This window comes from Plecotus auritus (assembly GCF_963455305.1).
Source record: "Plecotus auritus genome assembly, chromosome: 2".
Taxonomy (NCBI): domain Eukaryota; kingdom Metazoa; phylum Chordata; class Mammalia; order Chiroptera; family Vespertilionidae; genus Plecotus; species Plecotus auritus.
This window is the reverse complement of record NC_137771.1, coordinates 174,626,122-174,698,210: the sequence shown is the minus strand read 5'-3', so window position 1 is coordinate 174,698,210 and position 72,089 is coordinate 174,626,122. Positions and strand designations below refer to the sequence as shown.

At 42.7% G+C, this 72,089-nt stretch overlaps 1 protein-coding gene and 2 pseudogenes across 3 annotated transcripts; 2 read left to right on the top strand and 1 right to left on the bottom strand.

Annotated features, from left to right (window-relative positions):
* Positions 1-6,806: 6,806 nt before the first annotated feature.
* Positions 6,807-22,213, bottom strand: APOD (apolipoprotein D). Its single transcript, XM_080656255.1, has 5 exons — positions 21,826-22,213; positions 18,869-19,017; positions 13,946-14,067; positions 10,383-10,471; positions 6,807-7,310 (listed from the first exon to the last, which is right to left on the bottom strand). Exons 2-5 carry the CDS (start codon positions 18,989-18,991, stop codon positions 7,075-7,077), a joined length of 570 nt encoding a protein of 189 aa, XP_080512381.1. The 5' UTR covers positions 18,992-19,017; positions 21,826-22,213; the 3' UTR covers positions 6,807-7,074.
* Positions 22,214-41,488: 19,275 nt separating this feature from the next.
* On the top strand, positions 41,489-42,021 carry LOC308241276 (ferritin light chain-like; annotated as a pseudogene). The gene has a single exon. The product of its transcript is annotated as a ferritin light chain-like (transcript).
* A 22,875-nt stretch (positions 42,022-64,896) lies between these two features.
* On the top strand, positions 64,897-69,549 carry LOC308241275 (glyceraldehyde-3-phosphate dehydrogenase-like; annotated as a pseudogene). The gene is made up of 3 exons: positions 64,897-64,923; positions 68,434-68,590; positions 68,665-69,549. The product of its transcript is annotated as a glyceraldehyde-3-phosphate dehydrogenase-like (transcript).
* Positions 69,550-72,089: the final 2,540 nt, after the last annotated feature.

Genomic DNA, 72,089 nt, shown 5'->3' with positions numbered 1-72,089 from the left:
CTTTAGGCAGAATGCCACATAAGTCAGCCTCAGCTTTGTAGATTTCCTTAGCATTCTCCAGTAGGGTTGGTCCTGGATATTCCAACCACTCCCTCATTTGGAGGGTGTAGGGACTCCTCTGACTTTGTGGTGAATGTCCTGGCCTCCTAAGACCTGCTTGAACCAGGCTGCAGAGAAGGAACAAACATGTGCTTAGTCACAGCTGAACTGACAAAGGAGTGGCCACCTGCTTCCTCTGGTTCATTCCAGCCAGGGAGCTTCTGAGCCCATTGGTTACCTCCTGGGAACCAAACTGACTCACAGAGTACTGGCAGCTCTTTTGACCTGGGAGGGGTTGAGATACAAGGCTTGGATTAAAAGCAGGTAGAGCTGGTGGCTGCCTATATAATAAGTCTGGAATTATTTTTTCCTGACTTGTCCTCAATGCTTGCAATTCTACTGCTTTAAGTTAGCATACAATCCATTCAATTTTTGAAAGGTTTTTTTTTTAGTCTTCAGGTTTCATTAATTTTTGGAGGAGGTGCCACTCTTTAAACATTATAATTTAACATCATAAACGGGACTCACATAAATTTCTAAAAATGGCAAGAGTCAGGTTTTAGGTGTCATACTCTGACTCTCATCTTATCCAGGTTGCTCCACATCTAAAATGACAAATTCATACAGCCTGCCCTTAGAGCATGACTCCTAGTTTTCTAATTTTCCCACGGCAGTATTTCCATTACATTGCTCTGCAGCCTCCTGAAGACCTCTCTTCCCATGAGAAGTTCACGGTCTGTGTGTGATGTAAGACACATGAACATGTAACTGTAACTCAAGATAGAGGGTTATGAGTCTATGTCCACTGTCTCACACCATTCAGCTGAAAAATGCCCTCCCTCTTAAAGATACCAGGGCCTCGTCCTTGAAACCTGTAAATAGTAAATTTAGAAAAAGAGTCTTTGCAGATGTAATTAAGTTAAGGGTCTTGAGAAGGGAGATTATCATGAATAATCCATATGGGCCCTAAATGCCATCACAAGTGCCCATATAAGGGAGAGGCAGAGGGGGATTTCACACACATGCGTGACTACACACACGCACACACACACACACACACACACACACACATTTTGTAATGATAGAGCAGAAAGATATTTGAAGTTTGGAGTGATGTGGCCATAAAACAAGGAATACTGCCAGCCATCAGAAGCTAGAAGAGGTAAGGAACAGATCTCCCCTACAGCTTCCAGAGGGAACACCATGCCGCCGACACCTTCACTCTAACCCAGTGATAGTGATTTTGGACCTTTCTCCTCCAGAACTGTGAGAGCAAATGTCTGTTGTTTTAAGCCACCAAGTTTGTGGTAAATTTGTTACAGTAGCCACAGGAAACTAATATACTTACTAAATCAATGGAAGCCACCTGTGTTCCCTACCCACTTGCAACATCCTCTCTCTACCCCCTGGTGGTAACCAGCACCTTGACTCTGGTGTTTATTATTTTCTGAACTTCATTATACTTCTGTTAAATATATATTATTCTGAAATATGTCATTTACATATTGTATCCTCCTGCATATTGCCTTTTTCTTTCTGTATATTTTTATTTATCTATAAATATATGTATTTTATAAATTATATATGTTGCTACATATAGCTCTAGTTCATTTTCACTGTTGCATAGTATTCCAAAGGTGTGTGTGTGTGTGTGTGTGTGTGTGTGTGTGTATACCACAATTTTAAAATCAAATTTTCAGTAGATAGACATTTAGGTTGTTTTTAATTTCTTGGTCTTTCAAACAGAGTTGTAATAAACATTTTTTTGCACATATCTCCTTGTGCTCATGTGCAAGAATGTTTCTAGGATATTTACCAAAAATAGAATTACTAGATCAAAGGTGTGTCATCTTCATCTCTGCTAGAGTTTGTCAAATTGCTCTGCCAAAGTACTAACGTACATTTGGTGGGTTGGATTTTGACAGCTGGAGATTTCAAGGAATGATGTGTACCCAAGTTGTAGAGATGGGAGACACAGGGAGTGGTAAGTAGTCAGTTCTCTTTGACAAAGCAAGGGTTCTCAGTTGAGGCATGAAAGCAAATCAGGATTTTTTGGGGGGAATTTTTGCAATCTTTGCCTTTCTTTTGCCCTCTCTCTCCACATACGAGGATGTCTTCCCAAGGAACTGATACGTTCTCCCAGGAAATTGTGGCATGTTTTGGTTGAGAACCAATAGACTGGTGTCTGAGAAGAAACAGAGAGAGAAGAGGCCGGAAAGCTTGGCTGGGAGGACCACTGAGAGGGTTGGAATGTCAGGCAGGAGAGCACATGTCAGTCGGGGGACACCGAAAATGTCCGAGCAGAAGCTGAGCACCTACCTTTTTGCAGGTATCCGGAGCATTGTTAGGGCTTCAATCTCTTAGGTTAAGAGATTTGGAATAAAGGTTTACATATTTGACCAGGTGTGTCGAGCTTTGGCCTCTGACAGCACTTGCCTCAAGTTTCCTTCTAACCTTGCTCACTGAGGAGTCACTTTATAATTCAGTGAGCTATTGCTCCCCTGGGCCTCTGGATCATTGAGATTGCTGAAAAGTTGGCTAAGGTTGGCATTTCTATATTTTAATTAAATTACCAACCTAGGAAAATTCAGGAGAGTTAAATATAATACATCTAGTGCACTAATAGAATATAACATGTTATATTGGTAAAATGTGTGTATTCTGTGGAAAAACATATACATCCAACTAATGTATAGTATGGAAAAAAGACATAAATATTGATTAAAAAACAGAGTACAGTGTGTGTGTATGCGTGCGTGTGTACCTTGATAAGGATTAGAAAAAGGCACAAAACATGAAGAGTTGTTTTTTTAAGTTTATGGCTTATTTTTCCCATAAAGGTACAGGTACTCCCTCCTTCTTAGCAAAAATTGTACTTTATTAATCACATACAACACTATAGAACTATAAATGTTAGAGAAACCTCATCTATTTTGGCTCTTTCAACTACGACACCCAGGCGAGGGGACATCCTGTGAGGGGCAGGGGCCTGCTGGCGTTGGCGGCTACCTAGTCCCGGGCTGGAAAAGTGCTAAACCCTGTCTGCCACGGTTCCTCTCCAACAGGTCAGATTACCTTGTTTTGCTGGAAAACATTAGATAACTAGTGTTATTGAGTCTATTTCAATTTCATATTTGGTAGTTAGTCAAAATAATGATTTTGATATTAAAGTTGACCATATTTAACACATTTTTAAAAATATTTTAATAGTTTTTCATAATTATCAAGGTGAGTGGTCTTTTTTGGAAATCTTTTATAAAGTAATATAATGTTTAGACAAGTATGAAAATAAATACTTTCTAAATTACTTGATATCTCCCTTCACGTCTTCTAGAAGTGCACAGAGAAACTTGCTGGTAGTAAAGATTGCTTTAATAACATGTCCTATATTCATAAACCAAGCCATCCTCTCAGATGTGTTAGGAGAGTGGTGGGATGGGAGAATAGTCCAGAAAGGTCTCAAAGTCTGAGATAATTGTTGGAAGAAAATGTCTATTTGGGGTGGCTTGACACTAGACTTGCCAGAGAAAGGTTGAACTAGAAGGAAGTTTTAGGGTCTAAAGTGTTGGAACTACACTATAAACACCAATAGCCAAAAATAAACAAACAAACAAATAAAAAATTTAAAAATCACCTTGCAATTCTACCACTAACACACTCATTGCTTTCTTTTTTTTGTTTCTGTTAACTGTTAGTCCTTGATTTTATGCCATCATTTCATGTAACTTTAAATACAACATAGTTAAAATCCTGCATTCTTTTTTAAACTCAACATTATATTTGAACAGTTTTGTCTTAGAGCTATTTTGGTTGCAAGGAACATTAACTTAGTCAAGTTAAATTACCTGAGAAAAAAGGTGTGTGTGTGTGTGTGTGTGTGTGTGTATGTGTGTGTGTGTGTGTGTGTGTGTACATGCCTAATCTTAGAGAAATTCAAGGACAGGAGCCTAAGTGGTGAAGCTCCACAGGAATTGGAGCAGGGACCCAGAAAGCCATCAGTTACTGAAGCTGCTCTTTCAGGGGCCTTTAATGGGGTCCCTGCTTATCTTTGCATTTCTGTTCCGTACTCTCATAACTGCAGATGTGCATTGTCAATAATGGCCACCCCAGACGGCAGGACTACAGTTCCACAGTTTTCAGTCATCTCTCTCTAGATCGCTTAAAGTCAAATCCTGATTTGATTTGCCTAATTTATCTTTTCCATTCAGGTAGGCCACAATCAGAGGTTTCTGTTTATCCCATGGATTGGCTGTCACTAGCTCAGGTTGACATACCTTGGTCCACTCGGGCGTGGCTGGGAAGGTGGAGCACATGCTCTAGATTCTAGCTCTGCAGACAGCAAGGGATATGCAAGAACAACCATCCCTCCCCCTAGCAGTGAGTGTGGGTGGGTAGGCACGCCTCCGATATGGTTGTGTAGTCTTTAATGAATGCCCAACATTACATCAAATGACTGTTCCATAATTAATGATCCCACTAGAGGCCCGATGCACAAAATTTGTGCAAGGGGCTCAGCCCTCACAGCCCCAGCCGTTCTGCTGTTTGGTCTAATTAGCATATTAGCTCTTTATTATATAGGATTCCTCTGCTCTTTTAGTTTGACTCCTTTCAATTAGGGGGCTACAAGTGAAACTATGCTGAACATTTGTGCATACATAGTCCCCTTTGTCCAGATTATATAAAATAATTTTTAAATTACATAGAGATGGCATCCTCTGAGCACCTTCAAGATATAAAGCATAACTTTGCTTTTTTGTTGTTTGTTTGTAAAGTGTATTTGCTAGAGATTTATACATAGATAGCTATGGGAAAAATAATAGGATGTGATACCTTGGATTTGCTCCAAAACACTCTAAAAAATTGGGGGAGGGTAGGTGATAGCTGAAGCAACGTTGATGAAACGTTGATGACTGTTGGAGCTGAAGATGGGCACAGGGGATTTATTATATACTACTAGAGGCCCAGTGAATGAATTCGTGCATAGGTGGGGTCCCTCAGCCTGGCTGGTGATACAGGCCTATCGGGGGGCCGGCAGGCTGAGAGGAGGGACCACAGGAGGTTGGCCCGCTGAGCGGGGTGGGGCCACGGGAGGTTGGCTGTGGGAGCTCACTGACCACCAGGGGTCAGCTCCTGCATTGAGCGTCTGCCCCCTGGTGGTCAGTGCACATCATAGTGACTGGTTGATTGGTCGTTCAGGTCGTTCCAGTCGTTCAGTCGTAAAGGTCACTTAGGCTTTTATATATATAGATTGTCTTTATTTTGCTGTTTACTTCCCACTTGCCTTCTCTTCCTCTCCTTTTGGATTTTTTGTTGTTTTCCCCATGTTTCTTCTAGACACTTGCTTCCCCCATGCCGCCCTGTGGATTCCCAATATTTTCCCCCTCGGATTCAGTCATCCCTAATACCTGTTTAACAGTTTCCTTTTCCTTAAAAAAACAAAACAAAAAACCTTCAAGTCCATCCTCTATCCACCCATTCAATAATTCATTTAAATAAAAAAGTTGAGCCTATGGATAGGGCAAGACACTGGAACAGGTACAAAATGAAGTCACGCTCATTGTTTTAGATGTTACCAGACAGCTATTAAGAGGAGTGCAATCACAACTTACTTTGGATCATGAGATAAGAGATAGTTAAGCAGCTTAACACTCTTGGGAAGAACTATATTTTAGAAGAGGAGCCACGTGCCCTCCGGTGGAGTGGGCAGTATGATAAAGCACAGGGCACAGCAGCAGGCACAACTGGGAAGAGAGGGTCTTCTCCTTCAATTCCTACCTCCTCTGTACCGTCTTTTTGCCCAGTGGTTCAGCCTTTAAGAATTTCAAACTAAAAGTTACAATTTGAGATCATATTTAGTTAGCAAAATGAAAATTGTACATATTAAGATCCTTGGAATTTTGGTAACCTTCAATATAAAGCATTAAAGTGTCTCAAGTGCTCAAGGAAATTAATATTTTATATTCAGGCTGAAAAGGCAAAAATCAAATCATGTGGTTTCATTTTCTATTCATTTCCCTACACAGGAGTAGATTATAAATGTTATGTGAGTTAAATGAAATTGCAGAGTAATAATTCTAGGGTCTTTCTGCTTTCGAAAGTCACAATATAAAAAAACTTCAAGGAGGTTCCTGACTCCCTGAAGCTGGAACCCCCGGAGGCATGCCCGTACAACCTTGTGGGTGCGTTTGTCTTGCAGGGTTGGAGACTCTTGGAGCTCCCATGGCTCCTCCACATGCCTCTCATGGCACTTTGCATTCTTCAGCTTGGATTATAATTTCATTTTAACTTGCCAGTCTCCCTCGCTGGCCTGTGAACCTCTGTGGGAGGACAGGGATTCTGTGCTTTCAATGCCTGGAATGCAGTTGGGCCTCAGTAAATATCAGCTGAATGAAAGACACACACCCAAAATAATTTTCTTAAAAAACTCCCCACGAGTTCTCCCTGATAGATTCTCTTCTTTCTTGCACAGACCAAGATGGTCCCATTCTTCAGCCTGACTCTGAAGTCCTCCTGATAAGAAAGTAAATGCTTCAAGGAAACTGCCTGTCAAAGACTCAAAAATCCTAAGTGATTTTCCCAAAGGAACGCCTGATGCAGAAGGGGGCACCTGGATCCGGGTCATCCATAATATGTCTTTGCCATTAGCTTTCCTTTTCCAGAGACAGGATTGTTACCTTTAAACTTAAGCTGTTCAGTACTTAGTTTTTTTTTTCAACATAACTGATTAAGAATTTCCAAACATAAATTTATAATTAAAATCCACAATAATTGTTCAAATCAGAATTTACTGTGAGCACAGCAGGTCAGCAAAACAGTTTATTGTTAGGCATGCAAGGTAACAGGTAGTGTACGGCTAAGCTTTTGGGCCAACTTTCCTTGAGTTCCTCTCCACTGGCTCCTGCTGCTGTCAAATTTCCTTCTGTATTTGCAATGGTTCGCCATGGTGGGTTGGATTATTGTTATGAGAGGTGGGATGGGGTGGGGAAAAAGCAAAGCAAAAGAAGGAACATGGGGTGAATGCAGCCTCCTGCTTCATTACAGGAACTTGGGGCAGTTCCCCTGATCTGTGATGGTCATTTTCTCGATGTCAATGTTATTAGAGGTCAGGATATCTTTTAGATGGGTCACTGTTTCTGGAGGGAGATAAGGGTTTCTTCCCAAGATCCAAACATGATCTACATGAAACAGCCAGACGATTGTGGTACAGGAGTACACGAGGGCGTAGTTCTCGTAGTCGGTGGCCAGGACCCAGTACGGAGCTGAAGGCATCACTGAGAACCAGAGGAGGGCAGTATTAGGAGGGATCAGAGCAAGAGAAACCTTCATCTTCAGGACCTGGAAGCCAGATTCTGGGGTCTTGGCTCTTCTAGATCAGTGGTCCTTAATTCTGGCTTCATGTGGGAGTTATATGGAACTTTGACCAATACTAGACCCATCCCCACCCCTCCCTGGATTCTGATATGGAGGTGGTTGATACTTTTTCTAATATGCAGCCAGAATTCAGAGCTAGCATTCCTGATCCTCCCTGGAAGGACCTGGTAGCAGGTTGGTCTCTAGAAGCCCATAGTAACTGGGGGGTTTGGCTGGACCCCCTAGATTAGCACTAGTGCAGTGGTCAGCAAACTCATTAGTCAACAGAGCCAAATATCAACAGTACAACGATTGAAATTTCTTTTGAGAGCCAAATTTTTTAAACTTAAACTTCTTCTAACGCCACTTCTTCAAAATAGACTCGCCCAGGCCATGGTATTTTGTGGAAGGGCCACACTCAAGGGGCTAAAGAGCCGCATGTGGCTCGCGAGCCGCAGTTTGCCAACCACGGCACTAATGCATATAGAAGCACTACTGAGCTAAGCAGAGTCAAGAATGTAAGGTCAGGAGCCTCAGGCTTTCTGAGTCTGTACCACCCAGTTTCCTCTAGAACTTGACCAAGGGAGGAGGCAGTGGCTAACATTGGTTTGTTTGTTTCTCTTCCCCCTTGTCCTTTGAAAATCCTTCCATTCTTAAGAATATAGTAAATCAGGTGGTAACAAGTTATAAGCTCTTCTTTACAAAGGGTCTATGAAGATTCATTGATTGATAACTACATAGCACTGAAAGCCCAAAATTAAAGGGGTCGTTAAGGGGGGAAATAGGGTATTTGCCCTCTCCATCTGAATCCAGAAATTTCCTCTGTGAATTTGACCTCCATGGCCAAGCTTCAAACCAAGGAAAACTCATAGCATAGCTTGTTAAAGTTAAGTGTAAGATGGACCCACATGGGAGACAGGTGTTTGCTGACCCCATAAGAACAAAAGATTTGGACACATATGCAGTCCTGGGTGATTTGCTGCGTTTTAAGCATCCTACCCCCTCTAATCAAAAATAATCTCACTGTTTGCCAAGTCAAACCAGAGCTAAGCTGCAGTATGAGTATGGTTAGAGCTTGGCTGGGGGTCAAGGACCCAGCTGATTATCAGGACCACACAAGAGGACTAGTTCAGATGACCACCCACCAACATCCCTCCTACCTCTGACTTTCTACCTGCTTATAAATATAAAAACAGAGGAACACGTGGAGGATGTCTGGACAGAAGCCTGGACAAGGCTGCAGGAGCTAAACTGAGTATTGTTTCTGACTTACATTTCTAACACTGTTGTTGCCACCTGCCTGGCTCACTCATGAGAGCATATATTTACCATATATCTGCTGCTGTTGAGTGTCAACTGCTCTGTGGGTTCCCAGCTGGACTGAGAGCTCTTCAGCCCTGAGTGATACGTCAGCAGCAGCAGCATGCCCCACTGCACACACCCAGGCATGCATAGCCTGACTTCCTCCCACAGGGTCTAGTGCTCACGCATAAATTTACCCAGATATTTTCCTTTTAGTAAAGAAAACTTCCATGTCTCTTTATTAGAAAACTTTGATGGTCAAAGTTTTAGGATAGGACCTTCAAAAGTTATCTAACATGGCCTTGGAGACCCTCCCTAGTCTTGTCTTCTACTTCATGGACCCTTTAGGCCTTTTCTCATGCCATTCTCTCCGCTTGGAACATTCTTTCCCATAATCTCCCATAAACTCTGCAAAACCCAGTGTAAACATCTGATCCCTTCAACAATAAATCTCTTCCTCTTCTGCTTCCCTAGCCAACAACTCTTGCCTCTTTTAGTTCCTGTTTGGCTTCCTTAAGAAGGTTGTGCCCATAATATTTGACCTTCCCTCCCAGCCCCATCCCTCAGTTGAGAGTTTGGAGACCTAGGTTTTAGTCCCAACTCTGCCTCTAATTAGTCCAATGACTGTGCCTATATCACCTAGCTTTTTTTTCCTTTTTAAATCTTTATTGTTGAAAGTATTACATGTGTCCCCTCCCCCCGCATTGACCCCTTTTAGCCTGCCTCCTGTCATCTAGCTTTTCTTTATTTCACCTTCTTATTTGTAGAAACCACAAGAGAAACTGGCCTGTACAAAGCCCTTTACAACATAAAGAGCATGTGTGATCTAGTTTATATACACAACACTAGGTGTAGATGTGAAGTTAGTTGCCCACAGTCATATGTGTGGGAGGAACTGTTTTCTCCTCCTCCCAGCATTCCTATCTTGGTCTATAGAATAAGAACTTCTTCTCTGCCCCACTCTAGGCCCTTCATCAATGGGGAAATGGGGGAGGAGGGATGTGATTCCTCTTGCAGCTGGTCACTTCTGTGTCTGCCCCACAGGCGGGGAGAGGTGCTCCCAAGCACTTTTGGCCTTAGAAAGTCTCACAGTTCTGAGCTGAATTAACCTAATTAATTCAGCAATAAAACTCATATGTGGTACTTTCTCTGTTGCCTATGTTCAATCCCCAGTTAGTGCAGAACTTGGAGGGCAAATACCTGCGATTAAATGTTTCTCAGGGACCCCAACAATGTGGCTGGAAAGTAGCAGACAGAATCAGGACTCAGACTTACCTTTACTCTTATCAATTTCTTGTCTCTAAGCTTTTGTACATGTTAGTTGTTCTGCTAATAACTACTAATTTTTCAGGCTTCAGTTTCCTCTAGGAAACAAGACTGGATTGGGTCTCCTACTGCTCAAGCACTGTGTGGGCCTCTATTGAAACACTCACTACAGCTTTATAGTAAACTGCCTGGATATTTGTCACTATCCACACTGGGATGTAGGCTCCTCGGGGACAAGGGCCAGCTCTGTCTTCCTCATCATTGCATCTCCAGCAACTTGCCCAGTATCTGGCATGGAGTAGGTGCTCAATAAATAATTATGCATTGAATCATTATTGACACTCAGATGGGACACAATCAGGGCTCTAGCCCCCAGTTTGCTTATCTCCTGTCCCTGAAACCTCCTGAGAGAAGTGGATACTTACACCAGAAAAACTTTACTCCCAGTTTGGCGGGCTCGGTAAAGTTGCTCTGGGAGGCTTCACCTTCAATTTGATTCACAGTTCCATCAGATCTGCAATGAGTTAAAAAAAAAACACCCAAAAACCTGAACTCTTGAAAGCCAAAAATCGATGAAAGGCATTATTTGTTACACATAAGAAGCATAGTGGCCAACATTGCAATTTCTGGTTCAAGAGGATCTCAAAGGTAGGTTAGACTCCAGTTCTATCCTTTCCTCTTCAGTTTGCAACTGTCTCTGAGACCAAGCGGAGGAAGACACCCTTGGGGAAATGAAAAGCAGCAATGGCAATGCTCCAGGATTAAACACTATGTTAGGCCCTTGCACTTCAACACTGGTTTTTGGACTGTATGTAGTGGCCTGCAAGGCTCCAGAAAGAGGAAGTAAAAAAAAGGAAAAACAAACAAAACAACCCAGTACACTGAGAATTCACTTTTTTAAAATAGAAGAGGCCAAAACATGGAGTCTGGAGATCTGCAAGACCCGCTTTGGCCTTAGTGATCACCTTTCCCATAAAAGGGTTCATACACATGAACTCTGAGACCCCTTTCAGTTCAGCAAGCTTCTGACTGAGTGTGGGAGATCTCAATGTATGCCAGGTAAAGCAGGCAATGAGCAAACACCTTATTTCAGTGATTCTCGGGTGCATCCAGGTTTTAGAGACATTAAATATGAAGAAATGTGCATCTTACAATTAATGCCACCCTACACTTATAATTGGCAGTGTCATTTCTTTCTTAGTGGTTTATAAAATGGTACATATATAAAAGTGGTGGTCTTACAGTGTGAAATACTTTCACTCTTTTGAAGGGAGGTGGCCTCATTTTTGGATAATTCCAGTGACCTCATGGACCCCGGGGAGAGCAGAAAGGCCTGGGGAATGGAGGCAGCACAGAGGGAGGGTGCTCAGACATCAGGGTGCTCTTCCTAGGAAGCCGGGAGAGGAGCTGCCTGTTAATCAGTCCTCCAGGGGGCAAACTAAAATTAGAGCAATAGTATGGTCAGAAAGCCAGCAGGCTTTGGTTAGTGATGATGAATATCCTAGAAACCAGCCAACAAGCACCAGGTAAGGGAGGGTAGGAATGTACTGTGGTGATCCTGGATGCATTGTCTGCTTATCTTTAAATAGGACCGAAGACAGAGCCCTGCTCTCTCACCTGGAACTCAGCCATTGGGAAGATGGCCCATTTCTATCTGCATATAGTTGCTTAGCAACAAACTAGTCTCTTCCCATCAGGCTTTCCCCCTTTTCACTGTCATTTGCATTGTGCTCCAGAACATTTTTTAAAACACCACTCTCTGATCATAAACTCATAACTTGTTCATGGGAAAACGCATGAATTTTTCAAAAGTCGCAGCAGATTAACAATAATAGGAAATATTTATTAAAAGATTATTATACGCCTAACACTGCTCTAAATGCTTTACTTGTGTTGCCTCACTCTTAGTCACAAAGCCCTCTGGGGGGAGGTGCTATGACTATTACCATTTTACCCAGGTGGAGAGGGAGGCTGAGAGGATTATTACAACTAATCTAAGATCTTGTCATTAGCAAGTGGCTGAACCAGGATTTGAAACTGGGCAGCCTTCTTCAAAAGCCTGAGCCCTTCAGCTCCCAACCCTGTGCCAGCTGCTTTGTCCCTCAAATTCTCTGACAGTGTCTAGTGTTTAGCTCAGACTCTCTGCTCCACTCACTGCAGTACTCCTGGAAGGAGAAAGGAGACCATTTTCCTGAACTAGCAAACCTTTCTTCATGTCCCCTTGTACCTTAACCAGGTATGACCTGAGAGGCAAGGAGACCTAACACTCAGGATCCTGGCTGACTCCTAACTCCGAAGGAGAGGTGGGGAGATCACATAGGTGCTGGAATTTGTGTCATTGTCTGACTCTTGGTCATAGAAAGGGAAAAAATACTTGAAATAAAGTCATTGCAACGTTAGGGCCTACAGAATTCCTGTGAGGTCTGGGTGTCTTCAACTCCGTTCCTGTAACCCTTCCTGGGCTCTGAATGAGCTGAATTTTTCTCTAGAGACCCTCAAGGTCCTTACTTTGTTTCTTTGGTTTATACAAGTCAGGGAATCAACCCATTGTTGGAAGCTGAGTGGATAACAGGATGGACTCAGAAGGTCCCTTTGAGCCTGCGTAACTCCCAGGCTGGGCTGTAGTTGTTTTCTTGAAGTTGAACACAATTCTCAGAGCCCATAGGGAACTGGAAGGACAACCCTATATTCTCAGTCTTTTTTTTGTCTGTCTCCAGTTCTCTTCCCATGTCACTGCTCCCTGGGTTGGAATCTCAGCTTCATCACTTATAAACTGTGTGACCCTTCAGCAAATTACTTTACTTCACTGTACCTCAGTTTCCTTACCTATAAAAATGGGGTTAGTAATAGCACTACCTCAGGTTTGTTATGGGATTAAATCAATATACTGGGTAGGGCAAAAGTAGGTTTACAGCTGTGACTATGTGAAACAGTTTATTCTTGAATTATTTATTAATTATTGTATTATTTTCTATATGAACAACTGTAAACCTACTTTTGCCCCACCCTGTACATACACACTCACATAGGTATATACACATGTGTATATACACTAGAGGCCCAATGCACGAAATTCGTGCGAGAGTAGGCAATTATCGCCATGGCGGCTGCCTGGATCCCTCCCTCACAGCCACAGCGGCTGCCTTGATCCTGCAGCTGCAGCCCCGGCTTTGTCCTGGAAGGACGTCCGGTCTAATTAGCATATTATGCTTTTATTATTATAGATATACATGCAGAATAATGCTTTGCATATAGGAAATGCTTAATAACTGCTAGTTACTGTTATTATTGTTACTGTTATGTTTGTTGATGGAGGGTGGGTAGGAGTTTTCCTGAGGCTTTTTAAAGCTTATGGTTGCTTTTCAAAATGTGAATTTTGGGGTCAAACATTAATCTGGGAAAAGCCTTCAGTAACAGAAAGGTACACTTCTATAGGATATCCTGTTCATATAACCTAGTATGTGGTTCCGTATGTATTTGATCCTTGCTTAATAAGAAAAGGCATTTTCTAATAGCTGAAGCTGTTGGGAGATGGGATAAGCTGTCATGGCTGGTGATGGGCTCCCAGTTCCTGGAAGCTGCAAGCAAAGCTGGATGCCTCTGGCAGTAGCTGTATGGGAAGGGCTTTTCTCTTGGTTTGGAGATCAGACAAGATGGTCCCTGATGTCCTTTGCTACCAGACTATCTATTTTGCAGTGAGAACAGGAACCCTGCAGTTTGGGTTACCATTGAGTGCCCAGTGCCTCTCGCAGGATCCTGTGCGCAATAGGTGGTCAGCATGTGGGCAGGGAAATGAGTGACTTTTAGTCCCCACCATCCTGCCTGCCAAAAGCTTTCCTCTCAGGGCCTGTTGTGAGCAGGCAGTCTAGACCCAGCAATGACTGAACCCTCCCTGAACTAGACTGCAAGGGCACCCAGTCACTCCAGGACAGCTCTCTGCAGGGCTGGCTCCAGGATGTGCAATGCCTTTGAAACCACAGCCACTCACCTCAGCTCCTGGTTTATCACTTTGATGTTTCCGTTTTCCATTAGTGAGTAGTTGGCTTGGATGCAGCTTCCCTTCTCAAAGCTCACTGGGATCTTCTCAATTTCATACCATCTTCCAAGATACTGCAAAGACAACAACAAGTAGAGCAAAACCCTGTGACTCTCTGGGGACCTGCAAACTCTCCTCTATTGTTGTCTTTCAGAGCAGAGCCCTTTCCTGGGGAAACCAGGCAAAATGGGCTGCATTGTTCCCAGTAGCAACTGAGCAAGATAAAGATTCAAAGGAGAATAAGTGATTCGGATGTGTAGGCATTGATTGAATGCCACATTCTATTCCTAAAGTGCTCTTTATTTAGATACCTCTCAGTGTCCCCTTCAGACAAAATCTATGTGAAATTCGAATCTCTGTCAAAGTAAGGAATTAGATGATGTAAGGTGCCATCTCAAACGTTTTATGATTCTTCATGGCATCTTTGAATTGTGTACAAACTTAGATATGTTCACTGTGGGATTCCAGAGGTGACTGAATTCTCCTCATGTGACCCCACACAGGGAGTTGGTCTCAGAGCCTTTTGGCAGATGATCAGAACTTAGAAGACCTGTATCATTCTTCCACTGGGGCTTGCTCTCAGTTCATAACTTTGGTGTACAGAGTCAACTTTAAAGGAAGTGTGCAACTGTGTGCTTCCATACATTGCCTGGCACAGAGACTGAACCAATTTACAACCTTCATGGAGGGTAATTTGGCAATATCTAGCACAACTAAATATACATATACTGTTTGGCGCAGAAATTCCACTTCCGGAAATGTAGTGAAAGAAATGGTGTATGCACAAGATTATTTGTTGCAGTACAATTAGTACCGGTAATAATAAAAGACAGGAAACAGTCTCAGTGAGCATTAGTAGGGGGCCAAGTAAGTAAATAATGACACATTTATAAAGTGGAATGTTATACATACTTTTTAAAAAGGGTAATGTGTAATTATCTCCAAGGTACCTTTAATAAAAAAAGTCAGGTGCAAATAGTGTATATATTAAGCTACAATTTGTGTAAAACAACATAAATTTACTTCCTTATAGGTCTGTAGGTCAGAAGTCTGACACGGGTCTCACTGGGCTAAAGCCAAGATGTGGTCAAGGCTATGCTCCTTTCCAGAGGCTATAGAGGAGAATCTTATTTTCTTGATTTTTCCAGGTTCTAGGGTCTCAATTTCTCTTCCTACATAGGAGAATGCAATGTCTAAAAAGAATCCTGGAAAAGAAGAAGTATGACTCTCTATTTGCAGATGACATAATTTTTGTACACAGAAAATCATAACGTACACACACACACACACAAAGTATTAGAACTAATAAATCAATCCATCAAGATTAAAGGATACAAGATCAATATACAGAAATCAAATCTCTTTCTACACTTACAATGAGTAATCTGCAGGTGAAATTAAGAAAATTCCATTTATAATAACATCAAAAAATAAAATACTTAGAAATAAATTTAACCAGAAAAACATGAATCTTGTACTCTGAAAACTACACTGTTGAAAGAAATTAAAGAAGACCTAAGTAAATGGAAAGATACCTAAAGTTCATGAGTTGGAAGACAAAATTTTTAAGATGGCAATTGATATACATAAGATTTAATGTACTCTCTATTAAAACTCCCAACAGGTTTCTTTACAGAAATTGACAAGCTGATCCTAAAATTCATATGGAAATGCAAAGGACCCAAAATAGCCAAAAGACAAAGTTGGAAGACTCATACATTCTGATTTTAAAACTTAACCAGAAAGCTATAGTTATCAGGACTGTATCAAACTGGCATAAGGATAACCATAAAGATCAATAGAATAGAATTGAGAGTCCAAAAATAAACTCTTACATCCATGGTCAATTGATTTTCAGCAAGAATGCTGAGACTATTCAATGAGGAAAGAATAGACTTCTCAACAAATAGGGACAACTGAATATCTACATGTGAAAGAATAAGTTGGGACCCTGTGTCATACTATATACAAAATTTAACTTAAAATGGATCACAGACTTAGATCTAAAAATTTTTTAGGAGAAAATATAGTAGTAAATCTTTATAACCTAGAATTAGGCAATGGCTTTGTTGTTGTTGTTATTAATCTTCACACGGATATTTTTTACATTGATTTTTAGAGAGCGTAGAAGGAAGGAGGGGAGGAAGAGAGACACATTGATTGGTTGCCAACTGCATGCGCCCTGACGGGGGCCGGGTATCAAACCTGCAACCCAGGTATGTGCCCTTGACCAGGAATCAAACCTATGACCCTCTGGTGTGTGGGTTTACACTCTAACCATATAGTAACACCGGCCACGGTGGCAATTGCTTTCTAGATATGACACCAAAAATGGAAGCAACAAAAAAAAAATAGATAATTTAGAAGTCATTAATATTAAAAACTTACATGTGTCAATAAAGTAAAGTGACAATTCATGGAATGGGAGAAGAAACTTGCAAATCATATACCTGATAGGAATTTGTATTTAAAATATATAAAGAACTCTTACATCTCAATAATTAAAAGATAAATAACCCAACTGAAAATGGGCAATAGACTTCCACAGAGACATCTCAAATAAACACATGAAAAGATGCTCAACATCATTAGCTATTAAGGGAATGCAAATCAAAACCACTATGAGATACCACTTCATATCCACTAAAAAATGGCTATAATCAGAAATATGACAATAAAAAGTATGGGCAAAGATATGGAAAAATGAGAATTATACACTCCTGGTGGGAATATAAAATGGTGAAGGTCTTTTGTAAAAGAGACTGGCAGTTTCTCAAAAGGTTAAACATGAAGTTACCATATGCCCCAGCAATTCTATTCCTACATATACATCCCGGGAAACTGAGAACGTGTGTCCATGAAACCAAACAAGCAAACAAAAAGCCCTGGACACGAATGCTCCTAGCAGCATTATTCCTGAGAGTCAAAAAGTGTAAACAACCCAAATGATGAACAGATGACTCAAACGTGGCATGACCCATACCGTAGAATACTATTCGGCAATGAAAAGAAATGAAGTACTGACTTATATTACAACATGGATGAGCCTTGAACAAATTGTGCTGGTAGAAGAAGTCAGTCACAAAAGACCTATTGTATGATTCCATTTCTATGAAATGTCCAGAATAGGCAGATCCATACAGAGAGAAAGTAGATTATTGATTGCCTGGGGCAGAGAAGGGTGGGGGGGACGTGGGGAGTAACTGTTAATGGGTATGGAGTTTCTTTTTGAGATGATAAAAATGTTCTAAAATTGATTGCTGTGATAGTTTCATAACTGAATATACTAAAAACCACTCAAAGTGAAACCACTTTAAATAGGTAAATTATATAGCTTATGGATTATATCTCAGTAAAACTCCTTGCTTTATTTCTTAAAGGACTTTTGTAAATACAGATCAATTATAATTTCCAACATATCTTGGGATTTTTATCCCCAAACTGATATGTAACTCAAATTCTCTGGATTTTTTTCTGTAAAGCCTCCTATACCTGAATAAAGGAATCAGCCTTAATAATTAATGCAGTAAGTCAATGTCCACTTCGGTGTACTGTATCTCTCCTACTTACCTTCCTGTTTGAACTCTATTGATGGTGCCCCTTCTCCCTACCCTCTTCAGGCTTTGAGCTAAATTCCTTCATTCTCTACCTTAATCCATGCTCTGTGAGGTCCCAACACTCATTCACACTGAGCTGTGAGTGACTGATAACAATTTCAATGTTATTCATAACAAGTGAGTTGCTTCTTAGTTTTTTAAAAAATATATCTTTATTGATTTCAGAGAGGAAGGGAGAGGGAGAGAGTGATAGAAACATCAATGATGAGAATCATTGATCAGCTGCCTCCTACATACCCCCTACTGGGGATTGAGCCTGTAACCCGAGCATGTGCCCTTGACCAGAATCAAACCCAGGATCCTTCAGTCCACAAGCTGACACACTATCCACTGAGGTCATGAATTACTTCTTAAAAGAGAGATCCAAACTTCTACTAAGGAGAATATGTCTTAATGGAATGAGATACCACTTCATTGGGGAGATTCTAGCCTTGAGTTAGCAACAATGAGAGCCTCTAAATCATGCCATCCAAAAGCTGCCTCTTTCTGCTGCTCCATCTCCCTGGCCACACAGGTATTCAGTAAGGCTGGGCCTAATTTGAGGAAGAAAAGCCATACATGGGCGAGCTGGTTATATTGATATCTCTTTAGTACAGGTAACAAGAAAGCCCCTTGTTCTGTCCTCTCCTAGGCCCTGTTTGAGTAACCTGTGTGTGTTCTGCAGGGAAGCCGAGTTTTGAATCCCAGTCTGCACTCACTAGCTGTGTGACTGGGTAGGTTATAAACGCTTCAACATTCAGCTTCCTCATCGGTAGAATGGGGACAATGCTACTGCAGCACCTGCTGTTGATGCCTGGTCCGCCCGTGTCCTCTCAGTCCACCTTTGTTTTGGGTTTACTCCAGCCACAGACAATTCCCACACACACTGCCCCTCTGTCCCCTTCTCTGCCAGACAGCTTTGCCACGGGAGCTCCCACGGCTCACTTGCACCCATCCCTGGGACAATCTGGATACATCCCACACGTTTCCTTAGGGGGTCCTCAGCAGGATTGACCTCGTTGTTCACAGAGTAGCCTGCTCCTGAATGCAGCTGTTACTGCTTTTCTGTCTCACTTTCCTACGTGGTCACTGGTGCTTCCTGTTATTGGCTTACAAAAACTCCCTGCTCCCAGTTCTTGTCTCAGAATCACAAATAAGGTAAGTAGGTCCCCCCAGGCTTGCTGTGGCCATCAAAGCAGAACAATATAACTGAGCCTTTGTAGGGTGCTCATTCAAACGGGAGACAGAAAACAAGTGGGAGGTTAGCCTTTTACCACACCTTATTCACGTCAAAATTCTCCTGCACAGGAGGAGTTGGGCACTTCCCAAGATGGAATGCTTGTCCCTCTGCCACACCGAAGAGGCCAGCCAGTGCCGAAAGCAGCAGCAGGGCAGTCACCATCTTGGGGCTGTTGGCTGAGATGGAACCTGGAATTGGAGGAAGCAAAGCAGCAGGAGTCTTCTGAGCAATCTCTGGAGAAAGATTTCTGGGCTGGCCGGTCCCTCTGTGGGCAATCCTTCCACTCAGCCCGTTATTCCCCCGGGGCCGCCTGAACTGTCAGCACTGCTGTGAGGTCTTACCCCTCCTCCCCTACCTCCCCCCCCCCCCCCCCCCCCCCCCGACTCCAGCCTCTCTCTGCAGTGGTTCTCAACCTTTCTAATGCCGCGACCCTTTAATACAGTTCCTCATGTTGTGGTGACCCCCAACCATAAAATTATTTTCGTTGCTACTTCGTAACTGTAATTTTGATACTGTTAATGAATTGTAATGTAAATATCTGTGTTTTCCGATGGTCCTAGGCTCTACAGCAGCGGTTCTCAACATGTGGGTCGCGGTTCTCAACCCACAGGTTGAGAACCGCTAGCAGGGTCGCCTAAGACCATCAGAAAACACAGTTATCTAGAGCCTTTGCACCTGCATAGAGCACACTCTGCCTGATATTAGTGTTTGTTGTATTTGTGTTGCAACCACTTCCCCTCACCGAATTAGGCATTTTTCAAGGGTGGACACTGTGTCTAATTTTCCTTGGACTCCCCCACAGAACCATGTAGTGTCAAGCACAGTATATATTTGAGTGAACAGAAACTATGTGGGGTCAGGAGACAGCAAAGGGAGAGATTGAAGCTGTCAAGTGAACCATGAGAGAGAAAAGAATGAAAACAAACCACGCAAGCAAAATGTTCTCAGATCTGAGCATTTAAAAGGATGTGTCATAATAGGAATAATTATCACCACTTTATAATGAGTCTCTAAACCTTCAAATAACTTTAATGATCAATAGCTTTTCTTCTGGAAGTTTCCTGGCTGGTTTTCAAAAGAAAAATTACATAACGAGTAGACGCTGCCAGTGGCGGTGGGGGGAGGGGTAGTCGCTGAGAGCCCTCCCCTTGAGCAAGTCTGCAGGGGTGGGGGGACCACCTTCCTTAGTCTCTGAAGCCCCATTTCCCATCAGCCCCTACCACCATGTAACTTTTTCAGGGATGACGGATTTGCAGAAACTCAGCCTAAACCTACAAAAATGTGCATCCATTTCCAAGAGGCTCTTAGAACCACTGGAGCTCTACCTACTTTTGGCCCCCAGTAGGCGCCACACTCAGTGCCTTGCCCAGGAGATCTAACTTCAAAGGAGGGCCACACATTATAAGCATTCCAGAGGGTCCCAAACACTGGACCGGACCTTAGAGGCCATTTATCCAACCCTCCCTCCATCCCCCCGCCCCAAGGGTACAGATGGGGAGCTGAGGCCCAGAGGGCAGAGAGCTGGGATTCGCACCCCATCTCCAGCGGTCCGTTCTGCAGAGGCTCTGAGCCAGGCTTCCTTCTGCACACCCCCTCCGTAGCCTGATGAGTCTCACCTCACCACGTGACAGTTACACCAAAAGTCAGTTCCACATTTTGCTCTGACAACTCTCTTATTACAAAATGTTCTACTGTGGGCTGAAACATGTGTTTTAGCTCTGTAGGAGGATTTCAGAGCAAGGCTAATTCCCCTTGATTGCATCTCTCCCAAAGATACCTCTTTATTGCAGGAATTTTATTTCTATAGTCAAAACTTTTTTTGTGAGAGAAAGGGTTCATAAAAATCCATAATTTTTCACTGCCCCTTCCATTCTAATTCTAACACTTACTGAGTAGCTACTGAGGATAAATCACATCATTAACATGTACCTATGAACTTGGGTATATATATATAACATTTTTGCATCTTCTAATTAATACTAATGGGAAGATTGTCCTAATGAGAAGAGTTTAAATACGTTTTAAAATGTATGTAATTTAAATATTATTTTAATTGAATAGTAAATAATTTAAGAATAATTCTAAGGGGCATCCACTGGGCCAGCACTGACTCTGAGAACCATTGCTCACATTCATTGAGCTTCCCACCCAGATGCCCTGGCCTCGGGAATTTACATATGCCAGGCACTGAATCTCCAAACCATCCCGCCTGGAAGGATCCAACCCTGACCTTCTCTTTGTGCTCAGTGAGGTCAATTTGCCCAGCTTATGTCCTGGTAAGCTGTGGAGCCAGAGCTTCTGCCAGATCTCCTAAGACTGCACTCCTAACACCTGCGTGTTAGTGTGGACCTGGTCTCTGATCTCAAGAAGCTGAAGAACATTAAGGACTAGATTTTTAGATTTCACGTGGTAACATACAATACATTTCCACAAGCAAATGAGTCTTGAAAACTCATTTAGCTATTGAATTTAACAAGAAAACATATCTTCTGAAGAACACATTTTTGTGCCATATTGTTAAACACATTTTCTATCCACACAATTCCAGTTAGCTTTTCAGTATTTTACTGTAATGAGCATTTGGATAACAACTGCCTGAGAATTCATCTAGTAGAGTATTGGTGTATGGAAAGTTCTCCCAATTGTCTCAATTAGTACAGAGAGGGTACATATTGCAAGTAGAAGATTTTGAGGTGAGTCAACATTGAGTTGGCACCCCAGCTCTGGCGTTTGTTGCCAGTCTTATCTTGGGCCTGTTGCTTCAGATATCTGAACCTCAGTTTGTCTGAGGAAAAATTAGACCAAGTCTGCAAAGCTACTGGCACAAGCCCTCGATCGTGTTAGTTAAGTGGCCCTCTTGGAGCAGCGGGCAGCATGTAAGTCTCATAATCATGTTAGTTATGAATTTTTAGCTGAAAAAGGGCAATAAAAAATCAAGACTGTCTCCATTTTAAGCATTATTCATCCTAAATAAACATTAAAACTACAGTACATACCTTTTTATCAAGATGAAGGCAGTTTCCAGATGCAAAACCACCGACTTTGAGATGCCTTGTTTAGGTGACTGGCTTCTCCCAGGTTATTTTATAAGCTTCATCAGGTCATTGACGTTTAATTTTAATGCATGCCACACCCCCCTGCAGTTCAGGAGGGCTGGACTAAAAGCTTAGCTCTGTATAAAACACAAAGATGGAATGTTTTGACCATCTCCCTCCCCCAATTTCCTTCACAGCTGCTCCCTGAAGAAGAAACAATGAGATATTGTTTGTGTGTGTGTGAGAGAAAGACAAAGTGCATTTCATTCAAAATATTGTGTTTTTTGCTATGTGGATTTTCTAATTTAATTTTCTTAGTCAGACTGCACTTTAAAGTTCCAGTAAGGATGACTTACAATGTTTTCAAACATCTGGTGTTTATTTTTCATTTTTGTGTAAATGAAAAATCAACAATCCCATTTCCTGAAATGGAGCAGGGGTTCTACCCCATGTGGTCCCTGGCCTGGAATGTGGCTCAGGCAACAGAATGAAATTTAGGAATTGGAGTTGACTTTATGTGTGATCCTGGGTAAGCCACTTACTTCTCTGATTCTCAGTCTCCTCACTGTGAAGTAGAGACTGCCATTTCTGTCTCCATCAGAGCTTGGGGTATAGGCTAGATACCAGTTCTGCAACAGTTAGGGCTAAAAGCTGAGAATGCCAAAGGTGTCTTCTGCAGCTCCTCTCTGTACCTTTAATGACCCTCCCAGTCACTGCTTGGGGTGGGGGTGGGGTTTAAGTCCAAGGGTACTTCTGGTTGGGCTTTATCTATCTCTGTGGAATGAGTAGCTTAGACTCATGAATTGGATTCTATGCCTTTGTGAGAGGCAGGGGGTATTTTTTAGTGGCATATAGATAAGACGGTACGTAGGATATTTAGATCCTAAATAAAATTCATTCTCAAATTTGTTAGTAATAGAAAAAAAATTGTATAATTAAGCCTTATATAAAACAACAGCCCAGCTGCGTGGCTCAGTGGTTGAGCATGACTATGAACTAGGACCGTGGTCAGCAAACTGCGGCTCGCGAGCCACATGCGACTCTTTGGCCCCTTGAGTGTGGCTCTTCCACAAAATACCACGGCCTGGGCGAGTCTATTTTGAGGAAGTGGCGTTAGAAGAAGTTTAAGTTTAAAAAATTTGGCTCTCAAAAGAAATTTCAACGTTGTACTGTTGATATTTGGCTCTGTTGACTAATGAGTTTGCCGACCACTGAACTAGGAGATCATGGTTCAATTCCTGGTCAAGGCACATGCCTGGGTTGCAAGCTCCATCCCCCATGGGGTGCGTGCAGGAGGCAGATGATCAATATTTCTCTCTCATCATTGATGTTTCTATCTCTCTCTTCCTCTCATTTCCTCTCTGAGATCAATAAAAATATATGTTAAAAACAAAACAGGCAGAAGGAACCAAGAAGGTGGCATAGGTAAATGCCTGTACTTGCTGCCTCCCACAACCATATCAAAATTACAACTAAAATACAGAACAACTATCATTCAAAACCACAGGAAAGCTGGCTGAGTGGAAGCACTACAACTAGAGAAGTAAAGAAGAAAGCGAATTGAGACTGGTAGGAGGTGCGGAGGCACAGAACGGGCTGGTCTGGCACCTGGGCATGCCGCTCGCCTCTGCAGAGGCCATCTAAAGGAGCAAGGCGTCCAAGTCCCACATTAGTCCCCCAGCCCTGGGTCCCAGAGCTAGGGAAAGAAGTCCCTACGGGCCTGTAAGAACTATGGACTGTAAAAACCAGTGCAGCCTTAACTGGTTTGGCTCAGTGGATAGAGCGTTGGCCTGCAGACTGAAAGGTCCCAAGTTCGATTCTGGTCAAGGGCATGTACCTTGGTTGCGGGCACATCCCCAGTAGGAGGTGAGCAGGAGGCAGCTGATCAATGTTTCTGACTCTCTATCCCTCTCCCTTCCTCTCTGTAAAAAATCAATAAAATACATTTTAAAAGAACAAACAAACAAACAAAAAAAAAACAGTGCAGATTGGAGCTGAGTGATACACAAGCTTCTGGAGACTCAGCTGCTCCTCTTAAAAGGCCGGCATCATGAACTGAACTTACAAACTCCCACTTTCTCTGAGCTCAGTGCCCAGCAAGACTCTGGGGGTCCCAGACACATAAGGGGAGAAACTGGACTGTCTGGCATTGGGGCAGAAATGCAGGGGCGGCTTTCTTTCAGACGGAGGTACTCACAGCAGTCATTGTTCCCATGCTGGGACCTCCCCTGTGCAGGGCTGACTGGCAGCCATTTTTGTTTGCTCAGCCCTGGAGATTCCCTGAGACCCAGCCCCACCCAATTTACAACTCCACACAAGCTGTGTGCAGCAGATTTTGCATATGAATGGCCTGTCCTTTCTCAGCCTAAAACCTGTCAAACAAGTTGCAGCTGGGTCAGGGAGCCCTAAAGCTATCAATAAAAGGCCCAAGGTTGGCACCAGCACCAGCCTGCCTTGCTTCACAGCTGGGCCTCATCTGGGCACATCCAAACCTGATACAAAGAGGAGGAATCTGCAGATCTCTCTGTAGCTCCTGTTGGATGGCCCCAGGCAGTGGCTAACTTTGCACCTCCCTGGAGAACTAAGAACCAGTATACCCAGTATCAGTGTGAGACCATACCAGATTACAACTCTTCACATCCATAAGTGACACACTCAAAGGACAGACTCAATGAGCACCAAAGCCCCACTGAAGCAAGTCCTGCTCCTAAGGGTGTCTCTTGCACAGCAGCTCTCCCACTGTAGTCACAGCTGGTCCTCACAGCCAATTGGCCTGGAAGTCAATTCCTCCCAGTGACACCAACAGCAATCAAGGCTCAACTACAACAAGACTGTGCACACAGCCCACAAAGGGGTGCGCCAAGTGTCCACCTCAGGTGATTGGGGAGGCTGAGCCACTGGGCCCTATAGGACTCCTACTACACAAGGTCACTCTTTCAACTCAAGGAGACTTAGCAGCTACCCAACACATAGAAACAAACACAGGGAGGCAGCCAAAATATAAAGACAAAGAAACATGTCACAAATGAAAGAAATGGAAGAAAGCAAACTACTGGATATAGTGTTCAAAACCACAGTTATAGATTACTCAATAATATTCCAGAAACCTCCGAGGAACTTAGTGAAATCTTCAAGGTTCTTAGTGAGAATGCCAAAAAAATGGAAAAGGACCAGTCAGAAATTAAGCGTACACTGACTGAATTAAAGAATAATATACAGGAATTCAACAGTAGACTAGAGGATCCCAAGAATTAAGTCAATGATTTGAAATATGAGGAAGCAAAAAATACCCAATCAGAAGAGGATAAAGGAAAAAGAATAAAAAAATATGAAAATAGTGTAAGAAGCCTCTGGGACAACTTGAAGCATACCAACATCCGAATTATGGGGGTGCCAGAAGAAGAGAGAGAGCAAGATATTGAAAACCTATTTGAAGAAATAATGACAGAAAACTTCCCCTACCTGGTGAAAGAAATAGACTTACAAGTCCAGGAAGCACAGAGAATTCCAAACAAGAGGAATCCAAAGAGGACCACACCAAGACACATCATAATTAAAATGCCAAGGGCAAAAGACAAAGAGAGAATCTTAAAAGCAGCAAGAGAAAAACGGTTAGTTACCTACAAGGGAGTGCCCATACGACTGTCAGCTGATTTCTCAAAAGAAACTATGCAGGCCAGAAGGGACTGGCAAGAAACATTCAAAGTGATGAATAGCAAGAACCTACAACCAAGATTACTCTACACAGCAAAGCTATCATTCAGAATTGAAGGTCAGATAAAGAGCTTCACAGACAAGAAAAAGCTAAAGAAGTTCATCATCACCAAACCAGTATTATATGAAATGCTGAAGGGTATTCTTTAAGAAGAGGAAGAAGAAGAAAAAGGTAAAGTTAAAAAATTATGAACAAACAAGTGACAACAAATACATATCTATCAACAAGTGAATCTAAAAATCAAGTGAATAAAAAAATCTAATGAACAGAATTAACTGGTGAATATAATAGAATCAGGGGCATGGAAATGGAACAGACTGAAGATTCTCAGAGGGAAGGGGATGTGGGGGGTGCAGGAAGAGATTAGACAAAGAGTTTATATGCATGTATGCAGTACCTATGGACACAGACAATAGGGTGGCGAGAGCCTGGGGTGGGGTGGGAACCAGGTGAAGGGGAGCTATGGGGGGAAAAAAGAGGGACATCTGTAATAATCTCAACAATAAAGATTTTAAAAAATAAAAACTAAACAAAAACACAACAGCAACAAGAGTGAATTCATAACATACTAAACTTTGAGAGCTCTTTTTGGGGATATTTACCTTTTCAGGAAAAGAAGGGATTCTTATTCTTGTTCAGGGCACTGACTCTTGTTGTCCCTCCTGTAATGCTTTCCCCTCAGAACTCTGAATGCCTCCCCCGACCAATATTCCTGCTCAAATGTCACTTTTTATTTACTTATTTTATTTAAAAAAAATTTTTTTTATTGATTTCAGAGAGGAAGGGAGAGAGAGATAGTAATATCAATGATGAGAGAGAATCATTGATCGGCTGCCTCCTGCAAGGACCCTACTGGGGGTCAAGCCCGCAACCCAGGCATGTGCCCTGTCCTGGAATTGAACCAGTGACCTCCTGGTTCATAGGTCAACACTCAACCATCGAGCCACACCAGCTGGGTTCAAATGTCACTTTTTAAAAAGGCCTTCCAGGCGTTTCAAAAATGGTACTCTTGTCACTATCACTTAACCTGCTTCATTATATACTTACTAGTGGCCCTGTGTACAGATTCATGCACACTGAAAGGAAATTAATTAGAAGGTGGCTGGCGTGGTGGGACTGGGCAAGATGGGCCGGACATGCCCTGGAGGCAACCTCCTGTGGTCCCTCCCTGGCCAGCTGCACCTGTGGCGGCACCTTGGCTCTAAGGGCGTCTGCGGTCACCGCAGCTCAGCAGTAAACCAGATTCAGGGCCGACAGTGCCGCAGCAACAACATAACCCATGGCCAAAGGTGGAATTGTGCTGCCCCGCAAGGAATTGGCCCCCTCCTCTCTGGTTCCAGGGTGTGTCACCTGAGAACCACTACCATCAAGTCACTGCAGCTCAGTAGCTCCTGCATTGAGCGTCTGCCCCCTGGTGGTCAGTGTGTGCCATAGCTACCTGCTGGTGGGTCCATCAGATGGTCACTTAGCCATATATATATATATATATATATATATATATATATATATATATATACACATACATACACACACACACACACACACACACACACACACACACACACACTAGAGGCCCGGTGCATGAAATTCCTGCACAGGTAAGGTCCCTAGGCCTGGCCAGAGATCAGGGCTGATCTGTGGGGTGACCAGAGGGACAATTGGGGGGCCCCCGCTGGCACCCGCCTTAGCTGGCCTGGGACCTGTGACCTGGGGGCAGCTCTTGCATTGAGAGTCTGCCCCCTGGTGGTCAGTGTGTGTCATAGCAACTGGTCATTCTGCCATTCAGTCAATTTGCATATTAGGCTTTTATTATATAGGATTACACTTTACCTAAAACTATATCCTTTATTTATGTCTTTTCTTGTTTATTGTGTTTTCCCCACTAGACTATAAGCTCTGTGAGTGCAGAGAATTTGTCTCATTGACTTACTGCTGTACCCCCACGTAAGTGCCCAATAATACTTGTAAAATAAATGGAAGGGACCTGCCCATTCAAAGAATTTATTGAACATTCTAATATATGCAAAAGGAACTAGAGGTAATATTTAAACGACTTCTACTTGAATTGTTTTCCTGAGAAAGAACTAGCTTGTAAGTTTCTGTGTCTTTTTTAAATTTTTTTTTTATTTCAGAGAGAAAGGGAGAGGGGGAGAGAGATAGAAACATCAATGATGAGAGAGAATAATTGATCATCTGCCTTCTGCACACCCCCTATTGAGGATCGAACCTGCAACCCAGGAATGTGCCCTTGACCAGAATTGAACCCAGGACCCTTCAGTCTGCAGGCCGACGCTCTATCCACTGAGCCAAACTGCCTAGGGTTCTGTGTCATTCATATATATATATATATATATCAGCATTACATTTGTCACCAAGAAATAATCTTGTTCATGTCATAAAAAAGAGTATTTCCCTCTACTCTAAACAGTTTCCGTTTTTCACAAAGCAATGTCATTGGTTTCCAAATGTGTAAGTTGGAGATCAGTATTTTATATGTTTATTCCTCAGCATTGAATCAATAACTGTGGAGCTCAAAGTGCTATTCTAAGAAGTCCCAGCATGAGAAAAATCACATTATCTTTTTGTGTCTCAGTTTATTTTTTCCTGCAAATATTCATAAATAATATAATTTAGGGAAATTCTCTCTACATATTTCTGTGATGTAGAGCCATGCACAAGTTCCTAGGCACCATAAACCAATTCGACCTGTGTTCTAAACCAGTCTTTATTTTATTTAAAACCCACCACCCAAAGTAAATTTTTTTTATTTTTTTAAATTCCAAAATAATACACATTTGTTGTAAACAATTAAGATAGTAGGACTCAGAAAAATGTAGGACTCAGAAATTCACACCTCAGAGAAGTCACTCTTTAAGAGTCAGCTCCAAAGTTCCCCTCTCTGAAGTGTCTTTCTGAATTCTCGCCCGCTCCAGGCAGTCTTCCTCACTCTGCTCTGTGTTTCCACAGGCCCATGCTACTTTGTTCTCAGGCCCATTACACTGAGGCCTCTGTCTCCTTCTGGAGGCTGTCAGATCCTTCAGAGTAGAGTTGTCTTGATATCCCTGGTAAATTGCCTAAGTGTTTACTAAATGAGACCGGATGATTACATGAATATAGAATGTTTAATTCTCTCTACATGTGGGATTTATTATATACTTCATGATTTTTTCACTTTTTCTTTCCTCTCCTTGTTGCCCCCTTATGGCCATTTTCTTTTATCACTAGGAGCTGGAACAAGGTGAGAATTGAATGGCACCAAGCATCTGGTGAACCAGAAGAAAGCAATCAAACTGATAAAAACTGCACCTTGATATGGCTCAGGGGAAAGAATTCTGAACTGGAAGGCAGGAGGCCTGGGTTCTAGTCCTAGCTCTGTTGCTAACTCATTCATCCACCCATCCATTCAACAACACATGTCAAGCACTGCCATGTTCAGGCACTACCAGGGTAAGTCCTGCAGATGTAGTGGTGAAGAAGAAAGACAATGCCTTAGCTCTTGTGGGGCTTACCTTCCAGGGAAGAGTCACATACAGAGACAGGAAAGTATACATGAGAGCATAGGGTGACATGCTAGGTAGTGACTGGGTAGGCTACTTTAGTTGGGTGGTTAGTAAGGGGCCTATTTGAGTACTTACATCTAGGCTGAGATGTGAATGATAAAAAGAAACCAGTCACGCAAGGATCATTGGGAACAGCATTCCAGGAACAAGAGCCAGTTCTGAGACTTTATTTGAATTGTTTTCTTGGGAAACTCTCTGAGAGAGAAAAACACTTAGAATCCCATCCAGGAAATTCTTAGAACCCTTTCCTGGGAAATTCTTAGAACCCTACCAAGGGTTCCAAGATGGGAGCAGATTTTGTGTTTCAGGGAACAGAGAGACCAGTGTGGCTGGAGTGGAGAGGGCAAAGAGGAAAATGATTCAAAATGAGTTTGGATGTAGGCAGGAGCCATATTATACCTTGCTTTGGGGAATTTGGATTTTAAGTACAATGGGAAGCTATGGGAGGGTTTTAAGCAAGAGCATGAGAAGATCATTTAGGCTGCCATGCCAAGAATGAATTGTAAAGTGATCAGCTGAGAAGCTATTGTAGTCATTCAGAGGGATCAGCTGAGAAGCTATTGTAGTCGTTCAGGTAATGATGGCTTGGACTAGAGGGACTGTACTGAAAATGAAAAGAAGAGGATGGATTTGAAATATGCTTTGCAGATAAAGTGGACAAGACATGCTTATGGATTAAATATAGAAAATGAGAAAAGAGGGGAATTAAGACTGACTCCTAGATTTACAGGTTGAACAACTGGGTAGATGGTCATGCCAATGACTAACACTGGGAAGACTGAGGAAGGAAAAAGTTTGGGAGTAAAACTCAAGAAGTTTTTCATGGATAAATTATGCCTGAGTTGTCTATTAGACATCCAAGTAGAAACATTAAAAAGGTAGTTGGATATGCAAGTCAAGTTTGGGGGGAAAGTCAGGGCTAGAGGCAGAGATTTGGGAATCATAAGCACATAGATGGTCTCAAAGTCCATGGGACTGGATGGAGTTACTGAGAGAAAGCATACAGTGATAGAACGAAAGTATGCTCAGGACAGATCTCCGGTACCCTCTAACCCAGGGGTGGGCAAACTTTTTGACTCGAGGGCCACAATGGGTTCTTAAACTGGACTGGAGGGCCGGAACAAAAGCATGGATGGAGTGTTTGTGTGAACTAATATAAATTCAAAGTAAAGGAGCGGAGGGGAGAGCAAGAGAACCGGATAGAACAGCCGGATCCGGCCCGCGGGCCGTAGTTTGCCCACGGCTGCTCCTATAGAGGTCAAGTAAAGGAGGAGTCAATAAAGGAAACAGAACGAACAGAGGACAGTGAGCTATCACAGAGTCAAGGGAAGAAAATGTTTCAAGAAGGAGGAAATCATCAACCTTTGCCGAGAGGTCAAAGAAGATAAAAATAAAGAAGTGACCGCTGGATTTAACAATACGGAGGTCATTGGTGACCTTGACAAGAGCAGTCACTATGGAGTAGAGGGGATAGAAGCCAAATTTGAGTTGGTTGGTGGAAGGAGTGGAGGTACCAACTCTCTTTAATATTGAAGGAAAGGAGAGAAATGGTTAATAGCTGAAAGTAGACATGGAGGTTAAGAGAGATACTAAGAGCATGCACATGAGGATGAGCTGGTCCAGAAGAAATATTAACCATGTAGGAGCGGTGGGTGGAGACTACAAGAGCAACCCTAAGTAGGAGACTATGATGGGATCCAGAGCACATTTAGAGAGGCTAGCTTTTGAGAGGAGCAAGGGTTCTGTGTCCATAGAAACAAGAGAGAAGGCAGAGGGTAGGCCACCAGATGCAGAAAGATATATGGATTAGGTGGTGAGAAGATGCAGGATTTTCTCTTTGTGTGACTGTGGTCAAGTCACTTATCTTGCTGATATATGTTGGAGAAACAAAACAGGTCTGCTCTGATCATGGTGACTTCCCTGAACACAGTCATTCCTCTAATTATATCTGCCCTAACATCTGCTTTATTCAATAAGGGACATAGAGGGGAAGGTGCAGGGTTCAACCTAGAACAAATTATAATACTAGCTCCTAACTATTGAAACACAACACATCAGGTTCTGTATAAGTGCTTTCCACATATTAGCTCTAATTGTCACCATACCCTGCAAGGTAGGGACTAGTACTGTTCTTATTAGAGATTAAAAACCTGAGGTGGAAAGAGGTAGTCAAGCAACTTCTCTAAAGTGCTGAACTGAGAATTTAAACCCTGAGGTATGACTCCAAATTCACACTTTTAACCATCATGTTGCCCCAACATAGGAAAGAGTGAAAGGGTTCAGCTAGGAGAGTGGCCAGGGGTTAAAGCCCTCAGGTTAAATATCTATCAACCTTCTTAGCAGAGAAAGATGACAGTGCTCATTCATTCCTTCCTTGAAAAAGGCCACCTGAAAGCCATTTAGTCTATAATCTAATGTTATGATGGGTCAAATTCCAGGAGCTAAGACATCTGCTGCCACTTAGTAGTGCATTAGATGAATCCTCAGTCAAGTTATTATGGCCTTCGGCTTTTCCAGATGTTTGCTGGAAAACAATCTTCTTCTGGTTTTGCAATCCTATATAATTAAGAGCTAATATGCAAATGGTTGTCACACCTTCGAGCCAGGGCTGGGGACCTGAGAATGGGCTGGGGGACCTGAGGCTGTGCCCCCTGCCCAGCAGGGCTTGACAGGGGTGGGGCTGGCTGGGTCTGGGTCTCTCGCAATTTGGGTGCGTGCGTGTGGGCGGGGACTTGACTCTGGGTCCCGGGACGAGCCCCAGACTCTGACAGGAGGGAAATTTTCATATACATTTTACTAATTTTCTTTCATCTCTGACACTTCTATTATAGAGAAAGGGCAAATAGCAATATTAAAATATTTCTTCTAATTAATTCCCTTTTAATGTGCACAGATTTTGTGCACCAGTCCACTAGTCCTGTATAAAATGAGGTAAGTTCTTATGAATATATATACGGCAGCAGGGTCTTGTCCATACCTTCCAACATGGACAAAATTCAGGATTTTAAAAAATATATATTTTATTGATTTCAGAGAGGAGAGAGAAACAGAAACATCAATGGTGAGAGAGAATCATTGATCGGCTGCCTCATGCATGCCCCACACCCTCAACTCGGGCATGTGCCCTGACCGGGAATTGAACCATGACCTCCTGATTCATAGGTCAATGCTCAACCCTGAGCCATGCCAGATAGGCAGAATTCAGGATTTTTCCATGCATAAGCAGTAAGAGTTGTTTTGTTTTTCTTAATTTTCTAAAATTAAAGAAAGAATTGGTGGAGAGAGTCCAGGTCCAGAAATAGGACAATGAGGCTCTTGCCCTGGTTCTCTTACTTCTAGCTGAGTGAACTCATAGAGTTTCCCAAGCTTTCAATGGAGAGTTCAGCCATCAGGTGTTTATAATACAGAATCCATGGAATTTCATGGGATGTTGATAGAATTATATTACAGTACTAGTGGCCCAGTGCACGAAATTCATGCACATTAAAAGGGGATTAATTAGAGGAAATAATTTAATATTGCTATTTGCCCTTTCTCTATAATAGAAGTGTCAGAGATGAAAGAAAATTAGTAAAATGTATATGAAAATCTTCCTCCTGTCAGAGTCTGGGGCACACCACGGGACCCAGAGTCAAGTCCCCACCCACCCACATGCACCTGAAAATCATGTGAGACCCAGACCCGGCCAGCCCCTGCCCCCATTGGGCTAGATCCAGACCTGGCCAGTCCCAACCTTGTCAAGCCCCGCCAGGCAGGGGACGTAGCCTCAGGTCTCCTGGCCCGGCGCCAGGACAGGGGGCATGGCCTGAGGTCCCCCAGCCCAGACCTGGGTGGGGGGCATGGCTTGGGGTCCCCCATCAAACCCCACCAGGTGTGGGACATGGCCTGATATCCCCTGTCAAGCCCCACTGGGTGGGGTGCATGGCCTGAGGTTCCCCATCAAGCCTAGCCACCTGGCGGGGGGGCGCAGCCTCAAGTCCCCTGGCCCAGCACCGGGAGGGGGGTACAGCCTCAGGTCCCCCGTCAAGCCCCACTGGGCAGGGAGCTTGGCCTGAGTTCCCCTGAACCAGCACTGGGAGTGCACCTTCAGGTCCCCTGTCAAGCCCCGCTGGGTGGGGAGCACGGCCTGAGGTCCCCTGTCAAGCCCCATCAGGCAGGAGGGCACAGCCTCAGGTCCCCTGGCCCGGTGCTAGGGCAGGGGGTGCGGCCTGAAGTCCCCTGTCAAGCCCCACCTGGTGGGGGGCATGACCTGAGGTCCCCCAGCCTGGTGCTGGGAGAGCAGCCTGAGGTCCCCTAGCCCAGCACCAGGATGGGAAGCGCACCTTGAGGTCCCCCATCAAGCCCCACCGGGCAGGGGGCGTGGCCTCAGGTCTCCTGGCCAGGCGCCGGGACGGGGATCGTGGCCTGAGGTCCCGAGGCCTGGTGCCAAGGTGGGAGGCGTGGCCTGAGGTCCCCTGTCAAGCCCTACAGGGCAGGGGAGGGCATAGACTCAGGTCCCTGCTGATTGCTCATTAAGGCTCCTTATGAGAACTTGGCTTCAGCTGTGGGTGCAACCATCTTTGTGACGGAATGATGGTCAATTAGCATATTCCCTCTTTATTAGATAGGATAACTGAACTCCTACGTGAGTCTGTGTCTTTTATCTTATGCCTTTATGGATATTTTTGTCAACCTGCTAAAGGGGTCCATGGCACAAAAAGGCTAAGAACCTACCAGAGGTTCCTGCTTAATCCGACCAAATTCCATTAACATACCGTCTTGGAACTAACCTTTTTAGCAAAGTCCAATTGAGTGAAGGGCAGTTTCCCAATGCTGGTCATTAGAGAGGTCAGTACATAAAAGGTGATGGAGCATCATATATGGGTTGGGCCCAGGCCAATAAAGGGTGAGATGCAGACTCTTAGATACTGTCATTATCTGGGTATTGGGGCTTCAGATGTGCATTTGGGAACCACCCTTGACAGACAGAAGCAGCCTGCAGAATGAGATGTCTTGAGGGTCATGTGCTTCCTCCAGGGACAAGAGGAAATGGCAGCAGGAGGAGAACCTCGACCTGGCCCATCCTTCTACTTCCTGTGTTATTTCCACTCCTGTAACACAGCTTCTGATAATAAAGTATAATGTCAAATAAATCCTGGTTATAAGAGTTATCACTGATTGATCAGCCAGCTGTCAGATACTGGATACTTGTTATGCTGGGTACCTTGCATATATGCTCCTTTAAGCCAAGAGCAACCACATCAGGTAGATGTGATTATAGCTATTTCATGGAGAAGAGAACAGGTTTACAGCAGTTAAGTATTGTGCCCAACATGGTGCAATGAGTGGCTGAACTGGGATTCACACCCATTTCCACATTTGACTTCTCGTGGATGAGAGTGATTGGCCAGTCGCTTGGTCCAAGGTAGTCCTTTCCCTTTCAGACTGGGACATGATTTCTATGTTTTCATCCAAGTCTCTAGGAAAATGGCCAAGTTTGATTTATTGGTTTATTATTTACTTTTTCAAAGGCACTTGTTGTATTGTGTCTGGAGTTTTGTGTTTGACCTGGAAGACTTCTCTTAAGTTTTCTAAAATTAGTATTTACAAGTAGGTCCTCATTAGAGCTATGAGGAGAATATTATTGGACTGTAGGACCACAGTACACTCCATTAAGAATGGCAAGTGATTTTTCATGAGCTACTACTCCTGGAAGGGGCAAGTGGGTGGGCAGAGGAGTGAGTATGGGGGACAGGAAGTGACTGAGACCCACATACTTCATTGATTTAGGATTTTGGTGGGGGCTGTGTGGTAGAACTGTTACAGACTTAAGAATAGGTCAGTGTATCCCTTGATCTTGTACACTTTGCATAGACTCTAAGAGCCAGTGTTTCAGAATATTGGTAGAGTAAGCTATTGGAGTACTCTTTGTGCTTTTCTTTTCCAAAGATTTTGTGTTGGTGACTCTTCCTTAGACCAGGGGCCCTTAACTCTGGTTACATATACTTGGGGTGCTTTTCAGAGTGATTCTTGGGCCCTACCTCCAATGATTCTGACTTCATGGGTCTGTGTGAAGGCCTGGGCATCAGCAATTGTTAAAAGCTCTGCCAATGGTTTCAATGTGCAGCTAGGGTGAGAACCACTGAGCCATGGTCTTACTTGCCTTTGGACATCCACTTGCTGCTCCTTTACCTGAAGGCCCTGCTGCCCTCTTCACCCAGCCAACTCTTTCTTGTCCTCCAGGAAGTCTTCTCTGAAACGCTGCCGGGGCTCTGTGACCCTCCTCTGTGCTCCTGGGGCTGCTTGCAGCAACTCACTCTAACACATCACACAACATCCCAGTCTTTGGTTCATCTGTCTTTCCTATAAGGTTGTGGAAAGGAATATGGCCTTACTTTTTTTCTTTTAAGCCCCAACTTCCAGCACAGTGCATGGCACAAGGTAGGAGTTCAGTAAGTGTTTGTTGACTAAATGAGTGTGTGAATATATTTCTGGGGAAAGAATCAGGAAAGTGGCCATACTTGTATCTGATCCTTCTGTGTTTGCTGAGGGCCCTGAAGACATCACAGGAGAGCTCAGTATGAGTGTTTTTGGGGAGGTTTGAGGTTGAATGAGAACCTGACATTTGGAAATGCATGTGTTCAGTTTTTAAAAAAGTCTTCCATGCCCTAACCGGTTTGGCTCAGTGGATAGAGCATCGGCCTGCGGACTCAAGGGTCCCAGGTTCGATTCCGGTCAAGGGCATGTACCTTGGTTGCGGGCACATACCCGGTGGGGAGTGTGCAGGAGGCAGCTGATCAATGTTTCTCTCTCATCGATGTTTCTAACTCTCTATCCCTCTCCCTTCCTCTCTGTAAAAAATCAATAAAATATATTAAAAAAAATAAAAAAGTCTTCCACATGCTGTCATGATGTATACCACCACACAGCAAGTTTTGAAATCTCAGGGCTGCAGCCCCAGCTACCACTGTGCAGCCATCACCCGGCCCAGAGCATCTACTCAGCTTGAGTCAGCTGCCTCTTTGTCTCTCACAGAGATGTTGGTTCTGTCTCAAAGGAACAAAGAAAACATTCTGACTGTGAGAGAATGGCTTTCAGAGAATGGCTTTCAGAGTTTTCCAGTGCCCTGGAGAGAAGACACTTCTACTTTTATTTCTATCTGTTCAGTGGAAACGAGCAGATATAGGGGTATGCCCATGACCTTCAATCATTAGATTCAGATAAAGACATCAGTGACAGAGCTTCCTTGGAGTAGGCACTCTGAGGTGTCTAGGTAGGATAGCCATACCTGTAATGAAAATGGAGAGGGACAATGAGGACAAAGCTGCTTTTATTAAGAATCTACCCAATGGCACTCAATACTATTCCAGGAACTCTGTGTGTTGGTTAATTCATCTACTCCTTACAGCAATCCTGTGAACTAGAAATTGTCTCCATATTATTTTCACCTTTGAGTCACTATTCTTTGACAACTAAATACTTTTAGTCTCCAAATTCTCTCCATCCAGCCTTTCCTACATTTCTATTTCATCCCTTCTCTCTCCCCATTGGCAATATTTTAGCTCAAGCCACTATCTAATTTGCCATGAGAAAGTTCAAGTGTCAATAAGCTAACCCACATGTCACAACCATAGTGGGTGTTGCATTTGGACCTGGGTCTTGGGTTAAAGGAACTTTCTCTGTTGAGATAATGATTCTGAAACTTACTAAGGTTCCCTAGTTTCTGACTAATCCCCTTAGATTTCCTTTTGCCTTCCTTATCCCCAGGCTTAAATCTTTGACTTGGTCTTATAAATCAATCATTTCTTAATTTAACAAATGTTTACTGAGCACTTCCTAAGGACCAGACATTTTGCTAGACACTAGTAAGATTCAACATATAAGATAAAATCCTTGCCCCAGCCAGTTTGGCTCAGGGGATAACAGTGTCGGCCCGCTGACTGAAGGGTCCTGGGTTTGACTCCGGTCAAGGGCACGTACCTCGATCCCCTATCCTGATCGGGACATGTGCAGGAGACAACCAATCAATGTGTCTCTCTGTCACACCCGTGGGTGTTTCTCTCTGTCTCTCCCCCTCCCTTTCACTCTCTCTAAAAGAAAAATCAATGGAAAAATATCCTCGGGGGAACATTAACAAAAATCAATCAATCAATCAATCAATCAATCATTGGAGTTTGCCATGCTAGGTCTTTTCCCCTCTGAGTAGTAGCTTTGGTCACTTGCCTTCAGCCTCCCTCACCTAGAGCAGTGGCCTTTACAGCAAAAGCTGGATGTGGCCATTAACCAGGCAAACTCCTGAAGATTCAGGAGGTCTGCATCCTGTCATGAATGGTCCAGGGCACCTCTACTCTGCCCATCCAGAGGCTGCAAGTGGTCTCTTATCTTCCCCATCCCAAGCCACTTCCACTCAAGAGAAGGGCAAAGGTTAGGCCCCTCAGGACCCCAAAGTATCCAAAGTTATCACTCTGGAACTTTGAGACCACAAGGGGGGACTCTGGTCTCCAGAGCAAAAAGTCTATTGACCAGAGGTGGGCCAGGAATGTTTTTCTCTTTGGTGTCATGAACTCTCAAGTAAACATGACTTATATACATTTTGCCCTTAATGATTACATGTCTGGTTTCCTGGTACATTCTGTATATTTAAACTGAGCTGCTTTGACGTAGTTAAAGTAACAAACATTTAAGAAAACAAACTTTTCAAGAAAAAAATATGTGAAAGAAAGATTTGGCTCATCAAATATGGTTCAAATAGGGAAATTTTAACCATGAATAGAAGGTCTTTGATTTTATTATAAAGGCCTAGGAGGGGCTCATCTGAAGAAAGACTCCTGGACCTGAAGGAGGTTTCTACTTTATAACCTTAAGAAATGAACACACATTTGCCTTTTTTTTCCCTCTACAGTTTGCCCTGAGATTATCTTCATGTTGTTATAGTAACTATTCCAGTTTGAGAATTCCACTTCCTGGAGATTTACCCTAACTCACTCAAAAGAACCCAATCGATGCCCTAAAGCAGTGGTCGGCAAACTGCGGCTCGTGAGCCACATGCCGCTCTTTGGCTCCTTGAGTGTGGCTCTTCCACAAAATACCACGGCCTGGGAGAGTCTATTTTGAAGAAGTGGCGTTAGAAGAAGTTTAAGTTTAAAAAATTTGGCTCTCAAAAGAAATTTCAATCGTTGTACTGTTGATATTTGGCTCTGTTGACTAATGAGTTTGCCGACCACTGCCCTAAAGATTAGGCATCAACCTAACACTCTCCTTGTCCCTATTCTTCCAGTAACCAGGAACCAGGGTTGTGGAATTTTCCAGAGGCTTGCGCTTCCGTTTGAGGGGAAGTGACTGGATTTCCCAGGACTCTCTCACTTCAGAAGGGTCATCTGAAAAGATGTCCATGGCCTACTTAGAGATAATCACAAATTCCGTTGTGGTAATGTGCTTGGGCAGGGCTGGCTTCAACTGAGGCCCTGAGGGAATGTGGTTAAAGCTGGGGAGAAGGAACAGTTTAAAAAAACAACCACCAAAAAACCCAAACAGCCAAAAAACAAACAATGGTACAAAGGAGGCACTGTCCCAGTGAGCAGATGAGTGGTGGGGTCGGCACAGCACAGGTCACTGTACCAGGCTTCCCACAGCATCCGTGTTGGGTTGGGAGGAAGCACATCTCTGGTCCAGGGCCAGCATGGGCTGAGGAAATGGTCCAGGGGCTGAATGGCTACATTAGGACATCCTGTGGAGCAGAGGTATACCCACAGGATTTCATACTTGAAAATCAGATAAGTAGAGAGTACTCCCCAGTTCTACTACATGAGTGTTGCAGAGTAGACTGCCAAGTAGATTAATTCAAGTGGCATAGTGAACATTCTGGCTTAAAATACATAGTTTAATTCCTATTCAGATTAACTCACCAGATAACTGCCAAATCTTTAGGCCTCACCAGGATCTGTGGACACAGGCATGGGCTTAAACATCAGGTGGTGCCTTCAGACCTGCAGCTGCTTCTAACATATGTGATCTCAGATGCACCCAGACGGTTATTCTGTATGCTCTTTAAGGCCCCTTCCTTTCCTGAGCACCTATGATTTTACAGAGGCCAGAAGCTGAACAGTGCTAGGAATGAGTCATGCTGCGAATGGCCACTAGGTAGATAGTGGAGGGAAGGAAGGTTTCATGTGACTGAACATATCCATTGTGTTCCTAGACCTAGACGCTACTCAGACCCCCTGAGACTCTTGGGAATGAGAAAGTTTATAGTCTCCTTTCAATGATGTTATGGCCAACCAAGGCTTATCCTATTTTGACTTAGTTTAATTTTGGTAACTTGACAGCCTGTTATTGTTTATATCCAAGGATTGAATCTCAAAAGAGCATATGTCTGTGAATAAAAACACAGGAGGGTTTCAGGCCCAGCTTTGTCATCAACTTGCCGCTGAAGTAGCAAGGTAGTTCCTCTTCCCAGATCAAAGTTTCATCCTCTTTCTTGCCACTTTAAAATTCCATGACTGTGATTTGGTACCTAGTATGGGAAGCAGACAGGACCCCAGGTAGGTCAGGGGAGTCAGAAAAGGAAGTTAGGGGAGAGTCATATTAGCTTGGGAACCATTTAAACCCTTGAATTGTTACATAACTCTGTACATATCTTATGTTAATCCTCACCTAAGGGACACCCTTCTTTCCAGTGATTTTTAGAGAGAGTGGAAAGGAGGGGGGAAGAGAGAAACATCCATGTGAGAAAGACACATCTATTGATTGCCTCCCCCACATGCCCCAACCAGGACCAGGACCTTCCCTTGATGGGGAATCGAACCTGCGACCCTTCGGTGCACAGGCCGATGCTATAACCATTGAGAAACACTGACCAGAGACCCCTTTGGTTTCCTCTGTGTGCACTCACCAAGGAGGAGGAAAGTTGGAGAGATAGCTATAGGGTGAGGAAAGAGGGCATGTGGGGAGTGCTGTTGGGAAAGATGCTTCTATTTTGTAGGCCCTCTAGCCTGGGTACTGAGAGGAATATAGTCATGGGAAAACAGCATCTGCTATTCTCTTCAGATGAAATTGTTTACCTGAAACAGGAAATGTAAACACAGGTTCTATTTTTCTGCACTATTTTACTCTAATGGGAATAATAATAGTGGTGCAACCAAGAGGGTGGTTAATAAACCTATCTTAGGTTCACAAAGGTGCAGTAGGGAAGCCAAGAAGCACAGACTCCTCAGGGAGGATTTGGAGATTTTGCAAATTCCAAACTATTTTCCTGATGAACTGTAGTAACCCACCATAAGACAGAAGAGATGGAGTCAAGCTCCAAGTACATTTGTCCTCATAGAGCTTGTTTTGACACTAGAAGAATTTCATCTGTGTGTCGTTCTCATGGTCTTACCCCCATGAACTTTTTTGGCACCCAATCTAGTGGACACTTGATAAATGCAAAGATCTGTCTCTCCAGCATGAAATAACTGGCTGAGAAGGTGAACATTCCATGTTCCATGGGTTAGTTTATTTGTAAGAACCAAATGGTCTGGTTGGTTCTTCCACCAAATTGCAGAACGGATTCTTTCAGGGGGAGGATTCATCATCAATATATGATGAAGTGTTGTGGCTGAGAGATTAGGACCTCAGACTCCAGGAGAAAGACAGATGTTTTATGATAAGCCTCAAGAGGTCAGACCAGAACCAGTCTTGGGATTTTAGTGAGACCCCTGAGCCAAACTGGAGGGGGTTGAAAGAAGTGCCTGGCTAATTTTGGATAGGTTTCTTTGGTGGGAATAAAAGATCATGCTCTCATGTAGTGCAAATGAAACCCCGAACTCAGACACATGCAGCATTTCCATAATTCTCCCCTTATAAGAGGTCTGGTCCTTTTCCTTCCATATGCTTCTCAGGAAATGAAGGTTCCTTTTCTGACTCTCCATCTGTCTTCATCCTTCACATCCCTTCCCCAAACTACCCTTGATGCTCATCTCACCCACTTTTGCCTTGATGGGAGAGGGCACTAAACTTGTCTCCTCACCTATCCTTCATATGTCAAGAGGGCCCCTGGCCTTGCTTGGTTGAACTGTCAAACTTGGGGATAAAATAAGGGAGAAGCCTGAGAGAAGAGAAGCTGAGGAAGACCAGGGACAGAAGCGAGCTTGCCTCTTGTTGACTCACCTCTATACAGAATTAGAGCAGGAGGAGGCAATGCTCTCAGCAGCCCCCAGGATTTGTCTCTTGCTTCAACAATATTTGGGCAGGACATACCCACCTTCTAGCCTCTGACCACCTTCCAACCTCTTTTCCAGTCACCACCTTTGGAATGATCTCAGCCACCCTCAGCCTCTGAGACCAGCCAACACCATTTTTTTTGAGCTTAGCTCCTTATTGCTAAGCAACCATGAGCTCCCAAATTAGTCAGAAATATTCCACTGAGGTGGAGTCTGTTGTCAACCGCCTGGTCAACTGGCATCTGAGGGTGTCCTATACTCTCCTTTCTCTGGACTTCTATTCTGACCTAGACAATGTGGCTCCGGAGGGTGTGGGTCACTCCTTCTGGGAGCTGGCTCAGGAGAAGCTTGAGGGTGCCAAGCATCTCTTGTAAATGCAAAACAAGTGTGGCAACCAAGCCCTCTTCCAGGACCTGCAGAAACGCTTCCCAAGATGAGAGGGGTAAAACTTGGGGATGCTATGGAAGCTGCCATGGTCATGGAGAAGAACCTGAACCAGGCTCTCTTGGAACTGCATGCCTTCGGTTCTGTCTGCACAGACCTTCATCTCTGTGATTTCCTGGAGAACTGTTTCGTGGATGAGGAGGTGAAACTCATTGAGAAGATGGGCAACCACCTGACTAACCTCCACAGGCTGGCCAGGGCTAGTATCTCTTCGAAAGGCTCACCTGCAAACATGACTAGGAGCCTTTGGAGCCCATAGGCCTTTGAGGGACCCCTCTCCATCTCCCTGGCATCTGGCTTGTGCTAGAGCCTTTCCCTTCAACCACTAGGCAGCGTTTTAACCACACTGGAGTCCTCTCCCATGCCATGGACTAAATAGAAATAATAAAGCTTTTTGCAGAAAAATAATTAGTTCAGGAGGAAATTAAGAAAATAAAATTTAGCTCTCCAAAATTTAGAACAATCTTAACCTTCCATATGTAATTTATAGAGGCCACCTTAGTGCTTTGTTAAGGGAGGTATGGGTGAAGAAACTTCAATCCTTTTTACTGCCAGTAGGTTTTATCCAGCCATGAAAACAGGGATGAAATTATAAAGCTTGGTCTTCAAATATGCCCTGGTTTTCATTTAAAGCCAAATATCTAGTTCTGTTTTAATTTTACTTTATACTGCTTATTAGATCCATGAGACAGTGATAATTGCATTTTTCATGCCCACAAACACCATTTCTTGACATCTTTCTTTAATCTTTAACCATGTAATTCTGCAGCTATAATACATAATAAATGGGAAGTTATCTCCATTTGTTTTATTTTATTTATTGTACTTCTGTGGACAAATAAAGTAGATAGTCTTTTAGTTGATATAAGTTATAAAGATCAAGGGAAGGCTAATTCAAGTTGAAAACCAACATTTGACAGATGATAAACTTCCCCAGGGTTCCATGTCTGAGAGAGATTCGAGCACAAAGTACAAATATTATATTGTTGATCTGCCCTGTATGTCACTTACCAATGATATTGTAACTTTAGAAGTAGCATGTATACTTAAAGTGGCTCATGCTGAGATGTAAGATTCTGCTGGCAATGTTTATTTTAAAAACTTACAAACACTAGTTCTCTTTTCTTTTTGCTCCAGCCACCTTAGTGATAGTACACAAAAGCACTTTTGTAACTGTTTTGTGTATGGGATGATAGAGGTAATTCACATTCAATGAAAAAAAAAAAAGTGGAAAACATAGGAAAGCACAAAGAGGAAAAGCACAATGGAACCAGTAATCCACCCATCGGCGAGCACCATGGTTGATAGTTGATATTTCTTTTTTTTTTTTTTCTTCAAATTTTTATTAAGGTATTATATGTGTACATATCTTACCATTGCCCCCCACCCCCACCCCACTCCCATACATGCCCTCACCCCCCAATGTTTTGCATCCGTTGGTTACTCTTATATACATGCATATAAGTCCTTCAGTTGATCTCTTATTTCCCCCACCTCTCCCTAACCTTACCACTGTAATTTGACAGTCTGTTTGATGCTTTACTGCCTCTGTAACTATCTTTTTGTTCATCAGTTTATAATGTTTTTCATTATCCCCAAATGAGTGGGATCATGTGGTATTTTTCTTTCATTGACTGGCTTATTTCACTTAGCATAATGTTCTCTAATTCCATCCAAGTGCCTACAAATGGTAGTAATTCCTTCTTTTTTACGGCAGCGTAGTATTCCATTGTGTAGATGTACCATAGTTTTCTGATCCAGTCATCTGCTGATGGGCACCTAGGCTGTTTCCAAATCTTAGCTATTGTAAATTGTGCTGCTATGAACATAGGGGTGCATATATCCTTTCTGATTGGTGTTTCTGGTTTCTTAGGATATATTCCTAGGAGTGGGATTACTGGGTCAAATGGGAGTTCCATTTTCAGTTTTTTGAGGAAACTCCATACTGTTCTCCACAGTGGCTGCACCAGTCTGCATTCCCACCAGCAGTGCACGAGGGTTCCTTTTTCTCCGCATCCTCGCCAACACTTGTCGTTTGTTGATTTGTTGATGATAGCCATTCTGACAGGTGTGAGATGGTATCGCATTGTTGTTTTGATTTGCATCTCTCGGATAATTAGTGACTTTGAGCATGTTTTCATGTGTCTCTTGGCCTTCCTTCTGTCTTCTTTCGAAAAGCTTCTATTTAGGTCCGTTGCCCATTTTTTTATTGGATCATTTATCTTCCTTTTATTAAGTTGTATAAGCTGCCTGTAGATGTTGGAAATTAAACCTTTATCAGTGATACCATTTGCAAATATGTTCTCCCATACAGTGGGGTTTCTTGTTGTTTTGTTGATGGTTTCTTTTGCTGTGCAAAAGCTTTTTATTTTGATGTAGTCCCATTTGTTTATTTTCTGTTTGGCTTCCATTGCCCTAGGGGCAGTATCACTGAAAAAGTTCTTTTGGCAAATGTCTGAGATTTTGCTGCCTGTGGATTCCTCTAGTATTTTTATGGTTTCCCGTCTTATATTTAAGTCCTGTACCCATTTTGAGTTTATTTTTGTGTATGGTGTAAGTTGGTGATCTAGTTTCATTTTTTTGCATGTATCTGTCCAATTTTCCCAACACCATTTATTAAAGAGACTGTCTTGACTCCATTGTATGCTCATGCCTCCTTTGTCAAATATTAAGTGCGCATATTGGTTTGGGTCGATATCTGGATTCTCTATTCTGTTCCATTGATCTATATGTCTGTTCTTGTGCCAGTACCAGGCTGTTTTGATGACAGTGGCTTTGTAATACAGCTTGAAATCTGGTATTGAGATCCCTCCTACTTTATTCTTCTTTCTCAGGATTGCTGTGGCTATTCGGGGTCTTTTTTTATTCCAGATGAATTTTTGGAGAGTTCTTTCTAGGTCTGTGAAATACGCCGTTGGTATTTTAATGGGGAGTGCATTGAATCTATAGATTGCTTTGGGTAGTATGGACATTTTAATGATGTTGATTCTACCAATCCATGAACATGGTATGTTCTTCCATCTGTTTACATCTTCCTCTATCTCTTTTTTCAGTGTCCTGTAGTTTTCCGCATATAGGTCTTTTACCTCCTTGGTTAGGTTTATTCCTAAGTATCTTAATTTTTTTGGTGCGATGGAAAATGGGATTGCTTTTTTAGTCTCTCTTTCTGTAAGTTCATTGTTGGTGTATAGAAATGCCATAGATTTCTTGGTGTTAATTTTGTATCCTGCTACATTGCCGAATTCATTTATTAAGTCTGTTAGTTTTTTGATGGAGTCTTTCGGGTTTTTTATGTACAATATCATGTCATCTGCAAATAAGGACAGCTTTACTTCTTCTTTTCCAATTTGGATGCCTTTTATTTCTTCTTCTTGTCTAATTGCAGTGGCTAATACTTCCAGTACTATGTCAAACAGGAGTGGTGAGAGTGGGCATCCCTGTCTTGTTCCTGTTCTTAGGGGAAATGGTTTTAGTTTTTGCCCATTGAGTATGATGTTAGCTGTGGGTTTATCATATATAGCTTTTATGATGTTGAGGTATGATCCTTCTATTCCCACCTTGTTGAGAGTTTTTATCAAGAAAGGGTGTTGGATTTTGTCAAATGCTTTTTCTGCATCAATTGATATGACTATGTGATTTTTATCTCTCAATTTGTTTATGTGATGTATCACATTTATTGATTTGCGGATATTGAACCATCCTTGCATTCCTGGGATAAACCCTACTTGGTCATGGTGTATGATCTTTCTGATGTACTGCTGGATCCGATTTGCTAGAATTTTGTTGAGGATTTTGGCATCTACATTCATGAGGGATATTGGCCTGTAATTCTCTTTCATTGTGTTGTCTTTATCTGGTTTTGGTATTAGGGTGATGCTGGCTTCATAGAAGGAGCTTGGAAGTGTTCCTTCCTCTTGAATTTTTTGGAATAGTCTGAGGAGGATAGGTTTTAGTTCTTCCTTGAATGTTTGGTAGAACTCTCCTGTGAAGCCATCTGGCCCCGGGCTTTTGTTTGCCGGAAGCTCTTTGATGACTGCTTCAATTTCTTCCATAGTTACTGGCATGTTGAGCTGTTTAGATTCTTCCTGATTGAGTTTTGGAAGGTTATATTTTTCTAGGAATATGTCCATTTCCTCCAGGTTGTCCAGTTTGTTGGAATAGAGTTGTTCGTAGTATTTTTTAACAATCCTTTGTATTTCGGCGGGATCTGTTGTTATTTCACCTCTTTCATTTCTGATCTTGTTTATTTGGGTCCTCTCCCTTTGCTTCTTGGTGAGCCTGGCTAGAGGTTCATCAATCTTGTTTATCCTTTCAAAGAACCAGCTCTTGGTTTTGTTGATCTTTTGTATTGTTTCTTTGGTCTCTATGTCGTTTATCTGTGCTCTGATCTTTATTATTTCCTTCCTTCTGCTTACACTGGGCTTTTCTTGTTGCTCTTTTTCTAACTCTTTGAGTTGTTGGGTTAGGTAATTTATTACCCCTGTTTCTTGTTTTTTGCAGTAGGCTTGTAGAGCTATGAACTTCCCTCTCAAGACTGCTTTCGCTGTGTCCCATAGATTTTGGATTGTAGTGTTTTCATTGTCATTTGTTGTCATGATGTTTTTTATTTCTTCTTTGATCTCTCTGGTAACCCAGTCATGGTTTAATAGCATGCTGTTTAGTCTCCATGTGTTTGATTTCTTTGGGTTGTTTTTATTGTAGTTGATTTCCAGTTTTATGCCACTGTGGTCTGAGAAGATGCTTGATATGATTTCTATCTTCTTGAATTTGAAGAGACTTTGCCTATGTCCCAACATATGGTCTATCTTTGAAAATGACCCATGTGCGCTTGAGAAGAATGTATATTCTGTGGCTTTGGGGTGAAATGTTCTGAAGATGTCAATTAATTCCATCTGGTCTAGTGAGTCATTTAGGATTGATGTTTCTTTGCTGATGTTTTGTTTAGAGGATTTGTCCAATGGTGATAGTGGGGTATTAAAGTCTCCTACTATGATTGTATTGCTGTCAATGTCTCCCTTGATATCCTCCAGGAGTTTTTTTATGTATTTGGGTGCTCCTGTATTGGGTGCATATATGTTTACCAGAGTTATTTCTTCTTGTTGGATTGCTCCCTTTAGTATTATGAAATGGCCTTCCTTATCTCTTGTTATGTCCTTCAGTTTGAGATCTAATTTGTCAGAAATAAGTATTGCTACCCCAGCTTTTTTTTCAGTTCCATTTGCCTGGAAAACCTTTTTCCATCCCTTCACCCTCAGTCTGTGTGCGTCTTTTTTTCTGAGGTGGGTTTCTTGTAGACAGCAGATATATGGGTCGTGTTTTCTTATCCAATCTGTTACCCTATGTCTTTTGATTGGGGCATTTAATCCATTTACATTTAAAGTTATTATTGATAGGTACTTATTTGTCGCCATTCCTATTCTTTACCCCTGTGTTACTTCTTCGCTTCCTGTTTCTTTCTTTCTTTCTTTCTTTCTTTCTTTCTTTCTTTCTTTCTTTCTTTCTTTCTTTCTTTTTTTTTTTTTTACAGTAGACCCTTTAGCATTTCTTGCATTGCTGGTTTGGTGGTAATAAATTCCCTTAGTCCTTTTTTGTCTGTGAAGCTCCTGATTTCACCTTCAATTTTGATTGACAGCCTTGCTGGGTACAGTATTCTTGGATTCAGCCCCTTCCTTTGCATGACTTTGTATATTTCATTCCATTCCCTTCTGGCCTGATGAGTTTCTGTTGAGAAATCAGTTGCTAGTCTGATGGGGGTTCCTTTGTATGTAACTTTCTGTCTCTCTCTTGCTGCTTTTAAGATTCTTACTTTGTCGTTGGTGTTTGCCAATTTAATTATAATGTGCCTTGGCGTCGGTCTTTTGGGGTTCATTTTGCTTGGGACTCTGTGAGCTTCTTGGATTTGTGTGGGTTTTTTCTTCCCTATATCTGGGAAATTTTCTGTCATTATTTCTTCAAAGAGGTTTTCTATTCCTTGCTCAGCTTCCTTTCCTTCTGGAACCCCTATTATGCGGATGTTGTTTTGTTTCGTGTTGTCCCAAAGTTCCCTTAGACTCTCCTCCTGCCTTTTAATTTTTTTTTCTAGAAGTTGCTTTTCTTGGGTATTTTTTTCCATCTTGTCTTCTAGCTCACTGATGCGGTCCTCTGCTTCTTCTAGTCTACTCTTGATGCTTTCTATTGAGTTCTTTACAGCAGCGATGTCATTTTTCATTTCTTCTTGGTTCTTCTTCATTTCCTCTTGGTTCTTGCTCATATTGTCGAATTTGTCTTCCATTCTTTTCAGCCACCTTATGACCATTTCTCTGAATTCTTTTTCTGGAAGGTTGCTTGCCTCCATTTCGTTTACTTCCTTTTCTGGTGATGCCTGCTTTTCTTTCATATGCGGGCTGCTTCTTTGTCTCCCCATGGTCTCTCTTCTCTGGGTGTCTGGTTATGTAGTTCTCTCTCTCCTGGGTTGATTTAAAGGCACAAAATACAGCACTACCAGGTACAACTCACAAGGCACTGAACAGGAATGTATTCACGATATTAATAACCTCCAATAAAGGTGACCACCAGAGAAAGGCAAATTAGGTGATAGGAGAGAAAGAAGAAGAGGAAAAAAGAAAGAAAGAAAGAAAAAAAGAAAAAAGGAGTGTGAAAATGAAATTGGGAAAAGGGAAAGTAAAGAGAAAAAAAAAAAAAGTAAGAGACAAGAAATTGACTAAGAGAGAAAGGGGAACAGACTATATATATTGGGGATAAAACTCCAATAGAACAATCACTAATCCCAGCAAATGCCAGCAACAAGTGCCTGGGGATTAGTACAAACTACAACACCAACTAATATGGAGTGAGGCAAGGTTAAGCTGAAGCACAAAACAAACAAAAGAATAAACAAAAGAAGAATAAGCAAAACAATCTCACAAAAAAAGCATAAAAATTGGATATAATCTACATTCAAGCAAACAACAACAAAAGGACAGAGATAAGGACAAGTTTATGGATAACTCAGACAGCGAAGGGAGAGGTGTATGTGGACTTGGAGCAGGGGATTGGAGATTAGATATGTAAGTAGGGTGAAATTTTAACAAGGGGTAAACAGAAAGAATAGGGAAAATCTAAAGCAGTAAAAGGGTAAGACAAACAGGACACTGAAAAGGGGGAGGTTAGGAAGAGAGTGATGGCCTAAAGGTAGAGTTGAGATAGAGTAAAACGATGCTAAAGGAAAGATAAAAAATAGAATGTAGAACCCTAATCCCAAAATAAAATGAAGAGAAAATAAAATGACACTTTAAAAAAATAAAAAAAAAAGATAAAATAGCAGTAGTAATAATACGGATTGAAAATAAAAATGTAATCATTAAAAAGGCAAAATCAAGTGATGAAAAAAGAAAAAAAAGTTTCTTGATTAAAAGATGCAAAAAATGAAAATTAAAAAAAAATAAAAAAATAAAAAAAATAAAAGGTAAAAATAAAATGTGGAGTAGTGAAGGTCATTCACTTCCTCTGTTTTTCTGTTTGGCACACCTGTTTCTCAGTCCAGACAGTATTGCAGTTCCCTGCGATCCACTGCTCTTCGGTGTTGTAAGCCAGTCCTGATTTTAAGCAGGCTGTGTGTCTTAATTTCTCGTATTCCTTTATTTTTGATTACACAAGAGTCAATTTGTGATTCAGCCCCTGGGTGGCAGTGTTTCTGGATTGACTTCCGGGTCTATCTATGGCCTCTCTAGGCAGTGTTAGAGCCTTCTTTCCCTGTGGCACTGGGGCCTGTGGGAGTGGTCTGCCTCAGAGCTGACTCTCTGATGGTCACTCCCCGCTCCGATCCCCAGGTTCCAGAAAAACAACCTTCCCCTGCAGTCTCCCAGGGTGTCCCCAACTGGGTGATCCTATGTATTGGGCTTAGTAATCAGAAGCAGGGATTTGAAGAGGAAAAAGCCTAAGTGTGCGAACTCCGGGACTGCGAGTAAGCCCAGGCACCCAGGGAGCGCACGGGCTGCGCGTAAGTCTGGACTGCCTGAAATTCTTAGGGTGTCCCTGCACTTCAGATCAAAATGGGTTGCTTTTTAGAGTGCCCTTCTCTTAGCAGCTCTGAGGACCCCTTTCCACAGTCACAGATCACGCCAGCCCCTACAGCCACGGATTTTTCTAGGCACAGACTTCCCTGGTCCTCCAGCTCCCGCAAAACGCGCGTTCCTCTCTCCCGCCGGGACCAGAGACCTCACCTTATCCCAGGCGAAATCTGACCTTTCCGTGGTGGAGTGTAGAGCTTCTCTGAACCCGTGTGGTTGCGCCAGTTGGGGAGCGTTGTTCTGGGGCTCGCAGCTGTTCCTGGGGTGCCGCAGTTGTGGATTCTCAGGCTTCAGATAAGCTCCACTTTCCGGATCAAGATGGCGCAGACTCCGCGTCCAAGCCCGCAGCTCCGGGAGGGGACCCAGCCGCAGTTCTTGCTGCCAGGTCAGGGGAACCCCGTTCAGCAGTCCCCGACCTCCTTCTGGAATTCAGCTGTCTCCCAACCAGCCAACAAACACTCCTTGCGCGACCCTCAGCTGTTCTTTCTTTCTGCTCCGGGACAAGGCTCGGAACACGTCTGTCTATTCCGCCGCCATTATTCTCCTGTACTCCGATAGTTGATATTTCTGACATATAGAGATAGAGTTGTAGGGGCATAGAGGCATATATCTTTTTTTGGTTAATCCTTAGGCGAGGATATTTTTCCATTGATTTTTAGAGAGACAGACAGAGAGAAACAACAATGTGAGAGAGACACCGCGATTGGTTGCCTCCTGCACGCACCTGACCGGGGCTGGGAAACCTGCAACCAAGGTATGTGCCCTTGACGGGAATCTAACCTGGGACCCTTCAGTTCACAGGCTGACACTCTATCCACTGAGCCAAACCAGCTAGGGCACGGCATACATCTTTTAAAACAAGAATGAGATTGTATGGCGGGCTAGGGAGACACTAAGGTGACAGAGATGCTGCAATTGCATCAGAGTTTATGCAAGACCATTTGACAAAAAAGTGGAAAATCTGAGCTAGCTAAACCTGGGGCCTTCCAGGACAAAGTTCTAGGAATCTGACCTTGACTTCCTCAGGGTGCAGTCTAGTTGTGTTTCAGTAGTTCTAGTTCTGGGGTATTTGTGGCCTGGTCACAGCAGGTCACGAGAAAAATCCTGTTCCTTATGGAACTCTCATTCTAGGGAGAACAGATGGACAAGTGCCTGTTGCTGTTGTGCCAGTTCATTCATTCATTCATTCATCTAACAAACAGTGAGTGCCCACTATAATGACTTTGTAATGTGTCAACTTAGCTAGGCTGAACTACATTTTCCAGAATTTCCTTTCTCGTGTGAGATTTGGAGGGTAGAAGGGAAGCAGCAGCCATTTTGCAGCTCACACCCATTGTCTCTACGTGCTCGCCCAACTCACTGGTATGAAGCAGTGACCAGGTTTGCAACGGCCACCTCCCCTGGATCCTCCATCAACTTCTCTGACTCCTGGGCTGGCTGCAGGCATTCACCTCCATGATGACATGCACTGCCATTGGACTTGTCAGCCTTGTTAGTGTCTTTGCACTCTGCTCCACTCTCCAAAACCCAGTTCTGACATATCTGGTATTGCTTACCCTCCACTCTTGCTGTGCCCTGCATTTCACTTTTATCTATTTATTTATTTAGTTAGTTAATCCTCACTCAAGGCTATTCCCCCAAATGATTTTTAGAGAGAGTAGAAGGGAGGAAAAGAGACACAGAGAAACAACAATGTGAGAAAGAGACATCACTTGGTTGCCTACCACTCACACCCCAACAGGGGGCCGGGGATCAAGCCTGCAACCGAGGTACGTGCCCTTGACTGGAATTGAACCGGAGACACTTCAATCAGCAGCTTATGCTCTAATCACAGAGCAAAACTGACTAAAGCTGCATTTTACTTATTTATTTATTTATTATTTTAAAATAAATCTTTATTGTTCAGATTATTACAGTTGTTCCTCTTTTTTCCCCCATAGCTCCCCTCCACCCGGTTCCCACCGCACCGTCTGCCCTTACCCCCCAGCCCCCACTGTCCTCATCCATAGGTGTACGATTTTTGTCCAATCTCTTCCCGCACCCAACACATTCCCTTCCCCCCGAGAATTGTCAGTCCACTCCCTTTCTATGCCCCTGATTCTATGATATTGGCCAGTTTATTCTGTTCATCAGATTTTTAAAATATATATTTTATTGATTTTAGAGAGGAAGGGAGAGGGAGAGAGAGATAGAAACAGCAATGATGAGAGAATCATTGATTGGCTGCTTCCTGCATGCCCCCTACTGGGGACTGAGCCTGCAACCCAGGCATGTGCCCTTGGCTGGTGTCAAACCTAGGACCCTTCAGTCCGCAGGCTTTTTTTTCTTCTTTTTTTCAGATTTTTTATTCACTTGATTTTTAGATTCACTTGTTGATAGATATGTATTTGTTGTTCATAATTTTTATCTTTACCTTTTTCTTCTTCTTCCTCTTCTTAAAGAATACCCTTCAGCATTTTATATAATACTGGTTTGGCATTGATGAACTCCTTTAGCTTTTTCTTACCTGTGAAGCTCTTTATCTGACCTTCAATTCTGAATGATAGCTTTGCTGGGTAGAGTAATCTTGGTTGTAGGTTCTTGTTATTCATCACTTTGAATATTTCTTGCCACTCCCTTCTGGCCTGCATAGTTTCTGTTGAGAAATCAGCTGACATTCGTATGGGTACTCCCTTGTAGGTAAATAACTGTTTTTTCTCTTGCTGCTTTTAATATTCTCTCTTTGTCTTTTGCTCTTGGCATTTTAATTATGATGTGTCTTGGTGTGGTCCTCTTTGGATTCCTCTTGTTTGGGGTTCTCTGCACTTCCTGGACTTGTAAGTCTATTTCTTTCACCAGGTAGGGGAAGTTTTCGGTCATTATTTCTTCAAATAGGTTTTCAATATCTTGCTCTCTCTCTTCTTCTGGCACCCCCATAATTCTGATGTTGGTACGCTTGAAGTTGTCCCAGAGGTTTCTTACACTATCTTCATATTTTTGGATTCTTTTTTTTTTTCCCCTGTTGGGTGTTTTTTGCTTCTTCGTATTTCAAATCTTTAACTTGATTCTTGCAATCCTCTAGTCTGCTGTTGGATCTCTGTATATTATTCTTTAATTCAGTCAGTGTATGCTTAATTTCTAGTTGGTCCTTTTTCATATCCTCGAGGGACTCACTAAATTTATCCGCCTTTTCTAGAAAATCTTGAAAAACCTTATAACCGTGGTTTTGAACTCTATATCCAGTACTTTGCTTTCCTCCATTTCTGTCATTTGTGACCTGTTTCTTTGTCTCCACATTTTGGCTGCTTCCCTAAGTTGATAGAGTGGCTTTGTGTGCTAGGTGTCCTATAGGGCCCAGTGGGTTGGTCTCCCAGTTACCTGAGGTGGACACTCTTGGTGCACCCCTTTGTGGGCTGTGTGCACAGTCTTGTTGTAGTTAAGTCTTGATTGTTGTTGGTATCACTGGGAGGAATTGACCTCCAGGCCAATTGGCTGTGAAGATCAGTTGTGTCTACGATGGGAGAACTTCTGTGCTGGAAACACCCTTATGGGGCAGGACTTGCTTCAGTGGGGCTTTGGTGCTCACTGTGTCTGCCCCCTGAGTGTGTCCCTTATGTATCTGAGGAGTTGTAATCTGGATGGTCCCACTCTGACCACTGGGTACGCTGGCTCTTGGATCTCCAAGGAGGTGCAAATTTAGCCTCTGCCTGAGGCCACCCAGCAGGAGCTATGGAAAGATCTGAAGATTCCTCTTCTTTGTTTGGGGTTTGGAGGTGCCCAGATGAGGCCCACCTGTGAAGCAATGCAAGCTGCTGTGGAGGCTTGGGCCTTTTTTTGGAAGTTCTGGGGCTCTCTGACCCAGCTGCAGTTTGTTAGGTAATTTTAGATTGCAAAGGGCCAGGCCACTCATATGCAAAAGCCTCTGGGCACAGCTGGGGTGGGGTTGTAAATAGGGTGGGACGGGGTCTCAGGGAATCAACAGGGCAGAGCAAACAGCAATGGCTGACCTTCAGCCCTGCCCTAAGAGGCCCCGGGTCTCAGTGTCCTGCGGCAATTGCTGCAAGCACCTCTGAGAGAAAGCCGCCCTCGAGTTCCGCCCGATGCCAGACAGTCCAGTTTCCCCTCGTATGAGTCTGGGTTCCCAGAGTCTTGCCTGGAACTGGAGTTCAGAGCAGTAGGGAGCTTGTGTCTCCCTCCCAATTGAAAAAGACAACTGAGTCCTCAGTTGCCAGCCCTTTCTGCGCGTGCGCCTCCGTATCTCCGCACTTTACTTCTGCATCTCCTCTGAGTCTCAGTGTGCTTTTTCTCTTCCCTTATATTTGTAGAATTTCCACTCAGCCAGCCTTCCTGTGGTTCTGGATGATGTCCGTTTTGTCTTTTAGTTGTAGTTTTGAAGTGGTTGTGCAAGGCAGCAAGTTCAGGTGTTTACCTATGCCGCCATCTTGGTTTCTCCCCTGCATTTTACTTTTAATTGGTTAAGGAAACCATGATATGTCACTTATTATGAACATTTTCATTTATTTATTTATTCATTCATTCATTCAACAAGTATTTTAATAAGATTCTCCTAAATGGCAAATGCTCTGCTAGGTGCTAGGGATACAGTGGAGAGCAGAACAGATGTGGCCTCTGCCCTCATGGAGCTTATAGTCCAAACAAGAGGACAGAACAAAAAAAATCAATTAAACAAATAAAACTGGATTAAAAATGAGTGAGGCTGTGTGAATAGAGTAAAGTGGGCCAGGGTAGACAGGAGGTAGTACTAAGATAGACAGGAAGGCCTTTGTGTCCAAATGCATTTTTACATATTAGAAAGTCAGAAAGATATAGACCCATTGAGAAAGCAGTTTTTGTTAGAAGTGTTCATCCATTTGAAAAATACTCCATAGAGATTAAATTTCTTGAGAAGAAATGAGTACAGAAGAAAAACTAGCAGTCTGAGAAACCCATGTTTATGAAGAAAGAAACAATCATACAAGATTTACTGGGAAAAGAGAAAAGGTTGGGTCTTATCCTTTTGTTCTGAGGGAATACATTGAAAGCAAGTCTTGTATTCTAACAGAGCCTATTTACTTAGAATTATTTATTGAAAGTGATCCTAGTCCTTGCCATAAAAAACCTCTCAGTGAAGGGATGGGATACAGGGAGAACTCTGAGTGAACAGGCTTGGGACAAACACCTGGCGTGTGTGTGTGTGTGTGTGTGTGTGTGTGTGTGTGTGTGTGTGTGTGTGTGTACTCACTCTTTTTCCTACACAGAAACCTGCTTGACTAGTCCATTCTAGGGAAATGAACAAGATGATGGCTCTGCATTTTCTCTGACGCTACCTGGGAACCAAGAATGAATCCGCTCAGATGGGCTGTGAGCACCAGGAATTACCCAAGTTGGAAGTATTCCCCAGGTAGTGTCAGTTCCCTGGTCAGGGGTTCCTGTTGACCCTGGAATAATTCACATCTGCCACGAAGTGGAAGGGTCATGACTTTATTTTGTGTGTGTCTCCTCATAGTACCAAGCAAAGTGCTGTGCACCCAACAGGGGAATCGATGCTTGCTGATTACTTCATACAAGAGCTTTCCACCTGTGCAAAGTCAGCTTTCAAAGCTTTTAGAAGTTGGGGCCTGAAGTGTGTACTCAATACAAAGAGACCCCAACAGGGAGGTAGCAGGTCTTCTTCTAATGTTTCCCATGATGGTTCCAGGTCTAGTTACTGGGTTTGGATCCAGAGGAACTATGCTCCTCAGGTTAGGACTTCTACGGATTAGAGGAAGAACTAAACGATGAGGTAGGAGCCAAGCCAAGCCAAGGTGATGAGGAACAGAGTAAAGCCCCTTTCTTCTCAAGCGAGGACATGGCTTTCAAAACAAGAAGAAACACTGTTCTTTTGGAAATTCCAAATTTTCCTTATTCATTTTCTCTCAGGGCAATATCAGTATCCCATTGTCATTCATCGGCTTCTCTAGGTTCCTTTAGTGAGGTGCCAGCATACTGATAGGCTATTAAAAAAACCCAAACACATGGGAAGAGAAATCAGGCTAAAATTTCTATCTAAAAGTTATCTACCTACCCTGGAATCTGACATTCTCTTCATGTCAGAATATTCAGAGCGTCTAAGGTCCATCTACTCCCCAGGAGACTAAACTCCAGACACTTCCCAGATTTCTGTTATGAATATTTTTACAAACCTGGACCCTTGCAAAAGGCCCAGTAATCACCTTTAAAAACAGTGGTGTTCTTCAGCCTTATTATAGTCTGGCCCTGATTAGCAGACATAAAATATGGCCTCTAGTGAGACCTTGTCACAGTTCACTCACCTTGCCTATTAATGACCTTTACATGACATAAAGCAAATTTCCTGTCATGGATCAGCTGAGATAAAGAAATCATTAAAATTCAAGCAAAAGAGGGGAAAAAACGGATACATATATAAAGATTTAATCCAAGGTCACCCAGTCTAAAGCTCTCAGCCAGAAAATGTCACAATCTTTCCTCCCTTGAGGCATGTGGGTAGAAAACACATTAAGCAACATTGAGAACTATGAGGACTTCCCACAGTTCCAACAGAGGAATGATAGCCTGAGACCCTACCTCCACCTCTAGCTATGCCTGCGACCTGGCTTTCATCTTGGACTCAGAGGTCAAGCCAGGAACAACCTTGACTTACTATCCTGCACTGGAGCAATTTCTCAAGAAGGTTTAGCTCAAAATTCAATGTTTATTGTATGAAGCACTTTCAAAATCCTTTGTTATCAAAGGCCTTTGCCTAAAGCCTTGGAGAAGATTACAAAGGAATATTTTTTCTGCTTTCTTCCTTCAGTTTATTTCTTAGGAAATACCTCCAGATCTGCCAAAGTCACCAAGAACTGAAGGATTTCATTGGTGCCTTTGCACATGAAACATTTGGACAGCCCTCATGCTTTTTTCCACTGCCATTCCCTGAGGAGGAAAAAGAAGATCTGGCAAAGATGGACTGTTTACCTCTGGTTTCTTGGCTGTCTGATCGAATGACTCCAAGCGGCAGTTCCAGTAACAAGGCTGGAGCATATGTATAATTTATTGCTCATATCTTTGTCCTTCATAGTGAGTGGCCCCACTGTCAGGTGAGGGATACTCTACTTTTGTCCAGGTATTTTGCCTTCTCCCTTGTTTTGTTACCTCATTTTCCCTTCTGTCCATCTATTCATCCATAAATCCATTCACTAGCCATCCATCCATCCATCCATCCATCCATCCATCCATCCGTCCATCTATCCTTCTACCCACTCTTCCAAATGTAATGTTTTACTATATGCCAAGCTCTGCACTAGAAATGGACTCTAAAAGTAAACAAGAACAGTCCCTGCCCCCAATCTTGTGGGAGGAGGCAGGTACATGCATATATAGCTCTAACATGTGCAGAGACTGAGGTGTGTATAAGACCAAGGGACTCATGGTGTCCACAGCAGAAGCATCACCTCTAGCTGTCCCCACCCCCATGTGGGACTTTCCCTTAAAGTGACCTTTGTGATCCAACTCCTGATGTTCATGCCCTTGTGTGATCCCTCCTGTTGAGTGGGTGGGACCTGTGACTTATTTCTAATCAATAGAATATGGCAAAGGTGACAGGATGTGGGTGATTATGTGCATGGGAATACATCAATATTCTATATAATAAAAGGCTAATATGCAAATTGTCCCCTCAACTGGGAGTTTGACCAGGAGTTTGACCGGGGGGCAAGGCCGGCTGGCCAACCACCCACAGCCCCTCCCCCCAGCTGGCCCCACCTCCAATAGGGATGGGGGGGCCCCCAATTGGAGCAGGCCGGCAGGACCCCACCCATGCACAAATTCGTGCACCAGGCCTCTGTGTCACATAAAGTCATAATGACCATCTTGCTGGAGTCTCTGTCTTCCTTTCTGGCAAGTGGCCACATTGGGAAACCTCACATGGCAGGGAACTGCAGGTTAGCCTTAGGAGCTGAGGGCAGCCTCTAGCCAACAGAAACGGAAGAAATGGAAGCCCTGCATTACATGCTACCGGAACTGAACTCTGTCAATAAGCTGAAGGGTTGGAAGTGGCCCCTTCCCCAGTAGAGCTTCAGCTGAGACCCAACCCCAGCTGACACCTTTATTGAAGTCATGTCAGAGCCTAGAGAAAAGACCCAATTAAGCTGTGCCTGGATGCCTTACCTACAGGAACTGTCAGATAATGCATGTGTGTATTTTAAACCCTACATTTGTGGTAATTTGTTATGCAGCCCTAAAAATCTATTATACCTCCTGAGGAGCAACTGTGAGATGTAAAGTTCTGGAAGGAGCTGACAGTTGGAGGCATGCTTCTAATCTCCATGCTCATTCATTTAGTCATTCAGCAAGTATTCATTGAGCACTTACTATGCATGAAGCACTGTTCTAGATACACTGATAAACAAAAGAAAATCTCTCCTTTCATGAGTCTTACATTCTAGTCAAGGAACATAAACATTAAATTAATAGATTTATTATATCATGTTATTAGATGATAAGTACTATAAGGAAAGGATAGACAAGGTGGACTGAAAATTTTTAGGGGCCATCTCATTGAAAAGGTGACATGAGTAAAACTTGAAAGAGGTGAGGAAATATTACACCAGGAACTCCAGGCATCCACCATGTGTACAACTTCTAGCATGGATTCAAGGTCTAATCCTGCATCAGGGGGTTATGGGGGGTCATAACTGCCCTTTCAAGTTCATTTCCCACCTCTACTCCTCCACTGTCCAAGTCCACCCTGCATCCTCACCTCCTAGCCCTCTACCATTCCCCAAACCCACCCATCAAGAATCCTCACTCCTCATTCTGTTCACCTGACAAAAATGCCTTCTCTCCCCATTTACCTCAACAGTTACCTCACCCTGAGGCCTCCTCTGCACCCTACTTCCTGCAGAATGTCAGCCCCTCCTCCACATTCCCTCCAAGTTTGTTTATGATTTTATTGTGAGCTTTCCACTTATCACACGTGTTACAGCTTTTTCTTTTGAAAATATTGTGGGCTCATTGACCACAGGGACTTTGCTGAATTTCCAGACTCGGGTATTTGTTGAAAAAATTTAGTTGTATGTTAGTCCTCTGTGGTTTTCTATCTATCTATCTATCTATCTATCTATCTATCTATCTATCTATCCCACTTGCCCTGACTCCCTTACTATCTGTCTTTCTCGGAACATCTCTTTCTGCCTCTTTAAATGTCTTCCTCTTTCTTAGCCTGTCTCTGTTTTCCCCTGTCATATACACATAGACACATGCACATGGACACTCACACAATATATGTAGAAGTTTATTTTGAGCATCTTGAGGACAGGTGAGAAGGAAATGAGGGTAGGATGGAGGAGGATTGGGGTAGAAGGGAAAACCTTTACTTCAAGGAAAAACCTAAATATACATCTGGCACCTCTTAAATATTACATTAAAATAACCACATTATTACCCTGCATCTACCTTTAGATGTTCTTAGGGTTTCTTACCTTCATGTTCTTAGGGTTTCTTCGTAGAGGCTCTGTTGATGTTTTGGATCAGATAGCTCTATTATGGGTGAATGTCCTGTGTACTGTAGGATGTTCAGCAGCACCTTTGGCTTTTAACCACCAGTAGCAGCCTTCAATTGTGACAACCAAAAACATCTCTAGACTTGTCAAATATCCTTTGAGGGCAAAAATCCCCCTCCTCCATTGGGAACTGCTGATACAACCTTTTTCTCCCAAGATAGGAGGCATTTACCTTTATTTTCCAGGCAGTGTTGTAGGCATATAATTTCTACAGGGTGTAACAGAGAACATAGTGCCTGGGTTCAGGACAGAACAGCAACCTCAGTCTGTTCTCAGCCTTTCCTGAATCTGGCCCTTTTAGATCTAACACTGACTTTGTGGGGCCTCTGGTAGTTTACAGGCACATTTGTGGGGCCCCTTTGGGGAAGACCTATCTCTCAGTCAGGACCCAGAGCTTGGATTTCGGTTCCCATTCATCAGCTCTACTGGCCTTTATGTACAGTCTGCAAACTGTACACATGTATACTGTGGCTCTGGACACAACCTTCCCTCTGCTACTAACCAGTGGGGTGGCTACCAGTGAGATTTCTTCTAAAATCATGACAGCCTTGCCCTGACAGGTTTGGCTCAGTGGATAGAGCATCGGCCTGCGGACTGAAAGGTCCCAGGCTCGATTCCGGTCAAGGGCATGTACCTTGGTTGTGGGCATATCCCCAGTAGGAGGTGTGCAGGAGGCAGCTGATTGATGTTTCTCTCTCATTGATGTTTCTAGCTCTCTATCCCTCTCTGTAAAAAATCAATAAAATATATTTTTAAAAAATAAATAAAATAAATAAATAAAATCATGACAGCCTTGTTCTTTTTTTTTTTTTAAATATGTTTTTATTTAATTTAGAGAGAGAGAACAGGAGAGGGAGAGGGGGAGGGAGAGTGATAGAAACATTGATGAGAGAGAAACATCAGTATCGATCAACTATTTCCTGCATGTTGCCCATTGGGGATCAAGCCCACAACCTGGAAGTTGTACACATGGCAGATTCCTGGAGTTCCTGGTGTGTCCTGACTGGGAACCCAACCAGTGACTCCCTGGTGCATGGGTCGACACTCAACCACTGAGCAACACTGGCTGGGCAACAGCCATGTTCTTCTCTAACATAACCATAGCTGAGGTGATGCAAATCATTTGGGGTGAGGTACAAAGAGGCACATTTTTTTATTTCTTAAAGAAACAGACTGTCTTTGCCAAATGTAGTTCATCCAGTAGTAAAATCTGGCCACCTGTGCAGAAGATCAGCCTAGACTGGAAGAAGCAGGAGGCTACATTGTTGTGAAAATGTAGGTAGAACTCAGAAAACATCTAAGATGGAAATGTACTTGACAGATGACTAGAGAAAGCAATGACCCACACTTACAAACCAATTTCTGGAACTTTGTGTGACAAGAGTCTCAGGGACTTGCAAAGGGAAATTTGACTACTCATCTGACCTTAGAAGAATCCACCCTGGGAGAATTTATATAGCTTGATCCTGTCCTTAACTGAGCAGTAGTGGTGTAAGTACTGGCATTTATACCCAAAGCCTAAAATGTTTAGACATATGAAAGTACTTAGAGGAAGTTTATGTCATTTTTCATTTGGGTTATTACTGAGAGAGTATTTGGACACAGTCTTATTTGTTTTCCAAATTCTGCCTTTGAACCAACTTCCTCACAGGCCTGACTTTCTTCATAGAATTGCACACACATTCAAGACACAGCCTTGGACTCTCAAACAGATAATTCATTCAGTCACATGTCTTTCCTAGAGAGGTAAAAGCATAATGGCTTTTTAAAATTTATTTTTTTCAATATATATTTTTATTGATATCAGAGAGGAAGGGGGGAGAGAGAGAGAGAGAGATAGCAACATCAATGATGAGTCAGAATCATGAATCGGCTGCCTCCTGCACGCCCCTACACTGGGGACGGAGCCCGCAATCCAGGCATGTGCCCTGAGTGAGATTTGAACCGTGACCTCCTGGTCCACCACTGAACCATGCTGACCGGGCCATAATGGCTTTTAAATATCATTAACGAACACCTTGAAGAAGAAGTGGTTTCTCTTCTTGAGTACAGAACCCCAAATATGGTGATTAAAAACTCCTTCTATTTAATTATTTACTGCAATTAAAATAAAACAAACACTATTGTAGCAAAAGTCTTGCTGATGGAAGCTGCAGCCTGAAATTCAGGCACCTGCATGTCCATAATCCCACTCACCATGTAAGCCAATGACTAGAGGAAAGAATTAGTTTGCCTCTGATTACATCTGATTGCCATCAGTGATGACAATAAACAAGGCAGAAAGACCAAATGATACTTGTGGGAAGCTCTAAAAAGGGCCTGGGAAACATTCCCAATTGAGGATACACAAGAGAAAAAAGTCAACTGAGTCACATAGATCAAAAGCAAACTGATTTAAACTAGTCACCAGAGCAGTACAAATTAAAATAACAAAGAGGCATCAATTTATACCTATTAGATTGGTAAATGTTAGAAAGTAGAATGATGCCACATGTTGGGAGCTGTGGGTTATAGGAAACCCCCTGAACAGCTGGTGGGAGAGAGCACTGGTGCCACCATCCTAGAGAGAATCAGGATTTAGTCAAATCGTATATATTCTATGACCCAGCAATTCCTCTCCTGGTTTGTCTCAAAGAAATCTCACACAGGTTCATAAGAGGTCATGCAAGAGAATACGTATTGCAGTGTTATTTGTGAAGTTGGAGGCAGTCTGGGTTCATTACTGGAGTAATAGAATAACTCATGGTGGATGCACACCATGATATGCTATATAGCACTTAGAAGCAGAAGATTAGTTCTGGCATAATAACATCTATGGATCTTAAAAACACAATGCTGTGTTTAAAAAGTATGAAACCAGCCCAGCCAGTGTGGCTCAGCGTTGACCTATGAACTAGGAAGTCACGGTTCGATTTCAGGTCAGGACACTTGCTTGGGTTGTGGGCTCAATCCCCAGTGTGGGGTGTGCAGGGGGCAGCCGATCAATGATTCTCTCTCATCATTGATGTTCTATCTCTCTCTCCCTTCCTCTCTGAAACCAATAAAAATATATTTTTAAAGAGTATGAAACCAGACAATATATATAACTATACTAACCGTACATAATTTAAAACATATGTATATCAAACAACAAAATATATTTTGTAAGAAACCAAACGAAAAGGTCCACATTAAACACGTTAGGATGTTTACATATATAGGGGACAGAGAGCGGAATGAGAATTGAAATTGGGATACAGGGAACACATAAATAAGTGGGGACTTGCATGCATCTGTGATAACAGTGTCTTACGAATTAGAAAAGTCAAGGATCAAGGTCTCTCCTGGAACATCCAGAAAGAATGCGGGCCTGCTGACACAGATTTTAGCCCTTTAAGGCCGATTTCAGAGTACTGACCTCTGGGACTATAAGATAATACGTGTGTGTTCTTTTAAGCCGTTGAGTTTGTGGTTTTCTGTTAAAAAAGCAATAGGAAAGCCATACAATAACTATAATTTATATATTAAAAGAACTAGTGGAAAAGGTATACAACATACATAAACAAGGGATTTCAGCAATGAGATGGAAGCTATTCAGACTAGTCAAATGTAAATGTTAGATGAAAAACACAATCTCAGAAATGATTGCTTTGACATTCTTATCAGCAGAATGGACAAAAAAAGAAAAGAATTGGTGAACTTCAAGATGGGTGAGAAATTATGCAAACCAAAATACACAGAGGAAAAAGGGTGAAAATGCAAAACATACATCCAAGATCTCTGGGGCAATATCAAATGGTGTAACATACATGTGACTGGATTTGGCAAAATAAGACAAAAGAGAATTTGGAAGGGGAGAGAGAGAGGGAGAGAGAGGGGAAGAGAGAGAGAGAGAGAGAGAGAGAGAGAGAGAGAGAGAGAGAGAAGAGAAGAGAAGAGAAGAGAAGAGAAGAGAAGAGAAGAGAAGAGAAGAGAAGAGAAGAGAAGAGAAGGGAAGAGAATTTGGGACAGAAGTAATATTTGAAGAAATAGTAGCTGAGAATTTTCCAAAGTTAAAAAAAAAAAAAAAAGACCAACCATAGAGTTGACAGTTGAAAAAACCAAAAGAAAGATTAACACAAAGAAAAAACACTTGCCAGGCATATAATGGTCAACCTGCTGCATTTTAAAGATATAAAGAAAAACTTAAAGGAAATCAGAAAAAAGAAAAAGAGAAATAATAGAGAGGAACAAAGATAAAAGTGACAATGCACTTTTCATCAGGAAATATGCAAGCTAGAAACAGGGAAGTGGTATTTTAAAGTACTGAAATAAGCCCAGCTGGTGTGGCTCAGTGTTTGAGCGCTGACCTATGAACCAGGAGGTCACCAGGAGATCACAGTTCAATTCCTGGTCAGGGCACATGCCCAGTTGTGGGCAGCTTGATCCCCAGTATGGTCATGCAGGAGGCAGCCGATCAATGATTCTCTCTCATCATTGATATTTCTCTCTCTCCCTCTCCCTTCCTCTCTGAAATCAATAAAAATATATTAAAAATAAATAAAGGACTGTAATAAAAAATACATGTCAACCAAAAATTATTTACCTAGTGATAATATTGATTTTTTTTAAATCTATATTTAAATCTACCAACTTACTATTTGTTTTGAATCTTATCCCATCTGTTCTTTGTTGTTGTTTTTGTCCCTTTTCCTATTTTCTTTTAAATTGAGTACTTTTTATGATTCCATTTTATTGGGTTATTATATTATACTAGAGGCCCAGTGCATGAAATTTGTGTACTGGGATGGGGGGTCCCTCAGCCTGGCCTGCGCCCTCTCACAGTCCGGGACCCCTCACTCCTTACTGCCCACCTGCTCGCTGCTCCTAGTGCTGCCACGGAGGCGGGAGAGGTTCCCGCCACAGCCGCTGTGCTCACCAGCAGTGAGCCCGGCTTTTGGCTGAGCGGTGCTCCCCCTGTGGGAGTGCACTGACCACCAAGGGGCAGCTCCTGCATTGAGCGTCTGTCTCCTGGTGGTCAGTGCGTATCATAGCAATCAGTCATTTTGGTCGTCCTGCCATAACGGTCACTTAGGCTTTTATTATATAGATATTAAATGTAAATAGTCTACAGTACACACACCAACGAAAATGCAAAGGTTGTCAGACTGTATTTTAGAAGAACTATTTGCTATTAAAAAAAATAAACAAAAAAAACAGCTTCAAATATAAATACATAGATGGATTAAAACTGAAAGGATAGGAAAAGATGTCACACTAACAATAATCAGAAGACTCAACATCATTTAAATATCAGTTCTCTCCAGATTACTCTATACCAGTGGTCGGCAAACTGCGGCTCGCGAGCCACATGCGGCTCACAAGCCACGGTTTGCCGCTCTGTTGACTAATGAGTTTGCCGACCACAGCTCTATACATTCAACATAATCTCAATAAAAATCTCAACAGATTTGCCCTGGCTTGGTGGCTCAGTTAAAGGAACGGGAAATATTTAAATTGGAAGAGAGAGGACTCCAAGGGGCATATGACCACAACTTGCAAATATCTCAAGTCTGGCAGGAAACAGACATGATCCATGTGATCCCCAATAAGGAAGTAGGATAGAAGCTGAGAGGAAGGGGAGGTTGATTCAACTCACCCTCAGAGTTACAGCTGTTGGACACTGGACCCTGACTGCTGGGTGACATCTGAGCACCCTCCACCAGCAGCGATAAGGAAGAAGAGCTGACCTTCCAAGCTCTGGGGATGCTGTAGGTTCCATTAGGTCGGGGCACGTTCCTAGATTGCAGATTGATCCCTGGTTGGGGCACAAACGGGAGGCAACTGATGGATGTTTCTCTCTCCCTTAAAAATAGAGCCCAACAGATTTAGTTGTTTTTTATTCTTACAATTTAGTAATAGGAAGACAAACAAGTCAATTAAAGATTTGAATAGACACTTCACCAAAGATATATGAATGGCTAATAAGCACATAAAAAAAGTGCTCAACATCATTAGTCATCATTAAAACAACAATGAGATATCATTTGATATTGAGATGAATAAGCTAACTAAAAAATGTACATAGAATTGCAAAGAATTGAGAATAATAAAACAAATTTGAAAAGGAGGAAAAACGTTGGAGAACTTATACTATTTGACTTCAAGATTTACTGTAACACTGCGGTAATAAAGACAGTGTGGTAGTCTTCTGAGTATATATCTAAAGAAACCAAAAACACTATTTTGAAAGAATACGTTTACCCCTATGTTCATTGCAGCATTAGTTACAATAGCCAAGGTATGGAAACAAACCAAGTACTCATCAATAGACAAGTGGATAGAAAAAGTTGTGGTACATATATACAATGGACTATTACTTGGCTATAGAAAAGAATGAAATCTTACCATTTGTGACAACATGAATGGACCTAGAGGGTATTATGCTAAGTAAATAATGTTAATACAAGGATATTCATTTGGAAAAAAATGAAATTCCACCAACACTTCACATCACAGACAAAGACAAATATCATATATCACTTGCACGTTGTTTCTAAAGAACAAAATAAACAAACAAAATTAAATCAGACTTATAGATACAGAGAACAAACTGACAGAGATGGGGGGAGGGTTTTTGGGGGAGGGCTGGGTGAAATAAGGTGAAGGGTTAGAAAGTAATAATTGGCAGTTACAAAATTGGCATGGGGATGTAAGGTAAAGCATAGGGAATATAGTTAACGCTATCGTGTTAACTGTATATGGTGCCAGGTGGGCACTTTAATTATCAGAGGGAACACTTTATAACCTCCATGAAAGTCTACCCGCTGTGCTGTACACCTGAAACTAACACAAAACAGTGTTGTGCCGGAAGCCAATTCCAGCATGTCAGCAAGGGCTGAATCATCTGGGATGGCTGAAAGGCATTTCCCCAAACCTGAAAAGGATGATTGCTTGCTGCCAGACAGCTGAAGGCATCTTAATCTACATGTTATTGCCTCCTCCTGGCCAAACATCTGAACAGCCAAAGGTAATCCCCCAATCTGACAATGGATTCTGTACCTAACTCTACCCTTTGATGTGTATATCTCCACCTTCCCTTAGGACAATTTGTGTTAATAAAAAAACAAGGGGTCCTGAGACGAGGACTTGGTTTCTTTAGCCAGGCTCCTCTGCCCTCCCAAATGCCTTTCAAAATTATGTTTCATCTCTGGACTCTTATTTAATTTACACACAGCACCTTCTCCAGATTCCAGAACCCTTATAGATGCCGGATCAAGACCACCAGCGTTAGTGTTGAATGAAAACTCTAATTAAAAAAATAAAATACCATAAACATCCATTTAAAAAAGACAGTGTGGCAATAGTGTAAAGGATAGACATAGAGATTAAAGAAAGAATGGCATCATGAAACATCCATGCATCCATGACCAATTAATTTTGACTAAGATACTAAGGTCATTCAATAGGGGAAAGAATAGTCTTTTTAACAAATGATGTTAATACAAAAATATTCATTTGGAAAAAAATGAAATTCCACCCACACTTCACATCACATATAAAAATTAACTTGAAATGAGACATAGACCAAAACACAGGAGCTAAAACTCTAAAAATTCTAGGAGAAAACCTGGGCCAAAATCTTTGTGAACCATTATTAATATGATAAGACATCTTTTAATTTTGGGGGGGGAGGGCACATAAAGCATGAACTGTAAAAGAGAAATAACCAATTGGATTTCTTCATGTTTAAAAATATTTGCTCTTCAAAAGACATTGTTAAGAAAATGAAAAGACAAGCAACAGACTGGGAGGAAAATATTTGCAAATATATCTGATGAAAGTCTTATATTCTAAATACATAAAAGATTCTTACAATTTAGGAATAGGAAGACAAATAAGTTAATTAAAGAAATTCATAAAAGATTTGAATAGACACTTCACCAAAGATATATAAATGGCTAATAAGCACATAAAAAAGTGCTCATTAGTCATCATTAAAACAACGAGACATCATTTCATACCCACTAGAATGTTAAAATGTAAAAGACTGACCGTACCAAGTGCTAGTTAAGGATGTGTGACAACAGGATTTCTCAGGCATTGCTGCTGGGAATACTAACTAGTACAGCCACTTTAGGAAGCAGTTTGACAACTTCTTATGGAGTTAAACAAACACATACCCTATGACCCAGCAATTCCACTCCTAGGTATTTACCCAAGAGAAGAACATATGTCCATAGCAAGGTACTCAATTTCTGTATACATTACCATTTCTCAACTAAACATGTAACCATTATACATATAATGACATTTTTTCAAAAATCTCTAGTTCCTTAAAATTGGAAACAATGTGTACATTTTATGTCATTCATATTAAAAGAAAAAAATTAACAAGTAATAGAATGGTGACAAATTTAAATTAGGATTTCTCCGCCCCCAAACCTATAAAGTCTAGGTAATCCAAGTCCTGATTTAAAGGTATACTGAATGTCATATGTGAAATTATATTTTTGTTTTAACACATTAAATAAAATGAATTTTAAAAACCATATGTCCACATGAAGACCTGCTACATAGGGATATATGTTTTTTCCCGACAATGTTGCAAGGAACACTGTTGAACATAACTCCTGGAGCCAGTGTGGCAGTTTCTCTAGGGCCATCGCTGTGGCTGGGAAGGCTGAGTCATTGAGTGTGTGCTTCTCCTTTACTAGACACTGCACATTTACTTTTTTTTTTTGCATATTGACTTTTATGCCATCTGATTCACGCTAAGCCTGTGGTCAACTGACTTTATCATATAAATGCCTAACAAGGAAGGTCTCCCCCAATATGTTCTACTTTTAAAAAGCCAAAATTATACTCCTTGAATGTCTCCTATAAGCAAGACACTGTGATAGGCACTATGGACATACAGAAAAATAGTAGGGCCTTCACCTTTAAGGAACTTAAGATAAATTAAGGTAAATCGAGAACTGGGCTGGGTCTGTAGATGGAGTCTCCTCACTGATGCTCCTAATAACTTATGCAAACCCACTGAGGAGGTGCAGGCCCTGGTACTTGGGAAGGAAGCAGAGAGCCTCTGCTCCTCCTGTTCATCAGACAGCCGCTCTTCCTGCGCAGTGCCAGCCACAACCCTTAGACTCGGTGGTGAAGGTCGGAGTGAACAGATTTGGCCACATTGGGTGCCTGGTCACCAGGGCTGCTTTTAACTCTGACAAAGTGGATATTGCCACCATCAATGACTCCTTTATTGACCTCAACTACATGGTCTACATCAGTGGTCGGCAAACTCATTAGTCAACAGAGTGGCAAACCGTGGCTCGCGAGCCGCATGAGGCTTGCGAGCCGCAGTTTACCGACCACTGGTCTACATGTTCCAGTATGATTCTACTCATGGCAAGTTCAAAGGCACAGTCAAAGCTGAGAATGGGAAGCTTGTCATCAATGGAAAGTCCATCTCCATCTTCCAGGAGCGAGATCCCGCCAACATCAAATGGGGTGATGCTGGTGCTGAGTATGTTGTGGAGTCCACCGGTGTCTTCACCACCATGGAGAAGGCTGGGGCTCACTTGAAGGGTGAGCCAAGAGGGTCATCATCTCTGCCCCTTCTGTGAATGCCCCCATGTTTGTGATGGGTGTGAACCATGACACGTATGACAACTCTCTCAAGATTGTCAGCAATGCCTCCTGCACCATCAACTGTTTGGTCCCCTTGGCCAAGGTCATCCATGACAACTTTGGCATTGTAGAGGGACTCATGACCACAGTCCATGCCATCACTGCCACCCAGAAGACAGTGGATATTCCCTCTGGGAAGCTGTGACATGGTGGTCAAGGGGCTGCCTGAACATAATTCCTGCTTCTACTGGCGCTGCCAATGCTGTGAGCAAGGGCATCCTGAGTTGAATGGAAAGCTCACTGGCATGGCCTTCTGTGTCCCCACCCCCAATATGGTGCCAATCTGACCTGCTGCCTGGAAAAAGCTGCCAAATATGATGATATCAAGAATGTAGAGAAGCAGGCATCAGACGGCCCCCTCAAGGGCATCCTGGGCTATATACTGAGAACCAGGTTGTCTCCTGCAACTTTAACAGTGATACCCACTCCACCTTTCATGCTTGGGCTGGCATTGCCCTCAATGACTATTTTGTCAAGCTCATTTCCTAGTATGACAATGAATTTGGCTACAGCAACAAGATGTTGGACCTTATGGTCCACAAGGCCTCCAAAAAGTAAGAGCCCCCTGGACCACCAGCCCCAGCGAAAGGAAAAGAGGCCCTCAGCTGCTGAGGAGTCCTTGACCCAAATCGATCCCCCAGTGCACTGAGAATCTCCTGACCACAGTTTCCATCCCAGACCCCTTGAAGAAGGAGAGGGGCTTAGGAAGTCCTACCTTGTTGTGCATCATCAATAAAGTTCACTGTACCCAGACAAAACAAACACAAAACAAAACTTCCCTGGGAGGCCAAGAGGGCACCTGCCATCATCCCACCATAGAGAAGAAGGAGCTGAGGCACAGAGGGGGAAGTGAATTGTGTCACATTATGAGGCCAGAAATGGCAGAGCCCAAGCTAGAACTTAGGTCTTCTGACTCCAAATCAGTGCCTTCCCCCAAATGTCACTGACTCCCCACAGCTATAAAAGTGGGGAGGCTTCCAATCTGTCCTCATATCAGGCTGAAAGATAGACACATTATCAACAAAAGTTCACAATATTAAGTCTGGGCTCCTGACTTCCATGGCTGGCAAAATGCCCCTGATAGCCAGGCCACAAGCTCTCTTAGGCCTGGGTACTCACAATACCCATCTGTGGTTAGAACTACCTATTTTCTAGAAAACACAGCCATAACTACATTTATAAAACTAGGGTACAGGCAGCTGAAACTACTCACTGATCCTCAAAATGTGTCTCCCCTTTTCCTCTATCAAACCTTTGCTCAGTTTCCTCTCTTGAGTGCTCTCGCCTCCATTTCTGCCTACCAAATCTTACCCAAACCTGAGTAGCCACCAAAATAATGAAGAACTAAGTCAGAAGATGGACACTATCCAACTTCAGGACTTACCACATAGCTGCAGTAATCAAGACAGTGTGGTATTGGTGAAAGAACAGACACATAGATAAATGGAACAGAGTGTAGAACCCAGAAGTATTCTGACAATTGAGTCTGTAATCCATTTCAAGTTTAATTATGGTTTAAGATTAGAGTCCCAATTTCATTGTTTTGCATGTGCTTATCCAGTTTTTCCAACACCATTTATTGAAGAGACTGTCCTTACCCCACTGTGTATTCTTGGTGTCCTTGTCAAAGATTAGTGGAATGCATATGCATGGCTCATTGCTGGGCTTCCTGTTCTGTTTCCTTTGTCTATGTGCCTATTTTTATAAACAATACCATATTGTTTTGTTTACTAAACCTTTGTCATATAGTTTGAGTTCACTACCAACAAGGGAAATACATAAAAATTTCAGGAATATTTTGTCTTATTCCCTTTCCCTGACACTTTAAAGATGATCTTCAAGATCAATATGAGCTGAGTAACAGCCTATTCTCATTGGCACAATCTAGCTTTTCAGTGGTGGTGAAACACAGCAATGAAGTTATTCTCTTGGGGGGGGGGGGGGAATGTTGATTTTTGAGAGAGAAACAGAGGAGAAATGTGGCAACAACTTGATGAAAGATCCTTTCTTTAGGAGTTCATTAAAACAAACAAACAAAAAAAACCCAGATGCCTTTAAATGGTTATTGTGTTTCAAAATGTTGACTTGTTACATCCAAGGACCCTCCCTGTGTTCCAGAAAAACAATTTCTCCCAAGAGAGGTAGCCCGGTCTTAATGAGGTGAGAAAAAAGCCTGTTTGATTAGACTGGTACTTCCTAAAACACCCATCATATGCCTTATGTTCAGGTTCGTGAGGCACACGCACTTAGGGTGAATCACCATGTTTTTTTGTCCTCAAGATGCTCATACTCAAGCTGTAGGGAGAGCTAGTGCTCAGCAGGGTGATTTAAGGCAACATTTTCATTAAACACTTTGGTTCTGCCATTACACAGATCTCCACTATGTGTGACAGCATCAGCATGTAGCCCCCAAGAATGCCCAGCTTGGACAGTCTGTCCAGGGAGGACCTCTAGGTCATTTTACAGTAGAGCAATGGGTTGCGCGGAATATTCCTCCCAACGGGAAGAGGGAGGGCTGTGACGTGCCATATTTGTGGACCTGTGGGCCACCTTGGGCTTTACGTGGAACCATTCATCTCTGTTCTCCAGCTGAAGACACCGAGGGCTGCACTTCACTGGGGACACATGCAGCACCAGTACTGCATACCCAGCCCCAGCTGAGGGCTGCTATCTGGTCTGGGTGAAGAAAAACCTGAGGTGCTATAGAGGCAAGCAGTTGACCTGTCTGCCCATCCCAAAGGCCCAGTCATAGAGCTCGTGGATGTTGGTTTGGTACTGCGTCATTGGCTGATGGACTGCTTACCTGGCTCACAGGTAATGCTCACTTCTGTTCCTTTTTGTTTTGCTTTGAGGCCCTTGCCTAGTTGAAACTTTTCAGCCCCGGCACAGCTTTCTTTTTAACTCTGTGTCTTTTGCTGAGGAAGACGCTCTCCGTTGAGAAGAGGCAGCCAGATGCAGCGTGGGAGCAGAAACTTGGGGGTGAAAAGGGTTCTAGTCGGGTCTCAGCCAGTTAGTTAATCTCCCTAAACTTCAGTGTTCTCACCTGCATGCAGAATAAGCCTTTCTCTCTTCCAGCTGAAAACAGGTTGTGACCAGAA

Excerpts from the sequence above, each read along its gene's own strand:
- APOD (XM_080656255.1), bottom strand. The coding sequence starts at position 18,991 with ATGGTGACTGCCCTGCTGCTGCTTTCGGCACTGGCTGGCCTCTTCGGT. Across the intron at positions 14,068-18,868 it reads AGAATTTTGACGTGAATAAG|TATCTTGGAAGATGGTATGA; the intron begins GTGTGGTAAAAG and ends TTGTCTTTGCAG. Across the intron at positions 10,472-13,945 it reads GTGATAAACCAGGAGCTGAG|ATCTGATGGAACTGTGAATC; the intron begins GTGAGTGGCTGT and ends AACTCATTGCAG.